At 36.3% G+C, this 72,089-nt stretch overlaps 2 protein-coding genes across 4 annotated transcripts; one reads left to right on the forward strand and one right to left on the reverse strand.

Annotated features, from left to right (window-relative positions):
* Window positions 1–916: 916 nt before the first annotated feature.
* Window positions 917–15,138, reverse strand: LOC148653825 (heat shock factor protein 3-like). Its single transcript, XM_088596780.1, has 14 exons — window positions 14,922–15,138; window positions 13,713–13,821; window positions 12,199–12,326; window positions 10,922–11,046; window positions 10,539–10,614; window positions 9,555–9,616; window positions 9,389–9,473; window positions 6,388–6,524; window positions 5,725–5,976; window positions 5,269–5,374; window positions 5,026–5,091; window positions 4,618–4,684; window positions 3,959–4,294; window positions 917–3,622 (listed from the first exon to the last, which is right to left on the reverse strand). The coding sequence occupies exons 1-14, from the start codon at window positions 15,015–15,017 to the stop codon at window positions 3,591–3,593; spliced, it is 1,677 nt and encodes a 558-aa protein (XP_088452906.1). The 5' UTR covers window positions 15,018–15,138; the 3' UTR covers window positions 917–3,590.
* A 77-nt stretch (window positions 15,139–15,215) lies between these two features.
* On the forward strand, window positions 15,216–44,864 carry LOC148653826 (hephaestin-like). 3 transcript variants are annotated; one of them, XM_088596777.1, is made up of 22 exons: window positions 15,216–16,291; window positions 16,375–16,471; window positions 17,611–17,821; window positions 20,227–20,471; window positions 21,047–21,259; window positions 21,815–21,994; window positions 22,323–22,577; window positions 26,728–26,896; window positions 27,006–27,124; window positions 28,350–28,481; window positions 30,450–30,661; window positions 32,081–32,228; window positions 32,516–32,728; window positions 34,101–34,320; window positions 34,677–34,816; window positions 35,516–35,647; window positions 41,006–41,112; window positions 42,157–42,382; window positions 42,979–43,118; window positions 43,638–43,800; window positions 44,046–44,072; window positions 44,561–44,864. In XM_088596777.1, the coding sequence occupies exons 3-22, from the start codon at window positions 17,661–17,663 to the stop codon at window positions 44,764–44,766; spliced, it is 3,408 nt and encodes a 1,135-aa protein (XP_088452903.1). In that variant the 5' UTR covers window positions 15,216–16,291; window positions 16,375–16,471; window positions 17,611–17,660; the 3' UTR covers window positions 44,767–44,864. The 3 variants fall into 3 exon arrangements, with proteins under 3 accessions (XP_088452903.1, XP_088452905.1, XP_088452904.1); XM_088596779.1 differs by lacking the exon at window positions 21,815–21,994; XM_088596778.1 differs by lacking the exon at window positions 16,375–16,471.
* The last annotated feature ends 27,225 nt before the right edge of the window (window positions 44,865–72,089 follow it).

Here is a 72,089-nt window from a genome sequence, read left to right on the forward strand (position 1 = left end):
GTTTCTTCACTATGAAGTACAAGACATACAGTAACTGCAAGAGTAGTATAACGTTTTTTAAAAAATAGACAAATATTTAATTTTATTGAATGTTTCAATCCTTGATAACTTTTTTTTAACTACAAGGGTCACAAAAAACATCCAAACCATACACATACTGTAGGCAAATATGTGACATTACACTTGTGGTTCAAGTAGGTAGCTGCTTCAGCATGCATAGGCTACAAGGGAACAAGTAAAGGTTTATTCCATGTTGAAAAGAGAGGAAAATAATCTTTTTTTTCTTCAATACCATTTGCCAGCTACCCTTTGGTACAAGTGTAATGTTTTGGCTGTGGAGCTGTGTCCTGATGACACCTGAAGAAGAAGGTAACTTTGAAATAGTCTTTGAAATCCCTATGGTATAGTATATGTGTAAAATGTGTAAAGCATCCGAGTTTGAGCTTCCAGAATGCATAAAAAAATTTTAGTAGACAAACTAGGAGACATGGTTTCATATTTTTCAAATGAAAAATTTATATTCTGCATCCAAATTAAGAATAAACTTTAAACCTATTATTGCACACTTGTAATCAATGCATTTCTGAGATTTATTTTGGTTAGTCTAAGACATTTTGCATTATTCTACTGTTTTCACTTAATGATTTGAGAACTTTTACTGAAAATGACATTTTGTTTTTAGGTAACACATCTGCATTTTTACTCTTAGTAGGGAGGATTGAATCAATGAAAACAGTTAATCAAAATGAGCACATGACAATAAGTCGTTTTAATTTGATCAGTAAATAAGATGCATACACTACAACACTTCACCTTGACTGCTAATGCTTCTTTGTAAAATCAATCTTAAAGTTTTTGAGTATTCTATTCCATGCATTAAAAAATTTAAAGTTGTAAGAGTAGTAAAAAACACTGGTGGAGGTATAATCTATGGGGAGTTTATTGTAATAAAGTAATAGAGAGAGGAGGCAGAATAATTCAGTAACGTTTAAGATAAATATTACAAGACTTTAATTGGTTTACAAACATTAAAAATCTAAATTCTATTTTCTTCATCACAGATGCTAGATAATAAAACTGTACATAATGATACAGTGCCTTGCGAAAGTATTCGGCCCCCTTGAACTTTTCAACCTTTTGCCACATTTCAGGCTTCAAACATAAAGATATAAATTTTTTATTTTATGTGAAGAATCACCAACAAGTGGGACACAATTGTGAAGTGGAACGAAATCTATTGGATTTTTGAAACTTTTTTAACTAATAAAAAAATGAAAAGTGGGGCGTGCAAAATTATTCGGCCCCTTTACTTTCAGTGCAGCAAACTCACTCCAGAAGTTCAGCGAGGATCTCTGAATGATCCAATGTTGTCCTAAATGACTGATGGTGATAAATAGAATCCACCTGTGTGTAATCAAGTCTCTGTATAAATGCACCTGCTCTGTGATAGTCTCAAGGTTCTGTTGAAAGCGCAGAGAGCATCATGAAGACCAAGGAACACACCAGGCAGGTCCGTAATACTGTTGTGGAGAAGTTTAAAGCCGGATTTGGATACAAAAAGATTTCCCAAGCTTCAAACATCCCAAGGAGCACTGTGCAAGCGATCATCTTGAAATGGAAGGAGTATCAGACCACTGCAAATCTACCAAGACCTGGCCGTCCCTCTAAACTTTCAGCTCAGACAAGGAGAAGACTGATCAGAGATGCAGCCAAGAGGCCCATGATCACTCTGGATGAACTGCAGAGAACTACAGCTGAGGTGGGAGAGTCTGTCCATAGGACAACAATCAGTCTTACACTGCACAAATCTGGCCTTTATGGAAGAGTGGCAAGAAGAAAGCCATTTCTCAAAGATATCCATAAAAAGTCTCGTCTAAAGTTTGCCACAAGCCACCTGGGAGACACCCCAAACATGTGGAAGAAGGTGCTCTGGTCAGATGAAACCAAAATCAAACTTTTTGGCCACAATGCAAAACGATATGTTTGGCGTAAAAGCAACACAGCTCATCACCCTCAACACACCATCCCCACTGTCAAACATGGTGGTGGCAGCATCATGGTTTGGGCCTGCTTTTCTTCAGCAGGGACAGGGAAGATGGTTAAAATTGAGGGGAAGATGGATGCAGCCAAATACAGGACCATTCTGGATGAAAACCTGTTGGAGTCTGCAAAAGACCTGAAACTGGGACGGAGATTTATCTTCCAACAAGACAATGATCCCAAACATACAGCAAAATCTACAAAGGAATGGTTCACAAATAAACGTATCCAGGTGTTTGAATGGCCAAGTCAAAGTCCAGACCTGAATCCAATCGAGAATCTGTGGAAAGAGCTGAAAACTGCTGTTCACAAACGCTCTCCATCCAACCTCACTGAGCTCGAGCTGTTTTGCAAGGAAGAATGGGCAAGAATTTCAGTCTCTCGATGTGCAAAACTGATAGAGACATACCCCAAGCGACTTGCAGCTGTAATCGCAGCAAAAGGTGGCTCTACAAAGTATTAACGCAAGGGGGCCGAATAATTTTGCACGCCCCACTTTTCATTTTTTTATTAGTTAAAAAAGTTTCAAAAATCCAATAGATTTCGTTCCACTTCACAATTGTGTCCCACTTGTTGGTGATTCTTCACATAAAATAAAAATTTATATCTTTATGTTTGAAGCCTGAAATGTGGCAAAAGGTTGAAAAGTTCAAGGGGGCCGAATACTTTCGCAAGGCACTGTATATACACATCTTGTACTGTATACTGTATATCCTTTGATCTAGAGTTACAGTCAAGTGTAACGAATGCGCCCCTGCATATAACAGGGATCTCAGCTGCCTGGGCAGAGGGAGTTCTCCTTTAGCTCAGCTGGCAAGTTCCCTGTTGCGTGACACCGGAGACCCGGGTTCGTGTCCAGGCAGTGAGTGATGAACAGGCAGGGCAGGAGCGGCAAGGGCGGAAACCCCCGGGACCGTTACACACGATACCGAAGAACATGACAAAGCTGGAAATTTAATATCATTTAGGGACTCCAAAACTTCTTGTCAGAGATGACAAATCTATCACAATACCTAGAGAGAAGTCAAATTGTTGTAAATTGAAACCACCGAGAGTACTGGAGCTCGGTCTTGACAAATACACTCCTGGATCACAAATGATCAGATTTAATGTTCTTATAAGGATATACTCTTCCACACGTCAAAAGGGCTAACCACATCATTCTCTGCACAATTGTCCCAACAGTATCTGGCATAAAAAGCTTTACTGAAACTTAAAAGTTACTGTATATCAAAACAGAGGTGATCTCACTAAAAATATGTTTTATTGTATTTATACTTGCATATAAAATGTTTTAACTACCTTAAAACAAAAGTATACACTTGACCAAGTCTGAGATGCAAAGCATAGGGTAGGTAAGGAACAGAACAAAGAGTAATCTCTGAAATGGTAAAATGTAAATCATCAAGTATCTTTCAGTATATTATCTTGAATTGACTTGGTACTGTAGCTGAGGAGCAATGGAAGTTCAACGTAGATATTTTGTAGTCCCTTTTCCAAACTCCATGGCGAGTTACTGCAGTTAACAATAGTCAAAGACTCAAAACATCCTATGGCAAAGTTCTGCTGAGATCAATTGCACCTAAAACAAGAAAGACAGGGATGAGGCCAGTATATTCTCATTAAGACTACTCACTCAAAATTCCACTGCTTTTACACATCTGAATAATACAGACTAATAAACTTTACATGAATAGAATGCTGTCGCAGAAAGAAGACAAACCAGCTGAGTATGGCTAGTTAAACAATGGAAGCAGACAAAGAGGTCTCAGTTTAGGAAGCTCAATCATGTTTCTGTTTGTCCTTAAAGAGTTCCCTTTATCATTTAATGAGGACAATACTACATTTCTAAAATAGCCTTAAAACATGTGATACACAGAACTGGAGGACAGAAAGCCTTTGAATGCAAATAAATTACCTGTTGCATCTTCTGTTTTTAATTCCAAGCTGTAATTTGTATCGACCTCTTCTGGAAATGCTGAACTTCCTTCATGGGTTTGGAAGATTGGCTCCTCATTAACTAACTGGGGTACTACTGGAACCAATGACTCATCACCAGAGAGAGAATAAGTATTTTCACTACTTTCTTTCTTGGAGTGTAAGTCATTGCACAGTTCATCTAATATACTCAGGAAATTATCCGGTATATATGGGACCACTTCGTTTTTCTTTCCCTCCTCAGGTTCTAAGTTGCTGCACAATTCGTCCAACACACTCAGGAACTTACTTGGTGTGTACTGGAGCACTTGATTTGCTGTCAGGACACAAAAAAATAATGATGAAAGAGATTACACACATTAAATACACAGAATACTTCCTACACAATACAACACTTGTTAAGAAGTCTGAGAGAGCAAACATTGAGGACAAAATTAATATTTAGAAAAGACACTGCAATTTCCCAGCTCCACACAAAACATTTTAAAGGATGTTTAAAAGTAACATCAAACCAACAGCATGCTAATTATATTAACCCTTACTGTTTTTTTAAGTTTTCCATGTCAAACTTTTTATGTCAAAATGCACCACACTATAATATTTGGTGAACAGAATGAAATGTCAGCAGAGGAAATGAACCTTCAGTGATTCCTGGCGTATCATTTGATCCCTGTGCATCAAAGGTGCTCTCATTCCAGTCTGATACCTGAAGAAAACAGGCTATGTTTAGAAAGAATAGTCTGTAATACATATATATTCTATAAAGGATTTCTAATTTTACAACAAATTTGAGTTACTGCTACATTACTGTATAAACAGCCTCTCATATTGCAACAAAATATCCATAGCAACTTTCACCAAATTCAATATTACTGTGTATACTAATGTAATGGCTGACCATGCGCACTGACCCAAAGCTTCTCTCCCTGTCTGTGTGTCTCATGGAGAGCAAGTTGGGATATGCAAAAAGACAAATTTCTAATACAAGAAATTGTATATGGCCAATAAAGTGATCTTATCTTATCTCTTAATACTGTGTTTACTTACAGGTGCCACGTTAAGAATGTTCTCTGGCATGTTTATATCTATAGCAGATAGGTCTGGATTAAAAAGCTGTAAAAAGGACAATAAGAATTTGAATATGAATACAAAGTAACAACACAGCACATTTCAGTTACATACAGTAACAACAATATATTATTGCCAATGCAGTGCATATCCACCGCAACATAATTATTGTAAATTAACAATTAAAAGTGAAGCCATGAATAAGAATAAAGGTCATCTTACATCACTGATGAATTCAGGCTTTATGTTGAATTGCGTTCCTGCAAGCAATGTCTGCAAATCTTCAAAGTTGGAATCAATGCCATCTGTGAAGTCCTGAATATCATTCCTAAGGTGGAAAGGGTGGAAGAAGTATACACTGTTCATTAGTTAAGGTTTTAGACAACATTCAAAAGTGACCTTGGACTACATAAACTTATCAACTTGACTAATATACTCCACTGAATTGTCAAAAATGAGAAAAATTAGTCTTCTTGCAGTCTATTCTAAGACTCAATACAATCTACCTGAATTTTACTAAATTAAGAATGATGGCAAAATATTAAAGCAGAGAAGTTTTTAATTAGGCTGATTTAAAGAGAGCCATAATACATATTTTTGTTTACTAATATGTGTTCATATAAATTATCACTTTCATTATTTTAAATAAAACACATCCACTATCTTAAATTTCCTTACTTGTTAATTACTACTTTGCTTTGAGGAGGTGCCACAGAAGCGTTTTCTTCTGTCAAGATAGAATCTAAGCTGCCGTCTTGCAAGTTGCTGGCACTTTCTTTTGTTTCAGATGGTGCAGCTTCCTCCCAGACATCAACAGGTGCAGAATTTTTGCTTGAACAATGGCCGACTGTTTCTGGGTCTTCCACTGCTATGGATTTAGAGATGTCATGACCAGAGGTCTCAGAAATTACAGGACCAGACAGAAGATCCCTGTAAATGTTAAATTCAACAGTGGTTAGAAGACAAGGGCCTGTTTTGCTTTTTTCTGTTCCAATTTATCCAGCTGAGCTTTGAAAGCAGTACTATGTTAAAAGTATTTTGTGCTTGACAATAGTCCCTCCTTTGGAGCAGCACATATTCTGTACCTCACTAGAACAATCAACAATCAAGTCTGAAAAATGCTTCCAAAATCAGCTAATTCTAAAGGACTAAAAATGCATAAATGTGTGCCTGAAAAGGCAAGAAGATGTAGTTACTTAATGTATACACTATAACTGAACTTAATAGTTTGGTTTAGTGGAAAAAAATAGTTTTGAATATTTAACTGAAACTGAATACACATTGAGGTAATGTTTTTGTGGGCATTTTATGTATTGTCTATTCTAGTAACTCCAAACTCACCTCTCAGTTGTGGATTCTTCTGTGCCAGCTGCTAATATCTCATCACTTAGGGCTTGCTTGGATTTATTTGTGACTTCCACAATCCTTATACCACTTGAAGATGAGGCTTTAAATTCATTATTGTTTGTCTGTGTCACCTGGGAAATAAATTAAGAAATTCCATACGTAACACTTGAAAAACAAGCTAATTAATTACTTATTATTTGCTGGATAAGTTGTTTAGTTGTCCCTATAGTTCCCTTATGGGGCAATTTTACATAAGCTGTAGTCCTTTGAAGAAAATACTCATATGAAAAGTTAACAACAGAGCACATAAAATGCAGACTGAAAATTCAGTTTATTAATCAACAACACAGTTTTGCAACCATCAGGCTATAAAGAATTAAAATACTTTTATAAAACAAAATTATTAAAAGATCAAACAAAAAAGCTAATATTTTAAATAATAAGCATCAAAACAAACTTATCACCTCATTTATGCATTGTTTAGAAAAATAAAGTACACAGATTTTGGATATTAATTAAGAGTTATACATTATTTGATTAATTTATCGTTCATGAGTGACCATGATATACCTGTAAACCTATGATACATGAAGTCTTAGTCAACTCTAGCACCCTAGCACTGCTGCAAAGTCCTCTTTAATCAAGTTTTATGTAGCATACCCTCATGTATTTCAGCGAATGTGCAGATGTGCAGAACAATATGTTACTTGTTGTGAAAAAGAGACCACTTTATGAAAAGATCCAACTTTTTATAAAGAGAACTCCTCTTATAATGATAGAAGATAACCTGTCTGTACAGTGCTACACTGATCAAGTCTAATCTGAAATCTCACTTGCTACCATCCCTGTGACAACATTCTAGCACAACACCACACATCCTCATGCTACTTGTGTAACTACAGATTTGTGTCAAGATGAAAAGATGGCCTCTTTGCCAAACCTAAATCCCACTGAACATTTAACAGGACAATATGGAATGACAAGGCATCTACTGTATGGCTCCGAGACCTATGGAAAGGCACATACTTTTCCTAACTCAATAAGATGAATGGGACAGAATCCAAAAAGACATCTGTAACCCAAGCAGAACAAGTATGCTTGTACAGCTATGCACCCTATTTTTTCAATTACTAGTTGTTTAATGTATTCTGATGTGGTCTGATGTGTTGTCATATTGAACAGCATAATGCATTTACATTTGACATGTCTGATCAATAAAATATCAGTAGACCTGCTACAAAAAAGATAATTTATTCAATAACTCTCTTTCAGTTATTAATATTATGTGTATTTAGATGTACAATATATATGGGATTTTTTTCTCTCAATAATGTTGTTATGTTTCGGAAAGCTCCACTATGTTTATTTGGGGACACCAGATACCAGTTTGGCTGGTTTAGGTCTGATATATAGGATTTCATCAAAATTATGAAAATGGCAGAATATCAGTTTGAAAATAAAAAAAATAAAAACATTATTCAAAGATGGAATGGTTCTGTCACATTCTACCATAACAGACAGATGTGTATTCTCTTTCTTTATGAATGTAATGTAAATACTAATATCAAAACGTCTTGATAAAAATGGAAATACACATTTACAGAAAGAAAATTCTTCAAAAAACTAGTAGCTCTAAATTAAAATCATTGTAAAACTACTGTAAAACTATTGTAGTTATACTGAATTTGAATATTAAAAGGCTAAGTTACACTAGTAGCACTGATCATTGATGTAATTGTGAGTACTTTAACTGTAAGTATCCTGTAACCCTTAATCTCCACGGATTTTACTGTAACAAGATAAACATAGTGAAATCTGGTGTCATTAGAGTTATCATATACAGTAGGTACTCCCTGATCTCTGAAATTATTGAATTACAGAAATTACAGAATTATTGTTAAAAGTGTCTGCAGCCTCTATCTTGTTACTGTATGTGTGCATTGCCTGGAATAATTTCTGCTGTGTATTTATTACTAAAGAACGTTAATGTGTATTACTGTATTAATTCATTGAGTACTGTAATGCTAACAGGTGTAAGTGTGATTGTACAATGTGAGAGTATGTTCTGAATTACAAAAATATTATTATTGATTACGGAAAGCATTATTGATATAGTATTCCATAGCTGACATAAGTGTTATCTTCTGCACAAACTCATGCAAGCTGTGGAATACCTGAATTCAACAATACTAAACATTACGGAATACTTTATTTATATTATGACACACTACATCTGAACTATGGCAGATGTATTAAAGTAATTGAGCACACCCTTTCAACAGCATCCAGAACTACCAAAAGATGGATGCAACAGAAGATGCAAGATTATGGAGAAAATGCTGGTTAGTAAAGCATTCCAGTAAGTAAAAGGTTGCATAGTTAACCTTTTAATGTAATGTTTTCAAAAGCTCATGGAATGCTTTGCTATTCAGGTTTTGTTAATAATTTTATTTGAAACACTTTAAACTAATGATACCTTTCACTGTATTGCGAAAGTGGCATTAAGAGTTTAAGTATTTATGCATTGAAAATGTACAAATGTTTGTCACAATATTTACATGATTAGATATCCCTTTTGAAGTTACAACAATAAATTTTTGAGGAGATAAAAGCATTAAGTACTGAATATATCTACCCCTTCATGAGAAATGCTGAGGCTGACTGAAACCCCCCCAAAGGGAGTCAGAATTCCAAGACTGAACCTGTAGATACAAGGAGATCCCTTACAGTAATTGAGAAAATATTAACGTCGATGCATTGTGAAGGAGAAGACAACATTGAAAAGGAGTCATAATCTTTAAATATAAAAAATAAAATCTAAATTCCATTGACATTACTGTTGCACTTACACAATTTAGATCACAATTTATTAACAGACGTTTGGACATAGAATTTAACATTTCTATAGTATGTTGTCAAACTACCAACAATACTGAATTTACAAGGTATTTTAAGAATACAAAAATACAATAACACAAGTAATGCAGTTTCTTACTGGGACTGTGTTTTCCTTTCTTTTCAGAACAAAGTCTTTACTGCATTTTGCAGGTGGTGCTTCTGACAAATCTATCATCAGTGGTCTAAAAAGAAAGAAAAAATGTCAATAATTTTGAAATCCAAGTTACCTAGTAGTTATGGACAGAAAGGCAATATTATATTACCTTTTTCTTTGGAATCCAACAACACAGTTTCCTTGCACAAGGCTTAGTATGAACTGAATCACCTGAAATTGTACAGAAAAAATAAATTTTAGAAGAAATACACTCAGCTGACACATAAAGATATGAACTGAATCTACACAGCCAAATAAATGCAGGCTGAGTATCTAGAGAAACTGATCCAAACATTCTCATATAGTAATGGTAATGTAAAACTTTCAAATAAACTCCAATAAACAGTGTGAAAAAAGTCCAAATATCAGACTTACTTTGATTGTCTCTTATCTACACATATTTTATGATTTAAAGTATATTGGACAGGACAAAAAAACTTTACCAGATATATCTTTATACTTATTTATTTTTATAAGGAAACAATACATACAAAACCTTCTCCAAAACACCTACTTATCTATATTTAAGGGATACTTAATATATCCCTATTCCTTTATGTACTGTAAATCCTTCATCCAAGTCATGTAAAAAATGATGACAAAAAGTACCAATTCACAGACCAATGCACTGCAGACTGTATTGTAATTTAGATTAATGCTGGATGGGTTGACCTCTTCCAAAACGATTGGTCAATACAGGAATTTAGTTCACATTACAAATGCAATTCCTCTGCATTTACAGACAACCGTTTATAAATAGGTTATTTTTAGATATACCTGCTGCTAGCATGATTTGATTCAATTAACAATTATATTGCATTTGTTAATTCTGACTTACACAATCTTAATAAACTTCCCTTAGAGCACTTTTTCCTCATTTTTATTTTGTTATATAAAAAAGCAAGGATGATAAATATATGGAAAAGGCAACAAGATAAAGATTTCTACATTTTTCTATGGCAAGTTATACAGAGTTATTTAGACTTTACTAAAAACAAAACTATCATTTCAAAAGCATGTTCATAGAATAAGAAACTAAAATTCCAGAACTACAATTTATTTTGAAATTTGATGCTTCTATTTCTTTACATACCTTGGCAAGTGTTTTCTGCTGTTGATTGTGCTTTCTTCGTAGTGATGCAACCTCTTTCCATAAAGTTTCATTTTCTCTGAATTAAAAAAAGAAACATCGTACTTCAGTATCTAATAGGTAATGTCTGAACTACAGTACATTAGGGGGAAAAAATTGGTACAACTGTGTTAACAGAACCTAATAATGGAAAGTTTTATTCAGGAAAGTTGTATGGAACTTATATGTTATATGTTAATGTATGGAACATTATTATAGAAACACAGGTTTGAAATTTATTTTGCTTTCACAGATACAGAAGTTCATGAAAAATACCAATCCTTGGCCTGATATCCATTTCACATAATATTAACCTTTTTATGGGAAAATCATTTTCACTTACACACCTCTTTATATTTTGGAGCTTTTGATCCATGTCTCCTTGTTTATCTTTCATTTGCTGCACATTTTCCAGTACTTTGTACATGTCTTCATGGCTTATCTTGGCATCTTCTGTTCTTACAGAGGAAACCTATTATTTTAGAAGAATTACAACCATATTACCCCATGGATTTTCAATACAATTATATAATCTTGGCTTTGATATTCTAAGTCACTCCCTCTTCCAGAAACCTAACCTTTAATTTACTGTGGTTTTGACTATCTACACAGAGGTTTCTGTATACCATTCTTACTCGCACAATCCCCCCAAATTTTGAATATCCACAAGTTTGAGAACTACCTGAGACCTGTGATGTGTACTTGAGATTCTTTTTTATAAGAACAGGAGGGAAAAAAAAGAATAACCAAGAGGTTATAGACCAAGAGTCTTATAAAATTCCTTCTCAGACAGCCTGCTTTGCAAGTAAATGTGTCCACAATTTTCTCATGCTCTTAAAGTGTTCTGTGCATACTTGTGGACATTACTGCATTGGGATTTGATGGTTATTGATATTTGATTGTGCAAGAATGAGCTAGTGATTCCCTAAAAGTGTTACTCATCAGTTAATAAAGAAATTAATAAATAACTTAAAATGGCTCCTAAGTGAAGGAGAGAAAAGGTTCCAATGTTGCTAAGCAACGTATATGCAGCAAGTGTTTTTAAGGGCACTTTGGGATAATTCGGGTCATGTCTAGTAAAATGAAAAGGCGTGATTTGCCAGTGCTAAAGTGACCAGACATAATCAAACACATAAAGAGGGTTGTGACTAACAGAATCTCACACTACCATTTATAGAAGAACAGGAGCAAACATGTGGTTCAGTCACCTATCAAGATAAATCTGTTTAAGTGCAGTGGGGCAAAGTATCAATACACATTAAAATAAGACCAGGCAATGACTAAGGCATGTTATAATTCCTGGAAAGAACCCACTTAAATTATCTGCAGAATTCACTACACATACAATATTTGAGAATAGTAAACCCACTATATTTTTACCTTTGATGCAATGAACACTTAGACTAAATATTACAGTGCCTTCACAAACATTAAATATTGGCCTGAAATATTTTATATAAAGGGCAATAAGTATACAATATTTCTATAATTATATACGTTAATAATGTTTAACGATACAGATTTCTTTTTATTTTTAATGACTTTGCGTTTGCATAAACTAAAAATTATAAAAAACATAATGCAATACTGAAAAAAAGAATGACTGTCACTGTTTTATTTTTACCTTACGCTTGATAAACTCCAGTAGATCTGCTTTGCCTTGCTGAAAACAAGGGTGATGAAATTCAAGCACATTTTGTTTTTTTGATTTAACCAGACCACCTTCAATGTTTATCAACTTTCGAAATCCATCTGGAAAGAACATAAAATGACATGACTGAGGCACATCTTAGCTAGTGTATATGACATCAGGTCTAAATTCTAAGATATGATAGGACACACTTAACAGCCTGTAATATTAAACCACTTTTTAGTGAAGCTGAGATACAGTTCCAAGGAGACTTCATTATGTTGGCTTATTCCATGGCAGTATATGAACTGTTACATACACTTCAATAGTAAAATAGATTACTTCCATGATAGCACTTTGTCAGCCGAAATTATGTTACCAGAGGCATAAAATAACATAGGGGGCACAGAAGTACATTTCAGGACTTCAGAGAAAGAGGATACAATAGGAAAATACCATTACAGCAAATAAGGTGAAATAGTCACCTAAATATAAACTAAAAACTTTCTTAAAAGACTAATTATGCTCAGTGCAAAAGCATCATAGTACAACTATGAGTGGCATGTAATGCTGTTTCATATAGTATAGTCAAAATGGTCACAAGCTTACACATTTTTAGACGAGAAAAAATGTATACAGTTTCTAATTGATAACCATAAGCACACTGTTATATACAGTAATATACAGTCTACCTACTCACTACTTCACCATGCAGTATGTGTGTGCTCTTTGCTCTGGTTTGTGCACATTTTTCAATATCTTCCCGCAAACCAGCTTACTGTCACATTATATGCTGCCTGTCAATGCTTTGTACTTACTGTGTAACCATAAGATAAGAGGAATAATCACAGAAATACATTTCAGGATATCAGAGAAAGAGGATACAATAAGAAAATACTATTACAGTATATAATGTGCTACAGTATATTGACATATTGCACAGCCTTTCAAAAGCTATTTGGGCAGTCCTGGTAGGATACAGTTCAGTTACAAACATACACCAACATCACTGCAGAATGCCAGCTTGCAACTAAACTTTATTTAAAAGGCAAAAAGATCATTGACAATTCATCTGTATGGAAGACCACACAATAATTTGTTTACTAAGGATGGAAAAAGTTTAATCTAGGTACCTTAAGAAATATTTTGTACAGTTTATAGGTTAAAATGCTCTATTTTAATTCTTGTCAAATATACAATATACAATTCTTTCTAGTTAAAAGTCCTCAAATAACCTATCAGACAGTGTGTGTCAGCCATTTAAAAAAATACATTAGAAAACATATTTTATTAGAACGATTAAACAAAAAATACTAAAACACTTTATTTAAGAATATGACTTTGCGGAAGCAAAACAAATCCATATGTAGAGGATAATAAAAGTCCAAATCAAACTGTTATATGATATGTCCAGTTATGTAATATAATTTCTCATACATGCATTCAAATTATATTTTCATCCATGAATGATATAATTTTATGACAACATTGCTAAATTTTATACTTACACATGTTGAGCTGTCGTACAAAACTAGACAGGTTATTGTGTTTGAAGTATCTGGGAAGGATTTCCTCAGTGAATTTCTGTTCATCGATGATTCTGAAATTCATTCCATTCTAGGGAAAAAAAAGACAATGAGTCACATTCTTAAGCTATTAAGGTAATATATACTAGACTATTTGCATGTTTCATATACTGTATGTTTCACTGAAGGAAGAAGCCATAGTTTTATATATACTGCATATATACAGTACATATCCTTTGTCTCTAAAAGCTTGTAAAAATATGAGGTTATTCAGAATGAAGTACAAAAAAGATCATGGGAAATTTACAAGCATTTATGTTATGCAGTACCTTAAACATTTTAATGAATTTGGTAATCAGAAAAACTGTTTTCCTAAAAGTAATTTCCTAAAAAATGTAAAACCTCATTATTCTCAAAGACAGCTACAATTTATCTATGCACATAATGATGGTTGTTGGTCTAAACATAAAACTGAGTTAATTTTCCAATACAATCTCTTATATCTCTCATAGATAATTAAAAAATCGTATGTTGTATTGCAGCTGTCACTGTATATACATAATTTATTCTACGTTTATTTACACTGTAGTATAGTCTTGTATTTGCTGTTGAAAATTAGCGATAACTACATTATACGTGTGTAAAGACCCTTTTGTAACCTTTAGTATTACCTCAAAAGGTATAACCTCTAAGGTTCTAGTACTGTAACTTTTGTGCGGTTTAACCAATGATAGGGATTCCAGAAATAGATATTATGCATCCATTTCAAAAACAACATATACAAGGAAATTAAACGATCAGTATGTTTTGTGAGAAAATACTATCATTTCAAACAATACATTTACTTTTTATTTTATTTAAAGACGTTTTAATTTATTGTGTTTTGCTCTTAATTTAACTTAGAATTGACTATATTTGTCAAACAAAATAAGCAGAAAGTTATAGTTTTCAAAATTGCGTCACATACAGTAGCTAGCGTTTTAAATAAGCCTGCGGCCTGGCTAGTTTGATATTTTAATACAAGTAACATAAAATAACGAATTGCTACACCAATCATAACTGAAAACCTAAGTTTAATTAATCGTCCGGCATATATATATATACAGCACGATTTAAGCTACTGATAAAGAGGGGAAAAAACGAAACAAAAAAAGATTCTAAAATAAGAACTCCCTGTGTGTGCGACCTTACCAAGCTCCAACAAATAGTATCATTGGTGTCTGAATTATCAACCAAAGTCCAGAGCTTTGAGACAAATCCCTGGACATTGATATTCTGTTTCACCATTTTGATGTTTTTGATTTGCTTCAAGTGGCCACCTAAGGAAATAAACACGCAAACAATACGTCCTCTTCCGCCGTAACCGAACCATTAGTAGTTGATGGTGTTAGTGCATCAGTACTTGGTACATTCCACTTCCTGGTTTTGTCTGTTTCGTAATACAGCTGAGCGTAAGGACTATATAAACACATGTGCTGAATCATTTTGCCCCGAATGTTAAAATAAAAAATCGAAAATATTGTTTAGTACGTAAAATGGCTGTGTGATGTGCATTTTGGCTTGAAAACGTAACTTGTTTATTATTCTAAAACAGGCTTTAAATGTATAATACCCTTTTGATTTGCTTTGAAGGGAACGAAGTGTTTAGATTTTTTAGTACATGTATCCTCTCTAATAACCACCTTACGCGGAAACAGACTGGACAATAATGAAACGATGAAGTTGAGTCGGTTTCTGGCTTGCTGCAGTTTAAATATAGTTTTCGAAGTAGGATCACATACATGATTTGCGGTTAGGAATTTCTACACTATTATTAGCGGACAGAAGAAAATGGTCAAGACTGTAACACCATACACCCTGCGGTATTTGGAGATCCACCGAATTCATTATATTAAATAATTCTTATCATTATGTACATTAAGCACTTCAGAGGCAAAGTTGATTGTTCTAGTGAAAATTTTAAAAAAGTTACATTTTGTGACACTTTAGAGCAAATAACTTTTAATTCAATTCAATAATTGTGGGTTTTATTAGCATATGACCTCTGTTTTTGAACTGTATTTATGGCACTACTGCAATTGCAAAAGAGGAGCAGGTGGAACTTGTCCATCTACAGTAAGTCACGTACTGTAGCAGCAATGAGTCAGTTTCTGAACTAGAAATCATACGTGGGACATTAAAAGTAATCTGAAAAAATTCTCACTATGATGTAGTTTCCACAGTTTACAGAGTAAACTTTATTGTGCTGTAAAAAAGTAAAGATCAGCATGCTTTAAGTACAGTATGTTAAATATGTGTTAGCATGTTGAGATGAGATGTTGTTTCTTCAGATGAGGGCTCTGTCAGTTTTTCCCATATTTGCAGCACTGGTAAAAGATAGGCAATGCTTAGCTTCCCTGATAATAAAGTTATCTTTTTACTGTTAAGACTTTGTCCTTTCAGATAGTGTTAGAAATGTTCTCTGGAGATTTCACAGTTCAAATGGCTTTACTGCTTTTTTAAAATGGAACACAACCAAACTGCCAAGCGTGAAAAGTAATACATCTAACATGACTCAGGAGGTAAGGGCAATTTAATTCATTTGTCAAAAAACTCTTTTATTAAACTTATATTTTCACATATCTAAAACGCAGGTGTACTACAGGTTCATTTTTCCAGGTTTTAATGGACATCTATTTATGCACTCAACTGGAAGCAAACAAAAACTTTGGAGTTCATAACGGAAGTGGTTTGCAAACAAGGTTTGTAACATTTAATTTGGAAGTTGAACAAACATGCTATATACATAATTCATAAATAACTACAAATAAGGTTGTACTTGTTTCCTGCATAGATTGAAAATTGATTTTGCAAAGTACATTTCTTGTATGGATTGTTCAATTTGTTGCTATGCACATACATGTGATTGTCTTTTTTAGAATTTTACTACATAGGACCCTTTTACTTTAGAAATAATAAAAATTTCTGGAAATATTATGGAAAGATTTTAAAGCTTAAACCTGTTATAATGTTAAACCTTTTAAAATGTTTTTTGTTGCATTATTTTAAAAATTGTTGATACATTTTAAAAATATCCCATTTAAAACATTTTGAGTAAACAGAAGAAAGCCTTTGATTGATGTAGAAGAGACAATAGTGAAGAAATATATATATATAGTTTATATAGCATATGTAATGTGTCTCTGTTTTAAGTGCTTTGTAAAAATTGATTAAGAAAAAGATCCTTTAAACTTTGCATTTTTATCTTATCTGTGAACATTGTGTCTTCTATCCAATTTTTTCCTTTAAGAATAAGGAATTCTCTGATATTAAAAATATTGTTGCTATTGAATTGTTTTGTTATTCTCTTGTGTCTGAAGATATATACCTTAAATAACCATATTCAGACATATAGTCTTTACAATACATCATCAAATGACAGATTTGTTACGTTACTATTGGCTTTTAAATGAGAAGCAGAGACCAGGAAATGTATTGCACCAAAACCAGGTGTCAAGATAGTTTGAAAAGAAGATAGGCATGTATACATTTTGTCTTCTACAATATTCATTAATATGTTCTTCATATTTCCTATTATTTACAATGACCTATTATCATATATTTCCAATGGGAATTAGTTCTTAAAATTAATCTTTCTACTAATGATCCTCTCCGTGTCATAGTACTCATTTTCAACTCACAAAATGGTTTATGAAAATTAAATCTTCTCTTTGCTGTATTTACAGTTTAAACAGCTTAAATAGGTAAATATTAGTCATTTTTACATATTTCATTGCATCCATACAACAGTAGTTTCGAATGTGTTTCATTGAGTGTCTTGGGAGAGTGGTACATACAGTACAAGCATTCCTAATTTTGGCCTTGTACTTTTTGCCAATAGTTTAACCTGCACTATAAGGAGAAGCTTTTGGAAACTGGGAGTAAGGCAAAATGAAACATATTGTATCCATCCAGATAATGGGGTTTTTATGCCTGGTGGTTTGTGTGAGAGGAGCAACAAGGCTTTATTATTTGGGTATTCGTGAAATAGAGTGGAATTACACCCCAACAGGGAAAAATAAAATATCTGGAAACAACTTCACAGAGGATCAGTAAGTGAACATTTTTTTTTATTTCTGTGAGAGTTAAATAATTAATCAATAAATCAATCCTATTTTCCAAAATATACTATAATTTACTTTACATTAATCTTAGTAAGGCTGTGCAGTGCCAAGAAAAATGTTGTATCTTTCTGTCCCCTGCTCTGGCCTCTCACTCCTTCTCCCTCCCAACCTTTGTTCTCCCGCTACTTTACCTTTTCCCACTGCCCTGTCTCTCTCACACCTGAAGAAGGCTCCACGGCTGAAACATTGTGTTATCTTTCTTCTTTTTTCAGCATGGAATAAACTTATTACTTGTTCCTCGTATATTTTAGATGTGAAACATAGTCTTCACAAATGTATTAATAAAATATTAAGATAACCTTATTAAAGTTATAGTTATAGTGCCATAAGATATGTTTGGACGATTTAATTGTCAAAATTATATAAAATGAAAATCTTCATGTGATTAAGTACAGTACATGTGAAACCTCAGATTCTGTAACTGCTGGCACCTTCTTGATCAGCAATAACTCTAACTAGAGGTTTCCTGTAACTGTTTTTCATATCAGAGTATGATATGAATTTAAGCATTTAAGTGCATTCAAGGAAGTTATAAAGTATTTACTTGGCCATTAAGACTATTAAAATTTAACCTGCTGTGATATCTAGGAAGCTGCTGCTTCAGGAAGACATACAGTATGCAGCTTCTAATCTTGGGCTATCATACACATTCAACTACATTTTAATAATGTATTAATATCAAAGTCTTAATCAGTGAAGCATATCAAATAATCATGAATGTATCAGCTATCTCAAATGATAATTATTTATGCATGGCTTTGTTGGCAGAAAGCATCCACAGACAGTGTGGCCTGTTCAGATAGAGTTTTTGGTTGATGACACACATTTTTTGTAAGGGAAACACATTTCAAGTATATTACTATACTGGTGCAATTGAGAGCTATGAAGAATGCTTTCTGCTGTATCGTTGGCTCTAGGGTGGTCAGAAGATCTTAAAGGAAGAGACAAGTGGACACAAAAGGGGACAAAAATGCCACACCTAATAAGAATACCAGCCTTACATGCAGAAATCACATAAACATAGACCCAAGCCACTGCCCTGTTCCCTCTTGTGCACTCCATGATATTCTGTTTCACTTTTTTGTTTGGTATCTGTTTGATACACCATTACTTTGGTTATGAGAAGTGAACTCACATGCCCTTGTAAATTCAATGATCTGCTGTAAAAAGCAACCATTCTGTCGATAAAGAGCTCTCAGTGGCTTTTTGTAAGGCTGATTAGGCCGGTTTAAATAAGCCTGATAATTATTATGGAGGGTTACTTCAAATGTTAGGTAGAGACCAAAAGGATGACACTTCTCTCACACTTAATTATTGCTATAATCCCATCACCCACACACATATCTCTTCCTTACAAGCAAATATGTGTCTGCTTCTGCAGATAATAATGCTCATTAATGACCTCAGATCAATTTTTGAGTCTGGCATTGTAGAATAACAGTTCAGGTGGGTAGCTGCGTCAGCATGCGTAGGCTGCAAAGGAACAAGTAATAGGTTTATTCCATGCTGAAAAAAAGAAGAAAGAAAACACAGCGTTTCGGCCGTGGAGCCTTCTTCAGGTGTCCTGATTACCAGGTGTGGTAATCACACCTGAAGAAGGCTCCACGGCCGAAATGCTGTGTTTTCTTTCTTCTTTTTTTCAGCATGGAATAAACCTATTACTTGTTCCATTGTAGACTAACAGTGTCTTATCTCCTTCGTCTTCTAGAAATATACTCTTTGCCTTTTACAGTCCTACATTGCAAAGTACTGTAAATACATCTTGAAGAGATGTAGCTTTAATCCATGAAACCAATCAAAGCATGTGACGCCCTACAGAGATCTGTCTTAAGTAATGTGTTTAGAGGAATATAAGCATGTATTTTTCATACCTTAGTCTAAATATTCTATTAAAATGTAGTACATTGATATAGTCTAGTAACAGGGATATCCTTTAGATGATACAATAAATCAAGATCCTGACTACTTGGTCATTAAAGATCCCATGGCTCTTTTCTAATATGCCCAGAGTGTTATCCCCTGTGTCCTGACTAAATTCCACTCCTGATCTGTTGTAGTGGGGCTGCACAGGTGGGTGCTGAACTTCAGGGGTGGATGAAGTGGCTCCTCTTTTATGTGTTAAGTACTTTGGAATTCCATGGGATGTAAAGGGGTACTGTATATAAAAGCAAGGATTAATATTACTTATGATGTAATGTCTCTTTTAGGAATAAATCACAGTCTATACATATTTTTTTCAAGACTAATATGGTGGATAGTTAAAATGTAAGTGATAACACATTCCTAAAATATATATTACTGTTCATTTAATTTCATTTGTCTTTTTTTATTAGAGATTCAATTAAGTACCCCTTAAGAAATTCTCAAACGATTGGGAGGATTTACAAGAAAGCTGTTTACAAGCAGTACTCTGATGCCACCTATGCACATGAGATTCCTCAGCCAGCTTGGCTTGGGTTCCTGGGTCCTATTTTGAAAGCTGAATTGGGGGATGAGATAATCATTCATCTAAAAAACTTTGCATCTCGCCCATACTCAATCCATCCTCATGGTGTCTTCTACAGCAAAGACTCCGAAGGTCAGTGGTTCAGTGAGAAAGTGGTTGATGTGGAGCTGTCTAATGCTTCAACATGTATAGCGTGCAGTTAACAGACTTTTGCTTTTCAGTTAGATCTGTTGACATGCATCTCTGTTTGAAAATACATACATTTTTACTTCATTTCTTTTTTGAATAATTACTTTTGAGCTTTATACATCTAGCTTTAACTTTGCTAAAATAAATTAAAGTTAACCAATAGACTGCAGTACCTGATGTACGAACTGAGACATTTGTCAAAATATGTCTGGAGTTAGGCATATGAAACAGTTTTCTTTTTAAAAGCTCATCAAGGTTTGGGTTGTGTTTCTTTCTTAAGTAGTTTTTAAATCAATTTCTGTATTTGTTTCATTAATTTTATTTAATTAATTTAATTGAAATTACTTAGTCTTAAACACTAAATTGCATACACAATTACCCATATTAACTGGTGCATTTGGGTCACATTAGGATTCAAGAATAAACCAAGATATTTGTAAAATAATTATTTCATAAACAATTATAAATTAGACTTTGTGCTGCTAGAATTAGATTTCTCCTCACCGATTCTTGTTCAGGTGCTTTTTACCCAGACCAGACCTTTGGAAAGGATAAAACTGATGATGGGGTGCCTCCTGGCAGAACCCATACTTACATCTGGACAGTAACTGGTGATCATGCCCCAACTGCCAGTGATCCTAACTGTCTGACATGGGCTTACCACTCACACGTAGATGCACCCAGGGACATTGCATCTGGCCTCATTGGGGCACTCTTGACTTGCAAAAAAGGTAAGATCTACAATACCTCTTCAAATGAAATGGAAAACTTCAGATCTGAAAGCAGAAGATAATTGTATCTCTCTAGACTGTGAAAAATGTTTTAATTTCTGTATTTTACCATCCACAATGTTACAACACTCTTCTTGTTATCTACCACTTTCTCTTTAATACTAAATAAATGCCATAATTAATCAGGAAAACCTGAGCATCTATAATCAAACAGTGGTCAGGAAGCTTTCAGGATTGTGTACTAACTTTACTATAAAGTCAAAACCAAATACCACAGAATGAGTTAATTATTATTTTTTGCAGGGCCAGGCTTTCTCATATATTAATATATAAATTATTGCTATTGATTTATTTGTTTGAAACTTATAATAAGTCTTTTTACATTATGTCACATGAAGCTGAGATCACATACTGTATAATAATTTTTAACACACACACAAGGTCAGCCTAGTTTAGTTTCATAAAACATCCATTATGTAACTGAAATCACAAAATTGGACTTGAAATATTCTTTAAAATTGACATCATTTAAACGGTTATCATTATCTTTTTGAGGTGTTTTGGATGGACACTCTTCGAATCGCTCTGATGTTGATAAGGACTTCTTGTTAATGTTCATGAATGTTGATGAAAATCTGAGTTGGTACGTGGATGACAACATCAACAGATACTGCAGTGACCCTGGTTCTGTGGACAAAGAGGATGAGGAATTTAAAACCCGCAATAGAATGCATTGTACGTCTCAAGGCACTAGAGTTTAGTTTGAATAAAAACAGATGTTTAATTAACATGCCCTTCTCATGATTTTAATCATCTGGTGTGTAGTGGGTTTAATGCCCAATCAAACGGGTAAAAAATGGAAATGGAAAATAAATGAAAAGGCAAAAAAAAAGAAAACATGTAAATTAATAAATTGCTTCCAGTTGTTCTTTAATTAAAAATAATGTAGACTATTTAGCTTGTACATGCTGTACTACCCTAAAGAAATAAAAATACTGAAATATATAATTTTACATTAAAATATGTTATCTTCCATTAAATTATATTTATATATCTTCTTCAGCTATCAATGGATATATATACGGAAATCTGCCAGACCTACATATGTGTGCAGGCGCTTCAGTAACGTGGCATTTATTTGGAATGGGAAGTGAAGCCGACATCCACAATGCGTTCTTCCACGGGCAGAGTGTGACGGTCAGCCACAGGCGAGCAGATGTTGTCAGCCTCTTTCCAGCGACCTTTGTGACTGCAGAGATGGTCCCCAGGAATGTTGGGAGATGGCTTTTGAGCTGCCAAGTAAATGAACACCTGAAAGGTAAACAGCAGATTTATGTTAAGCTTCCTTTGCTGGTGACAGTAGTTTCTGAAGACAGAAATTCAATAAAACTGTGATGCAACACCTTAGTGGATGACATGGTACACAGTTGCTCAATCTTATCCATGTGCTGACAATAAAGAAAATAAGAACACAGGAAAGAGTGAATTGAAGTCTGGCAGGGAGGAAGCAGGACCAGACTAATATAAATAGAAGTGCATCTAGACAAAGGTGATAGAGGAAAATCTAAGATATCCGCATTTTATATCCATCTTGGAAACTGATCCTAACCTGGTAGTAACACGCTTATTTGTAGTGTGTGGGACTAGAGTCTGAATTTTGTGTTTTGGAAAACCTGCAGAGAGCCTGGATTAAATGTGCTTAATATATATTTGGTAAATTCTACCTCTGCTTTGTTTGTATTAGAGTTGGGCCAGGTAATAAGCACAAGGACATGCTATTCATTTAAGTGCTGGGGCATCCTGGGCTGTCCTTGTTGGTATACATCCATCAGTGATAAAGTGAGGTTGAAGTAGTTTCATAGTGAGAAGAAGTAAAGATGAACCAAGTTTCTGTGATAGGAGAATAGCCATGGATGGGGGAAAGCACAAAGGATGTAATATTAAATGCTTCAATCTAAAATACAGCTTTCAGTCCAAGTGCATGCATTAAAAGTATTGCTGGAATAGTTTTCAGTACAGTAGTTACAGTATTATTATACTCAAGAAAGAGCAGAAATTGTGTCTTAATTAACATTATTTCATATGATTTACTTTTACTTTTAAATAGATTTAAAATATATCTGCCTTAAGGTTGACATTCTATCCAGCTTCTCTGCCTTCATCTTTGTTCTTTTGTAAATTCAAAAATGTCAGGTTACTTCTTGACCCTAACACAAAAGCAGTGAGGGTGGAAGAAGGAGGCAGACATGGTTACAGTTTGCAGTGTTATCCAACAGCCACTTCTCAGAAAGAATCTCTTCCTGGTTTTAGCCAAATTTAGTCATTTGAAAAACAACTTCAGTTCCAAGAACGCAGCATGGCCTTATACATCAGAACCCAGTTAGGAATGATTACACATACTCCCACACACTACAAAGACAAAACAGTACCTATGGTAAGTAGAACTGTTCTCTAAAACAGCCTCAGTTTGCAGCAGCTTCAGTGAATTGAAATTCACAGCATGACTCAGTTTTAATCCTTATTAAAAGTTACTTAAAAATTACTTTTGACAAATATTGCAGTATATGTTTTCTTTGGACACCATGTTGAACTGAAAAAAACCCATAAATTATGCTGACAGCAAAGGTATCCATTGTTCTTAATGACAAACAGTACTTTTCTGTCAACCAATATGTATAGTGGGTATCGAAATAAATGTATTACTCTATGCATGTATGCTTTTAGAAATATAAAGCAATCAGTTGGATATTAATTAAATGTTTTAGACATAATTTAGATTAGCTGATCACTCACTGTGATTCACTGTATATGCTGTACATGTACTAGGTCTTCTCATTAATAAGAGGTTTGACTGGGCACAGGTAATGGAATTTAATCTAGATAGGAACAAAATCAATAAAAGCAATGAATCAGGATTTTCTGTAAAATCTATCACCCTGATGCACGAGTGGTTAGTAGACGTGCAGAACAATATGCTAATTGATATGACAACAGAATGATCAATGCTAAAATCCAAGTGTGATGGTCTGTGGTCTGGCCTAGGGTGTCTATTCAAAAGTGGTTTAGCCTACAGATCTTCTCTTGTAGTGATTGATACCAACCTGGCTGCGCAATTCTACATTGATTAGCCCCTGGGATCTCATTTAATGTTGATTACAACATTCTAGCAGGAGGATGCACTTCTTCAGGCTAGTCATGTAATAACCTCTTTCTTGTGAGATGACAATGTGACAGAATATAGTACCCTTCTCAATAGACATGATCCCCAATGATGGTGAAAGTGAGCAAGTTTTTGAGGATTAGTTAGTTAGCTTACTTTATCTGCGGAAAGTTCCTGGGGACGTCCAGCTTTGCATATTTGCATTCAGTAGGTTCCTCGACCTGATATTGTTGCAGTAGGGATGAGATAGCCACACTTACCCTTCTATGCTACACAGGAATTACAGGTCCTGCAGAAATTCTGAGGTCTTGGTGGCAACAGATGTAGCAGACATCTCAAAGTGGATTCAGACAGTTTACCACATGGAAAATGAGGGCACATTGTCAGACCAAGGTCTGAGATTTGGATTGCTTGACTGAAGTTGCAGCAGCTTAGATGCATCCTTTCCCTGGTCCAGGGCATCAGTGTGGTAGCTTCCTCCTGTACCTCTGCCTCAAAGTCAACGTACTGTAAGGTTTCTTGCCACTGAGCTGTCTGCCTGTCTAGTTCCTAAAACTGAGAAGCAATGAGTGGGAGTTTTTGGAGAGGCAAAAATGGTTTATGTGAATGTAGACCCAAATGTGTTCCACTCTTTTGACCATACATTAGCTAACAACACTTATTGAGTTATACCATAGTTCCCTTTTGACAGAGTCAGTGCCTGGATGTAATGAGCAATGCCCCTCTCCCCCTTGGATCCATTTGCATTAACACAGCCCTGATCCCCACTTTGTTGGTATCAATGTTGATCATAAATGCCAGCTGGTTTCTGGGAAGACTAGAATTGAGGACTGGGTCAGCACCTCTCTCAGACTCCTTTTCAGTCTCCTGTTCATTTACATAATTGAAATTAGGTCTTTGTTGTAAGACAGTGAAGGGAAGTATCTATGTCAGCCATTCCTTAATAAACTGCTGTTAATTGGATATCCGTTCCTAAGTCAACATCAGTTCCAGCAGTCTTGATATCTCTTCTTCCATATTATTATAAACCAGCCACAAACAAAATGCATCGCTCTAATCTATGTCCATGGACACCACCTCTGGCCCTGCTATGTGCCCCACAAATTTTGCTTTAGGCCAAAGGAAATTCCACTCCTTTTTAATAGTTTCAGTACTGTCGCATATACAGCCAAACACATGACAGCTGATGTATATTAAAAAGGGTAAGGAGGCTAAATGTCAGAGACAGGCCCTGTGCTTTGGCACCAGCTAAATCTTCCAGGTTCTACTCAATAAGTTGAGAAAAGTAAATCATCGTAACCCAGAAATGTGGTCCAGCACCTCATCCATGCAATGTGTTCAAGCAGATACAGGTCCTTTAAGGTAGAATTGTTTAAGTTGTAACAGTAGACAAAAAAACTGAATGTTTATACTCTCTACAATTCAGAGGCTCTATAATTCAGGTCTCAATCACTTTTTTAAAATTTATCCTGTGTAGTCTGCTATTTAGCTAGCAGGCGGCACCTCTGGGAGAGGTAGATAAAGAAACTCGACCCTGTGTCAGTTTGATGTCTACATAAATCAGTGTGAGTCATCATTCTGACAGTATCAAACATTTCCAAAAATGATATCACTTGATACTGCTTGGCAGAATTGTTATTTAAGGAAGTATGTTAATCAAAACAAGTAAAAAAAGACTTTATTTTCCAAAAGTTCTGACATGATTTCTAATGTGACGTCTTTAAGAACCTAATTGAACCTGTTAAACATAAGTCTATTTAGGAATGCTGGTGTACTTGAATAGATAATGATGCCATATGTAAAATGTAAGTATTGCTTTGTATTAAACCTAGTGCAATTTAATGGCCTCTATTGGACTGGTGATGTAATAATTAAGCTCTAGTGCTGGCAACATAATTGTATAGTTCTTGTATAGAAAGCTGACCTTTTTAAAAACTTTAGCATTCTGCTGTATATCTGTGATTGCAACCCACTCCCAAAAACAAATGACTAAACATCAGGCATTTGTTATCAAGATAATATAAGAGTAAATGTTCTTCAGAACATTTTGTAAAATAAGATCCAAAAGTAAAGTGTTTTTCAATAATAAGACTTTAAAGTGTGATCTATTCAAAATGCTTTTTTTTCCAGAGATATGTAGTACCAGCCAATACAATACTTATTCTATGAGCCAGGCAAAAAAAGATTGACAATATTTGAATGAATTCACCCCAAATTAAAAAAAAGTATGAAAATACTGGACATAAATTTATTTCATACTGTATGTCATATGTTTGTATTTGAGTTTTTCAAAACTTTCTTTTAATAGATGGTATGGAGGCACTGTATGAGGTGAAAGAATGTTTCAAAACAACTCCTAATATTCAAATGCCAGGAAAAGAAAGAAAGTACTTCATTGCAGCTAAGGATGTTTTATGGACATATGGACCTTCTGGAATAGATGGAGAGACAATACAGAGTCTAATGAAGAAGAGCAGGTATACACCTGGTATTAGAACTTTTTTAAAACTATTGTTAAAGAAGAAGTGATTTATTGTGTTTAGTTCACCCGAATGTGCAGCTACAGTATTCTGAAATTTCTTTCAGTAACGCATCAAAAAGAACTGGTGGTAAATACTGGAAAGCAAAGTATGTGGAATACACAGATGAGACATTTACCAAAGAGAAAGTGAGGACAACATCTGAAGAGCACCTAGGGATTTTAGGTAAAAAAAATATTTGTAATCATTTTCTAATTGATTATCCATTATTTATAACAATGCAACTTAATTCTACCAGCTCCTTTAATGAATCTATTGTTTGCTCTTGAGATGTAAATAATTATTTCTCACACTGTTACTTCAAGTTCTCATTATGTGATTGTTTACTTTGCCTATTAGGTCCCTGGCTACAGTACAGTTCAGGTTGTTTTTCTGTAATGATCTTACATAAAAAACGCTGGGAATATCATTTTAATTATCAAGTCAGGAATTGGGTAAAAAGATACAATATACAGTAGTATGTTGGATACTTTAATCCACATTATATTTCAATATTTGGCAACTATAATAACAAAAATGTTGGTAATTAAAAAGAAAGAAACTAAAATCATACTGTGTAAAGGAGCACATTACATGAAGAATCCAGAAAGTCTTATTATCAAATAATACAGTAAGATGAAGTGTTTCAACATATGTTACTCCAGGACATTTACTGTAGTGTATTGCTTGAATTTATATTTTATAAGAATATTTTGTTGTATAAAACAAGTAACTTTATATTTTACTTCACATTAGTGAAATCTTCTAAAAGTTCTTATTAAGACTTATTGTGGAATAGATGCTCACTAATGTACAGTGCTAATTTAAGCAATGTTCCTCATAATTTCTAACCTTGTGTTGTGAAAAGCTACTTACGTACTTCACTACTTTGATTTTCATCCACTGTACTTGTCTCCTTTTGATGGATAAGGCAAATTGGATGATTCATCATCTAGTGCTTTTTTAATAGTTGACATCTAGATTTTACTTTAATGTTTAATGAATATGCCTTCCTCATATTTGTCATATCCATTTAAATTGTGCAGTTCAGTGCAAGGTGGATGTTGTGTATTGCTGGTCTAATCAGAACTGCTTTTATTTTCCAAATCTGACTGAAAAACTATTTTTAAAAGAGATTTCCCTTAAGGACTAAGTGTTATCGTTTGCTGTGCCTGTTTCACTGAAAATCCAGTAAAATGTATTCACAGTGGAAGATTCTTCTTCTCAGTATTATAACAAATAAAATCCTAATGCTATGGAGATAATATATTCAGTCTTGATAAAATTGCTGTTAAGATGTAAGAGACAAAATGATTAATAATGTCTTTTGTTGAAAAAAGTAAAAATAATTTTACTTAAATTCTTTCAAAGGAAGTACACTATATACTGTAATTTCTTATTTTTATCATAGGCCCTGTGATAAAGGCTGAAGTTGGAGATACAATCGTTGTGAAATTCCTTAACATGGCATCCAGACCTTATAGCATCCAACCGCATGGTGTCTTTTACAAGAAGGAACACGAGGGAACCCCATATGGTGATGGTATGTGCTAGCTTTTTAATTAACTGTTAAAACAATTCCTTCTATACACAAAGAGGATTATTCAGTTTCCTTTAAACTTAAGACAAAGGTTCTACATACAGTAGAAGCCAGCCCCAGCAGCAAATATTCCAGAAATAATTAAGTGCTTTTTGCAAAGCAGATAAATGAGTTAGATCCTATTCAATACATCAATAAAGAGTATGCATTCTAAACTTAGTACTCAGAAACAAATCTTTCTTGTCTACAAGTCCCTATTTTTTTTGGGAAATTTAATTTCATTCAGTCAGACAACAAAAGACCTATGAGATCCTTATCTGATTCAAAAAAGTGTTGGCTGTGTTAGCATTTGAGCTGGTGACATTTTCTGAGAATCTTCAGAGAGTTTTCTTGGTTTATTCTGTGTATTCTCATAAGCATTTCATTTCTTTGACCTGTTGTTTACTTTATTCAAGTTCAAGTTTATTTGTCAGTCCAGCCATATACAAGTATACAGAATAGAAGATATTGTTCTCTAGGTCTGCGGTGCGAATACAGACAGACACTGACAAGACAATGCTATAGACAATGTAGACATAGACATTCCTAACAGGGTCCAGGGTACAAGTGCAATAAGTATAGTGGAATTTACTTTACAGGATTGTGCAAAAAATTGTACAAAGAATACATCAGACAGTATGCCTGACATTAGGCAGAAAATAACTAGGTTTCCAGATTTGGAGTAGGTGCAGTAGGTACCAGGGTGTTGAGGAGCCTGACAACCTGTGGAAAAAAGCTGTTACGGAGTCTGGTGGAGCTGGTCCATATACAGTACATATACAGACAGTACTGCGATACCTTTTACTAGATGGTAGGAGGGCAAAGAGCTTGCAATTTGTTGCAGGGACTTGCGGTCAGAGACCTTACAATTCCCAAACCAAGCAATGATACAGTTTGTCAAGATGCTCTCAATGGTACCTCTATAGAACATGGATAGTATGAGGTGGAGGGTTTGCCCTTCTCAGTAGCCGCAGGAAGTGGAGACGTTGTTGTGCTTTTTTAGCTAGGGAGGTGGTGTTGATGGTCCAAGTGAGGTCATCTGTGATATGCACACCAAGAAACGTAGTACTCTTAGCTGTCTCCACAGGGGAGCCGTTGATGTGCAGTGGGGAGTGATCAGCGCGGGCCCTCCTGAAGTCAATTATCATCTCTTTTGTCCAATCTACATTCAGAGACAGATTGTTGTTTAAGCACCAGTCTGCTAGTTGCTCCACCGCCTCTCTGTATAGTGCCTCATCGTTGTTACTTATGAGGCTCACCACTGTCGTGTCATCAGCAAACTTGATGATGTAATTTGCACTGTGCTTATCAGTGCAGTCATGAGTCATCAGCGTGAACAGGAGTGGTCTGAGTACATAGCCCTGGGGGTTCCGGTGTTCAGTATCCTGGTACTAGAGACGTAGTTTCCAATCCGGACTGTCTGAGGTATCTCAGTCAGAAAGTCCAGGACCCAGTTACAGAGGGAGGTTCAGCAAGCTCAAGGTCACCTATTCCACCCATTTAATGCAGGTTTTACATTGTTGGTTGTTTAAAATGACAATGTACTGTAACAAAGAAGGATGCAACCAGAAACTTAAGCTTATCAGCCACATTGTTATGTATCCTACATAGTTTTTCCATAGTAACTCTTTTCAATGACATTTTACCATAGGTGTGAACAAAAGCAGATGATGATTTCTGTATTTTTGTTTGGAAGTCAGTGGATTTTTCTTTTTAACCAATTAAATTAAACTGAATTGATTTTTGTGCCATATACTAAAAAAATCACAGGGATTGTCTTTATGGCAGCATTTAGCTGTTAACGGAGAATCTGGTAAAAACGGAAAGATTATCATGTTAAACTACTGTATATATATAATTTTAATAGGTATATATACTGTATATTATTTAAGATGTATTATTTAAGAAACCATGTCTTATGTTCTCTCTAAGATGTTTTAGGGGAAGGAACTTCTGTGCAACCCCTCCATAACTTCACCTATAAGTGGTCTGTGCCCGAACATGTGGGACCTACACTCAGTGACCCCCCCTGTCTGACCCGGATGTATTTTTCAGCGGTAGATCCTGTTCGGGACACAAACTCAGGCCTTGTTGGACCTTTGCTTATCTGTAAACCTCGCACATTGAAGTATGATAATACACAGGTACTGTTATCACTTTTTGATTTAATTAAATACTAATCATACAGTATATGTAGACTATAACTAACTACTGTTAAATTCAGAATGCTTTCTAAATCAGAGTAAGAGGACCTAAACTACTGTATAAATGCCACAAGTTTTAGTAACAGGTTGGTATTTGGCTTCTCGGCATTTCTTAAGAGAGTCGTACTTCCCTGTGCTTTTTTTGTGCTACATTGAATTTGAAGACACCATTAAACCTAGACAGAATTTAGTTGCAATTTGAGAGGAAATAGCTCCTGGTGAAAACTTACAATGTCTACCGGGAGAATATGATCTACACAGATCTTCAAATAAGAATTACAATGAGGCCCCAAAAGCTGTGAGGCAGCAGGAGCAATTGACAGACTGCATCTCTAATCATCTGCTCTAAAAAATCAATAAATAATAAAAATGCTGATCTCTGGTGTAAAAAAATGTGCCCTTTTAATTTATCTTTGATGTTGCTAACTTCAACAATATAACATACTCTACTGTATATTGCAGAGCTAGAAGGAAACAGCAAAAAAGCAGCACTAAGAACTATGCATCACTGATCTTTCAATAGCTTTTAAATCTATTTCTTTTGTACAGAATAAAACACTAATTTTATGACAAAACAAAACACCCTAAAAATGCTTAGTTTTTAAATTATACTTATCACCAGAGATTTTTCTGCAGGTAAATGTCAAACTTTCAAATTGCCGCATGACTGGATAATAGGCCAAGATGATATAAAGTGGGTTTTGCTTTGGAATCAATTTGAGCCTGAGATTTTGATTGATTTCTTGAGGTCGATGTTGTATTAAATTGCTTGAGCTGGTAAATCACTGAATTAAAATTATGTGCTAATTTAAAATGTATGTAGAATTTAAGCCTCAACCTTTGATATTGGATATTAAAAAACAGTGAGGGCTCCACAGTTGCAATGTTGTGTTTCTTCTCTGGTCATAGGAAATATAATATTTAAATACATATTCATCTCTATTGACCTCAAAGCTGTAATATTACTTGAATTATTAAATAAAACAATAACAGCAAATTACAATTAATGGTCAAATTTATTTTTCATTTTAAAATAGAAAAGTGAATAAATACCACAGAATTCAGAGAATCTATAACTAAGATGTGAATCTTTCATATACAGTTTTATCTTAAGGGGGATCAACATTGATAAACATTGCATTTTATCAAGTGCAGTAAAAATGCTGTACATCTAATAGTGTACAAATGACTGAAGTTAATAATTCATCTGAAGTACCTTAATTATAAATGCACAGCACATTTGTTTCCTTGCCATTTTTGAACATTCTTGAAGAATGTCCATTAGTTAAATGTAAGTAAAGGTTTAAATGACAGAAAAATTTGAGTAGTTAAAAGTTCTGTTTTCTTTTGTTCATGCAGAAAGGGATAGACAAGGAGTTTTTCCTGTTGTTCACAGTTTTTAATGAAAATCTAAGCTGGTATCTGAGACAGAGCCTGCTGCATGCATCTGTCAATCCTAACATTGACACAGACGACGAGGAGTTTAAGGCATCAAATCTAATGCATGGTATGTCTTAAGCTACAATATATGAAATACTGTATGTGTTTGTTTATACCTTTGAATTTTTTTTACCTTTGCTGAAATACTTAATAGTCTTCAAATACCAGTTCTAAGTGTTTGTTCCATGAAATGGAAGGAAAAATCTCAGATTTAAAGGAGTTTTCTTACACGCTACACACGAGGCCAAGCCTTTCCACTGTCTGGTCAGTCATGGTTTGTTTGTCTTCAGATCTATGCTCTTGACTTCCACATTCATCTGTAACACTAATGATGTGAACTTTTGCTTGGTACAGCTATCAATGGTTTCCTGTACAGCAAATTGCCTGGTCTGGAGATGTGTCGTGGGAGTAATGTATCCTGGCACCTCTTGGGTCTGGGAGATGAGTTTGATATTCATGGAGTTGTGTTCCAAGGAAACACTGTGCAAGTCAATGGCAGACACAAAGACTCAGTCACACTGACACCTCACACCTCCTCTACACTGCTGATGCAACCAGACAATATTGGTAAGTCTTATTTGGAGGGCCTGATTAAGGAAAAGTCAGGGGTCACAGATTTTTACTGTTCAATTTAAGGGGAATCTGAATGCTAGGAAGTCCTCTTATCCATCCCAAATGGCTTTCAAAGTTAGACTTCTGTAATTCTTATCCTCAGTGTTCAGATTAACAGTATGTAGCACTGTGCCTATCCCACCATCTTTAGTTTGTTGAGCTTCACAAGTTCATTTTTCTCTCACATTCCCAGTCTTCTGGCCCATTGAAATTATAAATTTGTCTGCTGGTGCTTTTCAACATGTTATGCTTCCGATATATGGTCTTAAGCTCAAAAGTACATAGCCTTCAGTCCTCTGTTAAATTAGCAATTGGATGCTTTTTCTAATATTTTGAATTAAAGATGCTATAGTACAAAATAAGAAAGTAATGTATTCTTAGAAATAGTAGCGTGGTAAAAGGAGCATGGAAAATCAGGTGGATCTCAGTGACAGAGTTAATTTGGGGGATGTTTACTGGCAGTGGAAACAGACTTACAGTAAAATGGAAGTTTTCCATCTTAATCATGTTAGACTCCTTTTCACTTCATTTGTGAAGAATTTGGCAAAGTTATCCAAGTGCAAATTCTAAAAAATCTACTTTTTGTAAACTCTGGGCATCTTAATTTTAAAATACTGTAACTATGCTACACTTATAAAAAAAGGAAACAACTTAAAAAACATTTCTTTTCTTTTGGAAAACTGAAAGTAATTCAGCTTTCCTGATTTGGTAAATATAAATATAAATACTAAAAATGATTTCAAGATACAGTCGAACCATAGTGGAGAACGCAAATAGATATTGAAATGTGAGTTTCACATGCACAATATCTAATAATACTATTTGTTTAAAGTGTCAAGTCCTCAAGGCAGTAAAACAATCTCTCCAAGAAACTCGTCGGTGTAGGAAATCTAGCACAGCCACATTAAATTTGCCAGATATTTGCATGTTTTTGAGAAGACAATAGGACTAACCTTTATTTTATTATATGAAAAGCTTTCGATTTTTTACAGACCATTCCTTATAGACATCATGGTGCCAATTTATTTTAAAATAAAGATACATAATAGGTTATACTTGGAACAAAACTAAACATGAATTATTCAATATACAGTACAATTAGTTTTAGTTTCCTTTGAAGGACAACTTTGACATGCTTTTAATTTGACAATTATCATTAAAAAAATTGAATCTTGCAATTATCATTTGGAACATTACATTTTTTTTCCTTTATTATTTTCTTGTTTTCTTGTTGTCACTGTGGAAAGACTTGTTGGAAATAACTAGGTCTAATGTTAGAAACCAAATTTCTCTTTATGTGTCTTATTTATTTCTGTTTTTTTTTCAGGCACTTTTGGGGTAATATGCCTGACAAGTGAACATTTTCTTGCGGGAATGAGGCAGCAGTATCAGGTGTTAGAATGTAACAGTGATAGATTTCCTTCTGTACGTGTGCCTCAGTACAGAGTGTCCTCAGTGTATTATATTGCAGCAGATGAGGTTGAATGGGATTACTCTCCTGACAGAACATGGGAACTAGGGATACTGAACAGCTCAGCAGCGGAGAGGTGAGATTATATGCACCTAATTTAGAACTGTGTGTAACACAAAGTATACATGTCACCTTTTGATGTTTAATAGATAGAATAGGCATAGTCATGTATGATGCAGGTCATCTTCCTGTTTTGGATATGTGGGAATGAATATATTGGGACAATCCACAAAGGCAAAGACCCACATATCTACTGGGATTTAAATCAAGAAAAGGTTTTTTCAATGTGTGGAGAAGGAATTTATTTAAGTTCAAAAATGAAGTCTAGGTAAGCATGCTCAATAAATACATGAGTGGCACAAACCAACCAAGACTAATAACAAAAGCTGAAGGGTCCTCATTATGTCATTTTCTTAATTTTTCTATCTGCAGTTATGGACATATATTTGTTGGCAAAGAAGGTGGTCTAATTGGATCAAAATACCAGAAGGTTGTGTACAGAGAATATACAGATGGCACTTTCACTAAACTCAAGGAAAGAAAAGGAGATGAAGAACATTTAGGAATACTTGGTACTGTATCTTCACTTTGCCCCATGAGTCAGGGAATGATTATAAATCACCTTGATATTTCAAAGGCTGTATGAAAAAACACTTCTAATTTCAAATATCGGGTGTTTCCAAAACCATACTACGCACTGGCTATGGAATACATACTAGTTTGAAAATATGACTTGCAATTAAAATAGTGACCCCCAGGTAACATCACTTGATGGTAGCTGTTTGGCAAAAGCATCCTTATTCTTCTCACCAACTCATGTATGAGTTTGGAATTTGTACTTGGAGGATAGGTGAAAGTAATAATACTCACTCATTTTTCCCTAGTTCCTGTTAATTATTAATAATTAATATATACCTGTTTTGCCAAACAGTTTTCAGTTAGATACAGTACATAAAATGTGCAAGAATACACAGTATGAAAATATGTTAGTTACAAATATCATTTCACCCAATCAACCCTCAAAATGTTGATCATATAACTCACTAGTGCAGTTGTTTTCTCATCTGTCCTTCAGAGCAGATACGTAGAAGTTTGAAAACATAACGTACTGTCATATGATTTCCTAAATTGAGAGTGTTAAATGAATGTTTTGTCCATATGAAAAGGACTAAATTGTAGAACTCTTAATTTGAAAATATGTGAAATATGAAGTGTATGATCTTTTATGAGTGTATTCTTTTAACTGATTTAATAAGAATCTGATTTCACAGGTCCCCTTATTCGAGCTGAGGTGGGAGACATAATAGTGATTGTTTTCAAAAATAATGGATCTCACACTCATTCCATACATGCACATGGGGTTCAGGAGCTCTATGAAGGAAAAGGCCATGCAGCACAGCCTGGTACAGTATTTATTGTCATTACTGTCATTACTGGCAGTCCGAGTAAAACCGCTGTGGAACAGATCTTTCTTTTTGTTGTTTCACTTGTTTTTCCATTCAAATTCCTTCAAATTTAGACAATTTATAATGTATTTCTTAAGGATCCTCTAATGTATTAATGCAGTGAATTCAATCGTTATATATTTTATTATTTAGCAATTCCTTACAGTTAGCCTTTCAGTGCAATTCTGAGATTGACAACCTATGTAATCATTTTATGGTTTATACAACAGGAAACTCATCAATTTGAATTATGAATTTGTTCTTGATGGAAAAACCAACTGCACAAAGCATGTTCTTCAGTTACTCAACTTGTCCCTTTTTTGCTGGGTACAGTATGTCTCACTTAGTTCAGTCGGTTCAATAGTGTATTGACCCAGCTGTTGCCCCATGGGTGCAATGTGGGGAGATAGCTTCTGCCATAAGGTTTGCCCATTTTGAGGTTCTAACTTTTGCATGGCTTTGCAAGGCTTTTCTCATTTCCACCACAGTAAAGGTGATCCTGCTGGATGCGATTATTCTGTTGAGGAGATAAACTTGGACAAAATATGTCTATGGCATCTTTTGTAGTGCTCCCCCCTTGTGACAGAGAAGATCCTGAAGAGGGATATTCGGTTACAATGATACTTGTTGACATGCAGATCTACTTCATACAAGTGCTAAATAACAAATTTGTAAGACCTCTTTTGTGCCAACTCAAGTCCAGGAGCACCCAGTACTCACAGGCCTGCTCCTGTCGTTGCTAGCTGGTTGCTAAAAGGCTTGTAAAATGTCCTGGAAGGTCTTCTTTCATTGTAAAATCCTTGCACACCTGGTCCCACATACTGTATATCAGGTTCCACATGGTTCATTAAAGCAAGGGACCTTAATCCAATGGCAAGGAAACTGTTATATTTGGAGGTCTTGTGGCCTCTTTTGGGGTAATTAAGTCCGACATCCTGTGAACCCATGGCTAGAGGGTGGGTCAACAAAGTATTTTCAAAAGGTACATGTGGCTTATCAGGAAGGGAAGCATTATCGTCTGATGTTAACTCCACCACATGTTAGTGCTGCTCCCACTAATTGGTCTCTGACTGCTTTTTTTGCAGCCTTTCTGTCGTCTATGGTACAGTATATAGCTCTGCTCTTGATTTAGAATTATTTGAGTCCCTACTATATGAGTAGGAGTTTGTAAATATTGGAACAAGTAATAGGTTTATTCCATGCTGAAAAAAAGAAGAAAGAGAACACAACGTTTCGGCCGTGGAGCCTTCTTCAGGTGTGAGAGAGACAGGGCAGTAGGCAAAGGTAAAGTAGCTGGAGAACAAAGGTTGGGAGGGAGGAGGAGTGAGAGGCGGGAGCAGGGGACAGAAAGAGAGGCCAATCAAGAGGTGTGAAGTCAGAATGGGTGCAGAGAGGTGTGAAATGAAACTTCCAATGAATGGAGAAAATTTAAAAGAACAGTAATCTGTCGTTAAGGGAAGGGAGAATGTGTGATCCTAACTGCAGAATAATTTTAGTTTCGGTGGTCTTTCTGATGTATGAGTTCGGAAAACCGTCTTTGAGAACACAGACGGAGAGATTAGTGTGGTCGTGGCCGTCAGAGGTGAAATGAGAAACAATGGGCTTGGAGAGATCTTTAATCTTCACAGCCCTGACGTGTTCTCTGAAGCGGTCTCCGAGTCTCCTTCCTGTTTCACCAATGTAGATGGCTGGGCATTTACTGCAAGAGATACAGTAAATAAGGTTGCTGGAGGTACAAGATGCTGTCTGGGTGATCCGGAATTGTCCTGAGGGGCCTTGAATGAGTGTGGTGGTGGCTGTGTACTTGCAGGTGATACAGCGAGCTCTGTTGCAAGGGAAAGTGCCTGGTGTGGATGGTTGTTGAGGGCGGTCAAGGGAGCTGTGAACAAGGAGGTTACGCAGATTAGGTGGTCGGCGATATGAGATGATAGGGCGATCAGAAAAGAGGGCCCCAATGGAGGGATCATCCTGTAGGATGGAAAAATTCTGGTTAATGGTCCTGGGGATAGGAAGTGTGTTAGGGTGGTAAGGAAGCACCAAGGGAATGCGGTTGTTACGGCGGGAGTTCCTGATCGGGTTGATGGTCCGGGGGGTGTTTTTGGCTCGGGCAAGGGCCCTGTCAATCACACTGCTGGGATATCCTCTGTTGATAAAAAATGAGTACATTTCGAGGGCTTGGTTCTCGAAGTCGATGTCGTCGCTGCATAGTCTTCGTAACCTAAGGAACTGTGAAAAAGGAAGAGAGTTTTTAGTGTGGTTGGGGTGAAATGAGCTGTACATGAGCTGTACATAGCTTGGGACCCAGCTATGCCAACATTTTTGTCGGCTGGGTAGAAGAACGCTTCTTCGCCTCCTACACTGGCTATGTCCCTGACCTCTACAAACGATATATTGATGATTGCGTCGGTGCCGCCACATGCTCCAACGATCAGCTCGAGTTCTTCCTGCACCATTTCACCAACTTCCACCCGTCCCTCAAATATACAGTTCACATATCTTCCACCACTCTTCCGTTTCTAGACATCCACTTGTCTATCAACTACCCCCGACTTTCCACTTCAGTTTATTACAAACCCACGGATTCACACAGCTACCTCCTGTACAGCTCATTTCACCCCAACCACACTAAAAACTCTCTTCCTTTTTCACAGTTCCTTAGGTTACGAAGACTATGCAGCGACGACATCGACTTCGAGAACCAAGCCCTCGAAATGTACTCATTTTTTATCAACAGAGGATATCCCAGCAGTGTGATTGACAGGGCCCTTGCCCGAGCCAAAAACACCCCCCGGACCATCAACCCGATCAGGAACTCCCGCCGTAACAACCGCATTCCCTTGGTGCTTCCTTACCACCCTAACACACTTCCTATCCCCAGGACCATTAACCAGAATTTTTCCATCCTACAGGATGATCCCTCCATTGGGGCCCTCTTTTCTGATCGCCCTATCATCTCATATCGCCGACCACCTAATCTGCGTAACCTCCTTGTTCACAGCTCCCTTGACCGCCCTCAACAACCATCCACACCAGGCACTTTCCCTTGCAACAGAGCTCGCTGTATCACCTGCAAGTACACAGCCACCACCACACTCATTCAAGGCCCCTCAGGACAATTCCGGATCACCCAGACAGCATCTTGTACCTCCAGCAACCTTATTTACTGTATCTCTTGCAGTAAATGCCCAGCCATCTACATTGGTGAAACAGGAAGGAGACTCGGAGACCGCTTCAGAGAACACGTCAGGGCTGTGAAGATTAAAGATCTCTCCAAGCCCATTGTTTCTCATTTCACCTCTGACGGCCACGACCACACTAATCTCTCCGTCTGTGTTCTCAAAGACGGTTTTCCGAACTCATACATCAGAAAGACCACCGAAACTAAAATTATTCTGCAGTTAGGATCACACATTCTCCCTTCCCTTAACGACAGATTACTGTTCTTTTAAATTTTCTCCATTCATTGGAAGTTTCATTTCACACCTCTCTGCACCCATTCTGACTTCACACCTCTTGATTGGCCTCTCTTTCTGTCCCCTGCTCCCGCCTCTCACTCCTCCTCCCTCCCAACCTTTGTTCTCCAGCTACTTTACCTTTGCCTACTGCCCTGTCTCTCTCACACCTGAAGAAGGCTCCACGGCCGAAACGTTGTGTTCTCTTTCTTCTTTTTTTCAGCATGGAATAAACCTATTACTTGTTCCTTTGCAGCCTACGCATGCTGACGCAGCTACCCACCTGTTTGTAAATATTGCCTTCTGACTAGCTTTAGATTTCACAAGTACTGTTTCTTTTGAAAAATACTTTTTATGGTCAACTGTTCATTATTTTTTTTTAAAGAAAACATTTTTTTAAAGAAAACAACAGATACACTTGGAACTATGCATAACTATGCAATTTATAATTGGAATTTTGGACTATGCATAATTCACACTGTGAATATGGAAGAATAGTTTGATGTTAGTTGTTCTTCACTGAGGATGTGTTACACAGTTTATTTTAAAATTAATTTTCAAAATGCTACACAAGTATACAAAGTTAAACTGGGCATAGTTAAAGCGGACAGAAATGGCACCAACCTCTATGTTGAACACTTTGAAAGCACACAGTAGGCACATAACAGGATGGAAATAATTGATAGATAATAAATTAAATTACTTGAAAATGCTTCTGAAATGATAAACAAATCTTTGACTAAAGGGGATGTTAAGAGAATTCTTACACATTGCACTGGAGACTGATCATGCAAACTGACAAACTGAAATTTTGCCTTTTGATTAAAAATGTCTATGATTTAATCAAATATTAGTCAGCAGACACTGTGATGTTGATAGGAATGAGAAACTATTTTTATATTATTTTAAATTATACTGTATACAGTTTACGGAATTCACTTTTAAAGGTGAGAACAACATCTCATAAAATGAAGCTCAAAGATGATCTGAAGATAAAAAATTTAGTGGACATATGAAATACATATATCAGATTTAAGATTTACAATATACTGTAGCCTCAAATGGTACTTATTAAGAAAGGAATTGCCGTGGTACTTCGTGACAGATCCATGACAAGAGTCCACAAAAGATATTGTGACAGTACCCTTGAAATCATTGTTAAAATTTCACAAGGCTGAACATATCTTGAAAACATCACTGAATATTCAGGTTGAGCCCATTGCATTATTGTGATCTTTAAATTTTCCCAGAAGCAGATTTTTGCACACTGTTGCCAAATTGATGGAAGAGTTTAATGGCTTATAATTACTATTTAGGGTATTATATGATTGATTGGTATGATATATCAGCTACAGTACATTCAATGCTGAAAAGCCTTTGTAAAGTTTGAATTCTGTAGTTAAGATACGAATACTGTCCCAAGAAATTGAAGCTGTAATCACACATGGTCACAGATGTAGCAAATAATATTTAGAGCGTATACTTAATACTTTATACATTATAGTTTGTGTATAAGTCCTGGAGCACCACATAAACCATACAAATTGCATTCTCCCTATTGAATTTGCTTATGTTCTCTAAACAATATATACTAAGCTATCAGTATCAATGATAATGAACTAATGATCTCAGTTTATTGCAGACAAGCTTTCATTCATACCATTTAATTCTTTCCTCTTTTCAAACAATTTTAATCAGAATCCTTAAGTTTAACTGGAGACTTCCATGTATTTTGATAGGTTATGGAAATAGATTTCAAATGATCTTGTGTGAAAGGAAAATTGAATACTTACTGTAATGTTGCCACCTGTGCCACAGGCATTGCCAAGTCTAATTACCAGTTTCTCTCTGCCACTGCTCCTAGGGGAGATAGTTATATACAGATGGAATATTCCAGAGCGATCAGGGCCTGGTCCTGGAGATTCAGCTTGCATTACATGGGCCTACTATTCAATGGTACACCCTGTGAAGGTACTCCACTATATTTTGTTTGTTTTTTTTTTAATTGTAAATTTACATCTACTCTAGTTTCGCAGGTATGTGTAATTATTTACTTATAATACTGTATATAATTATACCCCGGTATATAGTATTATATATCACTAAGCCTGTTTAATTTGGGCTTACTTCTTGTTCTCTGACTTGTAGCTAAGAGCTGTAAAAAGATATTTTGGTACAACACTATTGCTGACAGGACATATTCGTATGCATATACTGTATGTATTGTATGTTTGTAGTAGGCAAACATAATCAGAAGATGATTTGAATAAGGGTTATGCTCCCTATTGTAAGATAATTTGAAATCAATGCTTTTAGGTCACGGTGAAAACAAAACTAAGACCCATGTTACAAGAATTTAAACCCAGGATTTACTCTAAGTATAGTTTTAACTGGGGAAAAATAAAATGCAATCAGTCATATGTCCTGGATTTCTAGTCATGTTTGACAAATGTGATTTAAACTGCTGACTTAAAAAGTATTAAATTAATTCAAAAAGGAAACAAAACTGAAATGTAACTTTAAATCTAGACTTGTAATAGCAATAGCAGAAGATGTAATTGATAAATTAGCATGTCTGCAATCCCAACGTCATGGCATGAAATTACCGTCAGAGATGTGGGTTTGTCCTCTATATACTGTATGTATACTGTGAACACATGCAAACTGCAGTACCAGTATGACAATTTAAAAAAATATATATTTTCTCAAGAGCAAGAGCTATAGAAAAGAAAATATTTTGTCACCCCAATAAGGTTTTTAAAAGTCAAAGTAAGCAAGATACTGTCAAAAACAATATTGTTTTTTATAGAAACTATGTATAAGAAAATATGCCAGAGGAACATACACAAATTAATCTATCACTTGTTCTTTACACTGATATTTGGATGAAAACATATTGGTATTTAACTATTATACTTTGAAAAAAACAGTATAACAAAAGCATACATTGGAATCAGCCACATTTGGAGATGAGAATTGTGTTAGAAATATGTGGATTTGTATTGTGTTATGCAGGATTTGCACAGTGGTCTGATTGGTCCATTAATAACATGTCGGAAGGGCACATTGACTCCTGAAAGATCCAGAGCCGACCTGGACCGAGAATTCAGCCTCCTCTTCTTCATTTTTGATGAAAATCAATCCTGGTACCTTGACAAAAACATTGCAATGTACAGTGAACAAAACATCTCTGAAATCAATTATGAGGATGAAAGGTTTTGTGAAAGCAATAAGATGCATGGTAAGGCTTGTGACTACTATGTCAGTGGTTTCCAACCTCAGTCCTGGGGGATTTTTTGCTACTGGATTTTGTTCCAGCCACAAACTTAATCATAGACTTATTGATTCCAGTTTTCTGGGTTTAAACCTTGAATGGGATTTTAAATTGGAGTCAACATGTACCATTTTCTGAGTTTCTGAAAAATGTCTCCAATTTAATTTTAAATAATAAAATTATAAATATTTTATGAGTTCAAAATATTATTTAAAACCTGTTATTTTGTCTAAAGCATGTCTGAATTGTGCATTACACAATTTAATTTTATTGTTGATTTTGTTGACTCAAATTATCGATTTTTGGGTTAGCAAAAATAGTATGTTTTCATCAGTTTTAGAATAGTAGTGATATAATGACAGCTGTGAAGAGGTCAGGCCCACAGGTGCCTGTCAAATGGTTTTCTGAAGTGGTACTGCAATTTCATTTCAGTATACTGTATAGTACTGTACTGTATATCCTGGAGATGCTTACAGGAAATTGTCTGGATATGTACAACTTATTACCACGAACCTGCATTAAGATTAAGTCACAAGGTTGTGTTTAATGTTTTTTTTTTGCAGCAATAAATGGAAAAATTTATGCTAATCTTCATGGACTTTCTATGTATGAAGAAGAACGCATAGACTGGTACCTAATAGGACTGGGAGATGAAATTGATATGCATACAGTCCACTTCCATGCTCAGAGTTTTACTTTCATGGTGAGTAACTTAAACCAGATTTATGTTGATTTTCTGACAGGTTTCTGTCTAAGAAAATGTCATATCCAGATAATTGCTGTAACATTTTTCTCACCCATACAGATCTTTAAGATTACAAAAAATCACTGGAATGAACACCAGAAAGTTTATAATACATACAAAAAACCTGGACATTAATTGGACATAACAACATATGAATTATTTCACCAGGTCTATACATTAAGAAAATGCACATTTGTCAACATACATTTTCCCTTTCTAACATTATATAATATATAAAGGAAAAATGGAGAAAGTATTTGCTTTCTGATGCATGTTTGTTCTGCATCTGTTTTTGTTAATGCTAAAATGCTGCATAACTGTAGTTTCTGTGATCTAAATGCTGCAGCAGTGCATGTTCTTTTGCAGTGGGATTCAATGTTAATATTATGTTTGGTTATGGCTTTATTTTAAATGAAATGTGACCTGTCTTTACACCATTCATTTACCAGCTGACTTTGTTCTCGTGCTTTGGTTTAGGATGGAAAACGACACAGGGCAGATGTGTTTGATTTATTCCCAGCTACTTTTCAGACCTTAGAAATGAAAGTTACTAATCCGGGAACCTGGCTCCTACATTGCCACGTATCAGATCACATCCATGCGGGCATGGAAACAGTCTATACTGTTCATCCCAAGAATGGTATGAAGCTAATTGCCCCTCATTTTGCTTGCTTTTTTATGAGGTATTTAAAAATCATCCTGCATTTAATAAAAATAAGACAAGGTCTCATTATGCTTTTGAAAAAATGACCTAACCACAAGCATCCAATAATTATGAGTTTGACATTTTGGTGTGGCATTTGTTGGACTGTGTTAATTACTGGAGTTGCATGAGGAAATGAAAAATTACATCCATTTCTGAATGTTTGTTTATTTCTTTCTTAGTGCCTCAGAGATTTGACATTGATTCAGGTAAAATATTTACAGTATGTATTTTAAAAAGCACATTTGCCATACAGTAATTTAAAAAGCACACAGTATGATACATAGATAAATGCACCTATAAGGAAAGTACTGTATATACTGGTACATAACCTTATTATCTTAGATCTGTTTACTGTATTTATATTAACTTTACCTTTCTCAGTAACAGATATCCTTAAGGCTAGACTTCTCATAATATGTAAAATATAATATGGACATAATATGGACAAGTCTGCCAAAACAAACAGTTGTAGCTTTAACCAACAACTTAAAAAATGTTTTGTTTATTTTGTACTACTATATATACAGTACCACATGTCAGACACCAGCAGGAAGTTTCTTGTAATTTGATTTCCAAATCACAAAAGACAAAATGCATGTCTTAACCCCTTGCACATTTCAGAGTTAAACCAACACCATCTGGAATTTAAAACAAGTTTCATATAATCGCTTATTATCCATTTCTTTTTTTGTAGGTCCAGAGTTACATGTTGGACAAATAGCAGTCTTTGGGAAATATCTGTCCCAAGAAGAAGCGGAGTTTGTGTTAACAGTCCTTCTGGTTATAGGTTTTGTTCTTTTCCTCACAGCCTTCATTCTTACTGGAGTGGTTATAGTTATGTCACGCAAGAAAAAACAAAATAAGCACTACCCTGAAGAAGTATCCTTGAAAATGCTTTAGTGAAAATGCATTTTGTGCTAATATCAGGTGCAATCTAAATGCAGCATATATTTATAAATGAGGATGCTTTCTAATAAATCAGTGGTACCAGTACTGTTCGGAATATGTCTCTTGTGGCTTAATATCAAAACTTACAGTACAGTACCCAGGTTATCATACTAGGGCACTGAATTGGTGTTCCCATAGAGAACAGCACCACCTACTGGTCCTTCAGTGTGCTTTGTATCAACCTGCTTTTCCTTGGTGGACTTCCATATCACTACTAACCAGTCACAGCCTTACTTCCCATCTCACACAATTCTGCATTCTTACAAGATAGTAATTGTACAATTATTTTACAGTTAATGATATAAAATGCCTAAGACACAAAGGCAAAGTGGTGAATTAGAAACGCACAAAGCAAATCATGCTTATAAAAAGCTGGACAAACCTACCATATTATTTTATTAAGACACTTACATTAATATTGCTATCACAACATATTGTTTTCTTATATTGTAAGAAAGAGATCAAATAAAGGGTAACATATCAGTTTGATTTTGTTTTCATTTTAAATGAAGGATGGTTATTAGTACAGTATATTTCTGTTTTCTAAAATGAGAATAGGAGTAATTAATATACTTAAATTATCTTAAATACTCATTCATTAAAAGCAAGCTCATTTATCTCATTAGTAAGGAAAAACAGATATTATTCAAGAGCAATTCACAACTCACAACTCACAATTTGGTTAATGAAGAACAATCCATGATTTAGTAGGTAGCGTCATCTGACAATATTTTGAACATTTCCTTGCTTCATTCAGAATCTTTACATGAATAATTCATGAGCTAGACTGCTGTACATGTAGGTAATGGTTTTATGGTAATTTGTGAACTCTTCCAATTCCATTCCTGACAGAATGCAACTCAATTTCACACCATTTTGGATGTGTTAACTAATGGTATTACCATACCAACTGTAGACTAGCAGGCTACCCTGCCCTCCGAGCAAATGCTTATACCATATCAACTCAAGTTAAATAGATCCAAGAGTGTTTACATAAAAGAAACCTTCATTCATGTTACAATTACAGTATGCAGATACAAATAATACATTAGATTGCTCATTAATTATTATTAAACATGATTTTAATCCATGAAAATAAATTTGATTCTGTTACTGCTCATGTACTGTAATGCTTCAGTATTTCAGTCAAATCATAAAGTGAAATAATTAACTTTACTGGGGTAACTCACCTGGCTGAGAATGACAACCTATTTGTGGCAGCTAGAACACCTTTCTCCCTTTATGAAGGATTAGTCAGGAAGCAAGGGTGAAGATGGAGTGGAGGGAGAGATGTGAAAATAAAATGCAGTGTGGGTGAGATTAGGTTTTGACCTTTTTTAACTCCATTTGACTGCTGGCAAGTTACGTAACACTGAAGTCGATCATACTGTATTTATGGATGATTTTTGAATGTGACTAAGTGTGATCAAATGGACATCAAAGTTTTTAGACATAGTCCAACCTTTATTTTAGACTAAGAGAAACATTTATTGTTTAATTTCCACAGACCGACCAATTGAGCATAAAATTCTAGACACAATGTATTTGATAAACAAAAGCTTCAAAACACTTGTGTTTACTATTTGATAAATAGAACATTTGTCTGATACCACAGGCTAAATACTGTAAAAAAGAATTTGAGTGACTGTAAAATTGATCTTTCTTGGTTTCTCCCTTAGAGAAAATGAATGTCAAAGTACAAGCATAATTGGAGCTGGTTCTTTTCCCTTACGGTATTTCAAATGATGGATTACAGTTTACAAATTACACTTTTTTTCTCTTTCCTGTTATTTCACAAATTCCTGAGGGATTTGTTCAGTAGATGAAATTTTACAGTGCTCACATATGCCTTTGCTTCTTTGAATAATTCAGTACACAGAGCTCACACTAGTAAAGTATGACAGGATATTAAATCTACTATGTGTTCTGAGATGTAAACCAGTACAGAAAAAAAGTATTACATTTACATTGTAACAAATAGCAAGCATTTCACATGAATCTGCTCGTCTTAATTTCCTTCAAAACCTACCATTTGCTGAATCACAGGGCATGAGATTTTGTTGATAAAGTTAGGTATGATTTTGATGTGAAAGTGATGACAGTACGTTTTAGAAATTCCTTGTTTTGAAAAGTAGAACAATGTCCATTCTCATGATGTGCAGAACAAATAATGTGGTGGAATTAGGTAATTTTCAAAGAAAATCTGTTATCCCCAGATTGTTAGCATGCTTCTAAAACACTACTACTGGGAAGATAGTCAAGTCTGGCAGTAAAACTAGTAAATAAGCCTTACTGTGAGGATAAATATCTTGGCTGCCAATACCAAGGAAGCCTATTAGCACCAGGAAATAATGCATTTAAATGAGATTGCATAACATTGCATTTAAACATAATTACTTTGTAAATAATGTCTAATATATTATTTAGGACCTCATAACTGGAAGTTCAATGAAAACAGTTGGAACCTGGACATACAACCATTCACTCTATGCTTGACAATATACAGTAATTCAGGTGGGTACTGTAGCTGCATCAGCATGCGTAGGCTGTAAAGGAACAAGTAATAGGTTTATTCCATGCTGAAAAAAAGAAGAAAGGGAACACGTTTCGGCCGTGGAGCTCACACTTGAAACGTTGTGTTCTCTTTCTTTTTTTCCCAGCATGGAATAAACCTATTACTTGTTCCTTTGCAATATACAGTAATGCTGATTGGCAACTTAGTAGTTCATCTATCCATCTTATATAGTAGTATCCATCTTACTGAATATACTGTAGTACAAAACAGCAGTCAGACTTTGTCTCCCATTTGTGAGATGTGAGTGAAGCTTTCTTCTAAAAGTTGTCATCAGATCCTTACAGTTTAGTGATAGTGACCATTTTCTTCATTTGCACAACTCATTTCTAACTAATGCCACAGATTTAATTTATGTGCAAGAAATTGTCTTGTTTAATTATTTAAGCAAACATCTCTAAGAACCTCATACAAGTCTCACAAAGAAAGCTTCAGGTCTTTTTAATTTCTGAACACACATTTAGTGATCCATTTACAGTATTACAGAAAATTATAGGCCCAGCAATTAATGGTTTGTGCTCATGCTTGCAAAGTGAAATCTGGTACAAAAATATTTAATAAATGCAGTGTAACATTGCTTTACATGTGAAGCTCAGCTTAATGAGAAATGTAGGCCACATAAATGAAATGAACATTCCCTTTGACAGGCTTAAACCAGTACAATTTATCCTGGCAGACTGAAGTACAATTAACCTTTTCAAAAACCTCACAAAAGAGCAGAAGATTTCCTACAACATTTCAAGTTGTTGGTATAATGACAAATTGACCCATTGTACACATGATTTATGCACACTGTATACACAGTAAAATAGAAATAAAACAATGCAACAGTAAGCAATTTGACACTATTGTAATCTTCATCTTAAATAGTGAATGTTATCCTAGCTAGTGTCAAGGAACCTATATGTGGAATAGGAGGATCCTTATGCGTGACCGGAATCCCACAGGACACAGAGTAGCAAAGGGACAATCCAAAAGACGAAATCCAAAGGCTGGGTCAATAAGGGAGGCAGAGGGTCCAGTAACGAGATATCCAAAAACAATCCAATAGTCAAAATCCAGAAGGCAAGGTCAAGAGTCAGAAGCAGATGATTCATAACAGATCAGTCAAAAGGCTTCTCAATAGTGAGCATGGGAAGGTGTGCGAAGGGGGTTTAAATACTGAAAGGAAAGGGGTGTGATTGGATGATTGGTTAGGGAGTGAGAATTTGAGGAATCTGATGCATGTGAGAATGTGATGGGTTCAATCAGGGATGAGATTGTGAAGCAGGGGTTCCGGGAATGTAACGTCGTTTGCGAGGGAGAGTGTGGAATGTGAGAGGGACAGAACGGCGTTTCCGAGTTAGAGTGTGGGGCGTGACAGCTAGTTTGCTACTCATAAACATGAGATTGAAGGTTTACTCTGTCGAAACCCTAGCTAGGGTTAGGGTTAGCATTCCCACGCTGCTTAGACATTTCTACCATTCAGTGCTGGATTTTGGGTCCCAAAGGCACTTTAGGATGATTGATATTTTATTCCTATCTGCAGCCTTTTTTCCGGAGACTTTTGGCTGCCTATGTTGTATATTGCAGCGTTCAGTAATTCATTGCAAATCTGAGTTAGATCAAAAGCTGTAAGAAAACCTGTTCTAATCGGTAAACTAACCTAATTAAGTCATGGAAATGTGCAACTTTTTGTATAGCTGAAGTCAACATTTATTCGTTTTTACAGCATGTTTCAGCTGATGGAAAACTTGTAAAAAAAACATCCAGTATTTAAGGCAATGAGTTTCCAAGAGCTTTCTACACTTTTTTTGACAGTTTTAGATTCTAATTTGTATCGTTTAAGGCATATTGTCAAATCTGATGACTGGAGGGTTTCAGAGACAGTTTGCAGGATTACTCTGTTGAAACCCCAGCTAGGGTTAGGGTTAACATTCCCACACTGCTTAGACATTTTGTATGCTCATAGCTGGAATTTGGGTCCCAAAGGAACTTTAGGATGACTGATATTTTACTCCTGTCTGCAACTTTTGGCTGCCTATGTTGAATATTGCAGCGTTCAGTAATTATATTCCAAAAATTAAGTCAGTTCAAAAGTTGTAAGAAAACTTGTTCTAATCAGTAAACTATCTTAATTAAGTCATAGAAATGTGCAACTTGTTGGATAACTGAAGTCAAAATGTATCCATTCTTGTAACTCAAACTCTCCTCTTGACTGAGAAGCATACTTATTTCAATGGCTTTTTTACACCACGTTTTAGCTGATTGAAAACTAGCCGAAATAAGATCCAGCATTGAAGACAATGAGCATCCAAGAGCTATCTTGGATGCGGCCAGCAGCCATATCACCCTGCAACTCACAACTGGCAATCTACTGAAGCTAAGCAGGTGTGAGCCTGGCCAATACCTGGATGGGAGACCTCCTGGGAAAAACTAAGGTTGCTGCTGGAAGAGGTGTTAGTGGAGCCAGCAGGGGGTGCTCACTCTGCGGCTCATGTGGGTCCCAATGCCCCAGTGTAGTAATGGGGACACTATACTGTAAACAGGCGCCGTCCTTCAGATGAGACGTAAAATCGAGGTCCTGACTCTCTGTGGTCATTAAAAATCCTAGGGCGCTTCTCAAAAAGAGTAGGGGTGTAAAGCGCTTTGAGTGGAGTGTCCAGAAAAGCGCTATATAAGTGTAAGCAATTATTATTATTATCTTTAATGGTTTTGATTGTTTTAGACTATTTTCTTGGTTTCAGGCACTTTTTCAAGTCAGAATACTGAACGCTTTCAGAGACAGTTTGCAGGATTACTAGCTGTTGAAATCCCAGCTAGGGTTAGGGTTAGCATTCCCACACTGCTTAGACACTTTTTACGCTCATGACTAGATTTTGGGTCCCAAATATATATGACTGATATTTTACTCCTATCTGCAACTTTTCTCCTGGAGAGTTTTGGCTGCCTATGTAGTATATTGCAGCGTTCAGTAATTGTATTCCAAAAATTAAGTCAGTTCAAAAGTTGTAAGAAAACCTGTTCTACTTGGTAAACTCTCTTCATTTTGGCATTTAACGTACAAGTACTGTACATGGATAACTGGAGTTAACATTTATTGGTTCTTGTAACTCAAACCCTACACTGGCCTGCAAAGCACACTTATTTTAATATAATTTTTTAAGCACGTTTCAGCTGATTGAAAACTTGTCAAAAGAACTGAAGACAATGAGTTTCCAAGAGTTTTAATTGCTTTAGACTATATATTTTTTTTAATTTGGAGGCATATTTTCAAATGTGATGACTGGAGGGCTTTAGAGACAGATTTCAGGATTGCTCTATTGGAACCCCAGATAGGGTTAGTGTTAGCATTCCCACACTGCGTAGACATTTTTTGCCCTCAGTTCTGGATTTTGGGTCCCATGGTCACTTTATGATGAATGATAATTTGCTGCTTCCTGCAACATTTTTTTCAAAGACTTTTTGGCTACCTACCGTATATATATCTCTGCCTATATTACACTATTTTCACACTAGCCCAATATCTTCATTTAGGAAACAGTTACTTACAGTAACTGCATTTAATATACCGATTACACACGTCATAAAAGATTTCTTGTATATATTATTTTCTTGGCCATGGGCATTCTAAACTGCCTCAATGAAGATATCAATTGAGAATTGAAATGAAGAGAATGGGAAGTGTCATCAATGATAAACTGAGCTTTCCTTTGAACTGCAATATACTGTAATGCAACTCTTTAAGCTGTTTCTGTGGTAGACTAGTTATTTCAACAGTTCCATCCAGTTTTTGCCTTATTCTTAATACTAAGGTCATCATGCTACACCGTGCTACCGAAAGGAGGGATGCTTTCTGCCAACATTCTATAAACACTTTCTAAACAATTTTGTCTCACCTCAAATCCTTTCAGCTTTCTGATCAGAAACATACTCTGAATAGCCTTCTAATAAATGCAGTTTTATAAATGCAGGTATTTGTCTGCAAATAACAATTCAAAGATTTTTTTGCTTCTCCTCAATAAATGACTTAATAAATGTAAGTGTGACTCACTGAGAGGTGAAGATAATTTCTTTACTTGATATTGTGAGGCCATAGCACCATGTGGGCAGACAGCATCTTCAGCTCCACAAGGAGAATTATAGATTTGCACTAAAGTAGAGGATCTTCCTAGGTTTTAGCAGCAAGATGACAAACATTAAAAAACAAACAAATAACGGCTGTTGAGTGCTCGTATTAGTTAACAGCCAATGGCAGAGTAGGAAAAGACTCTCTCTTAGGGACAAGTCATGCCTTTATTTGGCTCATTGATACTTTTTCTTAGGAAAAACTACTAGTAGTGTACTAGTCAGTAAATCTGTACTGTTATAGAAATTTTTAATGGAACTGGAAGACAGCTACAGCACTGAATAAAAAAGTAATTTTAATATATAGTAAGATACAGCAAATGATACCAATATTAAACTTCAAGGGGGATTACCTATTCCTCAGCAAAATGTATTGCGACACTGCAGCAGTAGGAGGAACCGCGGTGACCAGCAGTAAAATGTCGACACCCCTAACTGAGGGACGGAAGCAGGGACCATTGAAACATGAAACAAAAATGCAAAAAGAAAGGTGTACTGCAGTGCATCGCGAGCTCCATATTTAACGGGGTCCAGTCTGGTAGAACAGGGCTCGTAAGGCAAAAAAAACTTAGCGTTAAAAAGGTGTGCCTGCCCCGGTGAAAATACGTGACGAGAGAGGCAAAAAGAAAAATAACGCCTTACGCGTTATGCAATCCCCTCCAGCACTGTTGGTATTAAAAAAAAACTGAAGGGACAAACAGGGCCACTCTCAGAAGTGGGGGGGCAGTGTGCCGTTATAGACATGCACAGCTGTGGCTCATCTTCTAGGAACCGAGACAGCTGGGACTAGCTGTTTTGTTATTTTATAGTTACTGCTTTACCCAAAAGTATACTGTATTAAACAATGGCTGTCTTGGAGGACTACAGTCATAAAGGATATTATTTTTATGATCAAAATAGAGTTGTCTGAACAGCTGAAGTGGTACATACAAGTGCTAACAATCATTAGTTGTTCCGAGCAGATTACTTAGTTACTAAAGGTTTAAACACTGCAGAACGGTTGCTCTATGTGCTGCTACCCTAATTGTTTGGCCAGAAATCTCATTTAAATTCAAATAGTTTTTCACAAATGGTTTAATAATTTAGGAAGTCAAATGTGGCTTTTTCAAACACAGACTTGGATTTAAAGGCTGTGGGTGACATTAGAATTCAGCATAAGCTACCATTTCCGTATATTAAACTCCTCTGATTTAGTCAAGCATTATTACATATTTTTAATAATGTAGTATTGCACATCTTCTTTTATTTCAGTGATAATAGACTTGACCAAAGCTTATGCTTGCCCCATAAAACATGTAAAACCTAATAAGATGAGAATGAAATAATTTGCCCTGTGAAGTTTTCCAATATAAAGCAACAAAATGAGGTCAGCTGTAAAACACTGAAACAAGCAGCCTTGTCTTCTTTTTGGTGTGTACCTTTTGTACTGTATTGACCACTTTGGTACTGTATTGGTTGTGGCTTTTTAAATGGGAATATTTTAATACTTTGTCCGCAGCAAGAAATTGAATAGAAACAAAAACTAACAGACCTTTCCTAGCTTTCTCTTACTGATGGTCTTTTATATCTTCCTGAGAGGAAGTACTTAGGTAAAAAATGCTCCTTTTGAGGGGGGGTCTTCTTTTTTTTCGGTTGCCTTCCTTACCTTGATTGGAATTGCCTGTGAACTTTTATTATCCCTGAATCCTCACAATATTTTGGGGAGTTTCCAAACTTGTGGCACACTGTTAAAGTAACAGTTGGGATTTCAAGACCTTATTTCCCATACATGCCTCATGACCCCCCTCCATCTCAAACGACATGGGTAAGTAAATGGTGCCTCAAGGCATCCAGAATAAGGCTTCAGCATTTCTATCTGCTTGTCCTATATGATGCACTATTGAGTAAGAATATGGTGCAGGGTAGAAAACCGTCAGCTAGCCCTATCATTTCTTGTCTTTCTGGTCTTTCATCTAAGGAAGGAGTCACCAGGGTCACCTGAGGTAGATTGAATGATGGTCCGTCCCCCTCCCTAGCTTGTAAGAGTACATCTACAAAGCCCAATTTAGAGGTATCTATTTGTAAAAAGACCCTAGGATTCATATACGATGAGGGCCAAGTCTTTACTGGGGTCTTGTTTGACTGTGCAAATGCCACAACTGCTTTGCCATTGAGCAGACGTTATTTAGTTAGTCAGAGTGCTGGGCCAGTCTAGTCAATTAGTCCCAGGCATGTATGTACCTGGGTGTCGATTTATGGCACAGTCCAGCTCTTAAAATTATTTAGTTTTATTCATCAGAGGACATGCTTTTTCATTCCTGAAACATACCCCAGCCATTTGGTATTGTTAAATCCAAACTCTTTGTGGACGTCATGTTGAAGATGGTCATTTTAGGTCATTTATTGCCTGTTAATGCAGGACATGAGATTCCCACTTCTTGGCTAGAGGTATAGGATTCTGATTCTAATATGTTATTAGCTAACTAGCTCAAGACATATATCATTGAGTGCATTGGCATTAAGGGGGTTTTGCAACCTTTTAGCAGATAAGCTGGGACTGGGGAAAGATTGTTGAACCACCAAAGGCCGGTATTTTGACAATCTCAGGCACACATTCCCTGCATTCTCATTAGGAAATTAGAGAACTGGCTGCACCTGGAGACACTCCCTATAAAAGGATTCAATGTGGTGTCAGAGTTTGTCTGACAAGACCCATACAGTCACTTAAGATAGTGAGTTTGAGAGGTCATGATAAATGCTATAGGTCTTCAAATTTCTCATTGGATTGAAGACTGAACAAAGAACAAAAAAAACTGAGATACTGTACTAATGTGGTTTGCTGTCTTTCATTTGAAGACTCCCTATCAACTTTGCACCAGAAGAATAAAAATAATTTATAAATGGGAATGTTTATATATAGTATATGAATATTGTATAATTACAAAAACTGTAATTAAGGTACTATAAGCACTGTAGTTGTGGGAACGTGGATATGTTGCACCTCTGTGCTAAAAGCTTCTTACTAAACAGTAGGTACTATATACTTTACAATGTCAACCAGTATTGTGGAACTTGATTATAAGAGGAAAACTGACCCTCTTCCTTAAAACAACCACCAACAAAAATGAAATGACTTTTCTTATGTATTTGTTTTTCTTTCTACCTCTTGAAATTGTTTTACCCAATTAGCAATTCAAACCTAGTTTGTTCCTGCTGGAATAAAAGTCAGAAATGCTGCAAATTGCTCCTGATCCAGCCTTCTGGAAAACTGGGTAACTAATTGTGTGAAATAATTGGCATTTACAGAGAAGATGATGATTGTTAAAGAGTGGCCATGTGGACTAACTCAGAGCAGACTGTAAAAGCTATGCACTTGAGAGATGGGAGAGTCTGACAAAGAAAAGTGTTGCTAGTTATATCTCTATTTGTTTCTGATCTTATTTGCAAAAAATAATTATCAGCACATTGTCTTCTACAGGTAGTTGTAGAACTTTAAGGAGCGAGCAGTGTAGCTTGTCTATCTGCAGCACAGACAGCACTGGGGAAAAGGGCTCTTGATCTGGCAATGTCTCACTCTATGGGGAGATGAAGACACACTTTCATATGCTATGGGGAAACATTGTTCATATAGGCCATGACCCAACATTCTACAATTGTAATTAACATTTGATAAACTTAGTTTATCACTCGAGTCAGGTCTACATAATGCATGAATTGCACAAGGCACAGGGCATATAGATGTCAGTTCACATCTGAAGCACTATTATATATTCTTGTGTTGAAAGTGAGGATGTTGGGATGATTATCAGGGAATTGGAGCAGTGCCTGTTTTTCCTGTTTAGATCCAGTTGAGCATATTCTATTGGAGCTCCATGTGCCACACTACATCTAACTTTATGACCCTTTTCATCAGTGGTCATATGTGTTGGGGCAACAGAGATTTGTGTGAGATGAGGAGCTCGGAGCCCTTTGTGCATGGTCTATCCATTGTAGAAATATGAGAAGGGACAACCAACTGCTGCAGTAGTTTGCCCTACAGTGAAATCAAACTCTTCCTCCTTCAAAGCCTCCAAAGACTGTAAACCTGAGTACGACTTCTCTTCCACTGAGTGATTCCAGAGGATAAAAATATTATATCCATATGATGCTGTAAAAACGCCAAGATGACATGCTGTTGATAAGAAATAAAAGTAATAGATATCTCTATTAAAATGTTTTCCTTCTATTCTTTCTATTTGCAGGTATGGACTGTCATAAAATAGTGATGTAATTTTGAAATTGAAAACATCATCTAACTGTTTATTGTTAAATTGGATTTTCATGTTTGTTTTTGCTTTTATAAGTGGTTAACAAGGATAACATCAGCAAGAGCTTAGTGAACACAACACTTTTGTGTAAACTAAACTTAAAACCTTGCTTTCCCACTTTTTCTCTGATTCAGCGAAAAAACAAACAAACTCATATCTCTTATGCATCCTTCAATTTTCTAGTCACTCTAGCCAATACAGGGTTGTGTGGGGATCCTATCCCAACAAGCAAAGGGCGCAATACAGGATACACCCTGGACAGGACACCAGTCCACCACAGGGCACACACAGACACTGGGGCAAATTTCCCAAAAGCCCATTAACCTACCACTATGTCTTTGGACTGTGGGAGGATAGCGGAGCACCCAGTGGAAACCCATGCGATCATGGGGAAAACATAAAAACTCCATGCAGATAACACCCCAAGAATTGAAGCCACAGCTCCACTGTGCTGCAGTGCCCTCCTTCACTTATTCAAAGAGTATGCAAAAAAAATACAAATAATAAAACAGTGCTCCCACTACAGATTCCTTTCAAACTTTTGCTTTTTAAATACCTAATCCCTCTTAGCTTTGATGCTTATCATCTTTGTAACATCAAAGGCATTAATGAACCCAACAGAGTTACATTACTTATGACACAGCTCAACTATCAATGTACCTGCATATTCATGTCACATAGATATCTCATCTTTGAAGTAAAAGGATTTTATTCTAATATGCTTTATATGAAAGCATACTTTCAACCCTTTTAGGTCATTATAAAATAAATTGAAAATGCAGCATGCAAGAAGAGGTTAGAAGAGTTTATGCAGCTGTCATCGCTTTTTTCCTCCTATAGTGTGCCAGTGAGTGGAGAAGGAAAGGCAGGGCAACAGGGTTTCTATCTCTGTATGGCAGGGGTTTATTGTCCTTAATAATTAACAGATATATGCTAATCACTTAGAGGGAGGACTGGAGTACTTGTAGCATTTACTAATACCCCACTCAGAAGAGAAAATAAGCACATACAGTATGCTCACAGATGAAAACTAAAAGCTAATGTCAGAAACGTGAACCCTAAAAACAACACTTCTTGTGCACGACTATAAAAGATGTTAGGACCCTTTTCCCTACCACACACCTTCTCTCAAACTCACCAGTGTGCCCACAGACCAGCAGCACTGGCTAGTATAATTGAAGTGCCCTTTTTATTTTCTAAAGATCTCAACATTCATTACTACCCAAAATCTCAGCATCCAAGATACAAAAGTAACTCCATAAAGCACGCTTAATTCCAGTCAAAAGTCTATTAAGGTAAAGAGAAAAGGACCCCTAAAAAGTCTTTATTGCCTTATCCAGCACAATCACATCCAAATATACAAGAAAAAATAAACATCCATGTGCAATAGTCTTTGTCCGTACGGAAAAGAACAGCCACAGAGAAGAAAGATGCCACCCAGTCCAGTTTCACCAGTCTCTGCAATGGCTGTGCTGTATTGGAAGACCTCCTACAGGCTGTGTTCTATTCCACTCTGTCTCTTCAGTATCAGCTCTCCCAGCCTGATTCCTAGTTCCTTGCCTCCATTAAACCACAGTTCTAGCACAATACCTCATTTCTGCTGCCAATGTCTTTTTTGGTCTGCGATTCCTGGACTAATTGTTAGCTTTCCTTGCTTTGTCAATCTTGTGTCAAGATGTCATACTGTAAGTGTCATACTGTACGTGGAAGAGAGAACATCCATCTGTAAAGGTTCAGATCTTTTTTATACAACCTTTGTTATATTCTTATCGTAATGTTCCGCCCACAGACAGTGGACTGTCGGGACTTGTTTCTTAAATGACTTTGGAATTTATTTATTGTATTATAATACAACATTCTTTTTCTTTCCTAGCTATTTTAAAGGTATTTTTTGCACTTTTTATCTGAAAAATCTTAGTTTAAAGTTTAAAATTTTCAGATAGTTTTAATTAATGAATTGTAAAACAACGCAAGAAGTAGGTTGTTTTGAACAATAATGTAATGATTTTATCTTCTGTTGTTCTGTATCCTTTACAGTTGTGATTAGCAGTACCATTATTGTACAATCATTTGGTAGCCAAATGGTAAATTTCAGAATATCGTTGTCATAGTAATTGTATCTAAATATAATTCTCCACCTACACATCAGTTTACACCGAATTCTGAAAACACATGAATCATTCTGTTTAAAGCTGTTTAATCCTTTATGAATGTGCAGTAATGACCATATTTTGTCAATTTTATTTTGCTTACTGTATGTACATGATGGTATATACAATTAGATGAAATTATAAAATGTCTTTTGGTTTTAAAATTCAAAGGTAGTCCTCATAGTGTCAGATACTGGCTTTTCCAGCAATCAAGTGACATTCTGCCTTCCTTAACCAAGGTCTAGTTCATAGTCCATCTCACTGTAATACTGGCATGACATGTGAACCGTATCTTTGGACTTCAGAGGGCCATGAGACCACACCAGGGATGAGTTTTGGTGTTCCTGTTCTGGTTGAGATTCTCATGCATTTTATTTGAACCCTTGTGAGAGTTTTTTGATAGATCATTTTTCATCATGAACCACAATCTAGACCTGTTCTTAAAGAAGACCCAAGAAGGAACACAACCAGCGATACAAGAGACAGCATGGGCCTCTGGGGTTCTTTAGAACAAGACCTTCCTTCATTACAAGGTAACAAGTCTCAGTGGGAGATATTTGTTTATTTTTACTCAGCTGACTATGCAACTGTATTTCTATTACAGGGTCTTTTTGAAGTTTAATAAACGTCTTACTGTATGTGCCAAATGTTTGTGTAATTCTTTTCATTTTGTATTCAGGAATTATTTTGTAAGTTTGCAAGAAGTATAATTCATGAAAACTAATTTACAAAGTCATTCCTACTTTTACAGTATATAAGTTAATATCCTCATTTAATAGATGCATACAAAAATATGTTGAGTACAAAGTCAGAATTCAGTTCCTGTCAGAGCATCAGTACTTTACAAGCTTTCTCTTCAAGTGCAATTTTAATGTTTTCTAAAAAAGGCAACTTAATGATCTTTGGCATCTTAAAAGGTTCACAAGCCAACTGTCATGTTTTTCACATTTTTTCCCATCCACACCTTTGATCTTTCACAGGTGAATATGTGAAGTTTACCATCAGTTTTCAAAAACTGAATGAAATCTTTTATCTCCTCTCTTTTGATCTTGCACTTAGCTTGCTTTCACCACTTTCTATTACTTAGATATCCATCCATATTCAGTCCTGGTGAGGGTCGTGACACTTGAGATATGCTCATCATATTATAAATCAACTTTCTTTACACCAGTCATTGGTGGAGCTCAAATCAGTGCATCCAGTGTAACATCCCCCACAACACTACATCTAAGTATGGGTCCACTTCTAATTTCTGATTCTATTATATTTAATTAGTCTAATCCGCATAGATTCAGAAACTCTGATACCTCTGTCTCATCATTTTTCTATGATTCCAGTAACATCTGACTGCTAATGTGGTAGCTTCTGTCTTATGTGTTTGTGATGCTCCTACCATTTACTGTACTGTATGAACAGTATAAGCACTTAATTGTCTGAAACATTTGTCATTTTTCATTTAGGTTTTCTTTTCTTTCTACCTTTTAGTAATGTTGTGCTGCCCAGGGGGTGCAATCCAGTCATGTTAAAAACCTGCTTTCTGGATGATAGGGCAGCCGAGCTGGGGAGCCCACAAACAGCACAGAGGGAATTGCCTAGAGCAGGTTAACGGGAAGCAGGCTGTTTGCTGACTAGCGAGCCAAGCAGCCACATACATCACTAGCAAGCCAAGTAACCACACACAAAGATGTCCGTGGTGCTGTGGCTAGCTATGGAACCGCAGCGTGGAGCAGGCAAACAGAGTCCATGGTCAAAATCCAAAACAAGCAAGGGTCATAACACTGTAACAAAAATACTGTAACAAAGCACAAGGGCAAATCCAGGAATCACGGTCATGTTTCAGCCCAAATTCAAAGACAGGATTGAAGCTGAGAGACACACAGTTAATAATGCCTGGGAGATTTGTTAACACTGTCAGGAGACAAAGGATGGATGAGAGTACAAGCAAAGCAGAACATGGGAATAAACAGAGATGGCGCCTGAGGGGCTCAGTGTCCAAACTCAACGACAGAGCCCTGAGCATTGTCATTTCCAAGTACTATTACATTACTAAACCAGAAGCTATTTTTGGCTAGAGTATTATGAATATTGAGTAACTACAGTGTGTGTAGAAGACTAATCATTTGCAAGACTTTCTGGGACACTGTCTTTCGTTCAAAAAATAATGATGTTGTGATAACAGCTGTAGTTCGGAGAAAGTACTGTAGTTACTGAAGGCTATGTTGTTAGTTAGACTGTGTTGCTATGCAGTTTTTAAACTTTCACACATTTATAGTGATGCTACCACACTGATAATTATTGGTTCTGAATTCCCAGTACTTCATAATTTGCCAATATACCTTAGTTGCTAATTTTGAAGTTCTGCTATTTAATTGGCAGAAAACAACAGTGAATCAAGCCACACCCGGCATGTTCTTTTTTTCTACAATGTGATTCACATTATGGAAACCAAGCATAATTAAATAAATAGCTGATGCATTGTCTTTTCTGGTATCTGGTGCCAGTATGTTTGATGTCCTTGCAGCACATCTTTTTTTCAAGTACCAGTAATTCACATCACAGGCTAGTATAATCACTTTAAAATTATATTGTGCACTATGTCATTTTGAAAACCAAAGGCTTTTACTGTACCTACTTCTTACAGCAACTATTCATTAATCTCATAACTCTTGCTGTATGTGCAGGCCAAAAACAGAATATCTGCAAATGATGTCATAATTAGGGAAGAACAAACTTTTTGATTGAGAACCAAAATGTGTCTGAATGGTGACTTTATTAGTGATGGTTAAATCAGTAACTAATGTCTTGAACTGTTACACAAGGGACAACAACATACAAGAAGTGAATGTTATGTGAATGTTGAATATTTGGTGAGATAGTTTTGGCTGTGTGGTAAATGGGTAGCCTCCTGGCAACAGGATGAGGAAGCTTGATCCTGATTCAGAAAGGAGTGAACCAGGGGGTAGCTACAAGGTGGAAATAGGCTGAAGCAGGGATGCTTCAGACGAATGTAAAGGGAGCTTTTTGTGTTCAATATACAGTATACTGTAGATCTAATTTCCACAATGATGTTAATTAGGAACAGGTGTGTGAGATTGACTCATTGTTGTTATCCCTTCCAAACTTCGGTTAATAACTTCCATTTAGTGTGGTTATAGCTGAAAAAAAAATCTATCTAGAATGCTTAAAAAATATATCACCTTAACAACAGTATTAATTACATGTGCAAGCTCACAACTTTAAGATCTGTCCATAAGAATAAACATATCAGATACAAAGGCATTTTAATTTCCTTTATAAAGTAAACTGAAATATCTCATTTAGAAATGCTTCTTGAATGCAGTTGATAAAAACATGTTCTAAGGGAGCACATGTGACACAGAAAACATTTTTTTGCTCCTTGATCAGGCAAAGCTAAGAGTTTATCAAGAAACTACAGTACACGAAAGCATATTTATGTTGGGAAAAAAAGAACAATGCACTAAACATAAATAACTTTAATAAATGCCAATACTTTTTTGTTGAAAAATTAAACTGTGACTAAACCAGTCTTGCAGATCTGCAGACGGCTTCAAATCTCATAAAAATGTTAACAGAACATGAAGGAGTGACTGCTGGTAAATAATAATAATAGCTTACACTTATATAGCGCTTTTCTGGACACTCCACTCAAAGCGCTTTTACAGGTAATGGGGACTCCCCTCCACCACCACCACCACCAACGTGCAGCATCCACCTGGAAGATGCAACGGCAGCCATAGTGCGCCAGAACACTCACCACACATCAGATATCAGTGGGGAGGAGAGCAGAGTAATGTAGCCAATTCATAGATGGAGATTATTAGGAGGCCATGATTGGTAAGGGACAATTTTTAATGACCACTGAGAGTCAGGACCTCGGTTTTACATCTCATCCGAAGGACGGCGCCTGTTTACAGTATAGTGTCCCCGTCACTATACTGAGGCATTAGGACCCACATGGACCGCAGGGTGAGCACTCCCTGCTGGCTCCACTAACACCTCTTCCAGCAGCAACCTTAGTTTTTCCCAGGAGGTCTCCCATCCAGGTACTGACCAGGCTCACACCTGCTTAGCTTCAGTGGGTTACCAGTTGTGAGTTGCAGAGTGATGTGACTGCTGTTAGCTTAAAAAACAAATAATTGTTAGTTTTTTAAGGCAAAATTGCTGCTTGCCATATGTATCTTATATAGCCAACAAAATATGGAATGACAATCAGTTTCTCCATTTTAAAGCTTGTAATTGGGTTTCGGTATTATATCTGAAGTTTTCTTTATTTTTTCAGCTTAACATTTTAAGTGCTTGAGTTCTTGCACTTATGTAACTACTGTACTTCTGTAACACTATAATGTGCAGTAAGAGTTATCAGCAACACGTTCAGGGCAAAATCATGAACAATCAAAAGCTTTCCATTGAGTGGTGGTGGTTAACACAAAAAGTACCTCTAGCTCCTCATATAAAAAAAAATTACACAGAACAAGCACACAGTACACAACTCAATGTCACTAATCATAATGGTTAGTAATGTCAATTGAGTAATGAGGTTTTCAAAAAGCAATCATTCTTCAGGGTATCAAAAATGGGAATCTGTAAGCTTCAAATTTGATAGTAAAAAGTATAACATAGTAAGGAAGGAAGAAGCAGCTAAATTATAAAATAAAAATATACTGATGGAAAAAAGAAATGCAACATTTTCTGGAATGAGAATACCATAGTTATAGCTTATGTACGTCAATTTGTTTTAAGCCCTCTGACCAGCAATACAGCTTGTGCAGTGAGGCATTGCAACTTGCCAATCACACAAAAACTCGTTAGGTGCACTTTTACCCAATGAGGTCCAGGTGGAACAATGCCTGATCAGGTCACCTTTAAAAAGGCCTTAATTCAAAACATAGATTGCTGCAAGAAAAGGCCACACTTAGTGTCAGGGAACTGATCAGTAGAGTAGGAGGATCCTTATGCGTAACTGCTAATCCTGAAGAATGTGGAGTAGCACAGGGACAATCCACAACACGTAATCCAGGGGCTTGGTCGATTAGAGAAGCAATGAGTCCAGTAACCAGGGAAATCCAAGAAAGACAATCAAAAAACAAAATCCAAAGGACAAAAAGGCTGGAGCAAAGATTAGGAACCGGGAGATCCATCAAAAAAAAGGTTAGAAAAGCACACAAGAGAACACTTTGGCAAGCTTCTCAATAGTGAACATGGGTTGGTGTGTGAGGGAACTTTAAATACTGAAGGAAAAGGGATGTGGTTGGATAATACAGTAGGTCTGGGAGTGAGAATTAGTGGAATCTGATGCATGTGGCAATGTGATGGGTTCAATTAGGAATTAGATCGTGAAACAGTTTGTTTGGCAATGTAACACCGTTTTTGAGGGAGTGTTGGGCGTCAGTTTTCTGTTCATGCTATAATCCCTCGAATGTCACCAGAAGCAAGGGAGAAGGCCATTGGCATGCTGCAGGCAGGCATGTCATGTGCCAACATTGCCAGACACTATGGAGTAAGCCGCTCCACTGTGTCCTGACTGCAGAGAAGGTTTCAGCAGACCGGCAACACAGATGACCGTCCAAGATCCGGTCACCCTCGAGTGACCACACCAGAGCAGGACTCACACATCAGACTGGTCCATCTGAGAGATTGTTTCAGATCTGCCAATTAGAAGTACAATCTGTCAATTAGAAGTACAATTACCAATAAAACACTTAGGATACAGGTTAGAAATATTAAAATCATGCAGTAAATACAACTAAGAGTTTGAGTAGAACAAGGTTAAGTGGCATCAGTAATTTCATTGTAATATTTATCAGTAAGAATATGCAAAGTTTTATCCAACATCCAAATTCTCGAACAAAAGACTTTTAAGGGTAAAATAAGTTAATGCCAGCACTAAATGTCAACAAAAACTAAAGAGAAAAAATATGTTGATATGTTGACTGCATATATTTTCAGGGTTTTGGTCTGTCCCAACATCACTCATTGGCCTGGTTCATATTTTACTCATTTTTCTTGACAGCAGATCAAGTTTGCTCCAGTTGCTTTGATGTAGCTTATGGACATCAGTATTTAAGTCTTCAGTAGGATTTTAATTCTTTAAAGGATTCAAGTTAAGACTTTGGACCACTCACCTACATCCACTTTCTTATTCTAAGGTCACTCCAGTGTAGCTTTGGCCCTGTGTTTTGAATCATTGTCCTACACTAGAGTGAATGTTTGGGTCTGAAGCAGGTTTTCATCTAGATATGCCAGTACTTTGCTCCACTAAGTTCTCATAAGTCATGACAAGCTTCTCAGTCCATGGTGAAGCTACTGTCACCATATTAGGTAGAGTATTGACAGCGTGATGCACTTTGATGGGTTTTAGTCAGATGTTGTTTTTCGAAAGCTAAAATCAAGCAATAAGAGAAATTTCCAAGAGAATGTGTCATAACCATAACAACAACAAGATAGTAGGAAGAAACTTTGACTGCAAAATTTTATAGACATTCTATAAATGATATTGTCATATACAGTAGCTAGTGATTCTTGCTTGTTTTCTATAAGTAAACAATATAATTTACACCTGTCTAGGATAAGGATTGTTCAGTGTATTTTTTTAAATTGTTTTTCCCCGGTTAAATCATCTGTGATCAAAAGCTTTCTGAAAGTAATCAAAGTTGACATTCTATTTATACAGAGTATAATTGTAATATTTATGTATGAAGCAATTGTAGATTAAAAGTTTTTATTCACACTCACCCTGGAGTCCTCAACGTTCAAAGTGCAAAAAGATACATATGTATTCAAAGAATGTCACTATAAATGAACAGTGGTCAAAAGGCTTCATCTATTTTATTATTATAATAACTGCATACAAAGTTTCTAAACCTAAACCTGAAATCCATGTATTCATTATATTAATGTCCTCTGAGCCTTTCCTTAGCATTGGTTGTTTTCATTTTTAGATCAATTCTCCCATACCACTTGAAAGTTTTATTTTTATCAAACTGGTCTTTCCAATAAGTCTTGTGTGATGACTTTTCTGAAATCTAAATAGTTGTACAAGTGCTCCCATACATGAATGAAAGTCTATCAAACTGTGGTGGAAAACTGAGAGGTGAATTAACATGTAATTCCTGAATGTTGTTAAACCCCAGATATGTTTTTCTCTTACAAAAATAAAAGATTCCTGTCTCCGTTTGTTTTTTTAATATTGTGTGTCCTTAGATCTAACACACAGTAAATTGAGTATGCAATTGAATAGCAACACCTTTTGGACTTTTTTTTATATCCCAGGATCTCAAAGCAGGTAAGCTTTCTGTATTGCAGAGTTTAGGGTCCGGAACTGCATAATAACTCTAACAGTTATTGTGGCAGGTCTAATTGATCTGCTTTTTCTACTTAATATGAGTTTTACTGGATTTTGTATTTCAAAATGTCAGTTTTTATTTAAAAATATTTTTTAAAAGGGATCCTTCACCTTTTACCACAGTAATTGTTTAAAAAAAAGAAAAAAAAGAGTCCATTTACAAATTATATACTGTATCTAGTCTAATTCTGTTTATTTTTATTCTTCTAGACCATTGTTATCATAGAGATTTAAACAATTATGAAATTCCAAATAAGATTTCCCAAGGAAAAATTTAGTGAGGAAAACCAAATACGCATGATTTTAGAACAGAAACCTTTACCAACTTTATAGCTATAAAATAATTGTAACGAACAGTTCTTTCTGGACCCTAATCCAGGTTAAAGTGAGAAAACACAAGGGAAAAAGTCATGCAGGAGACGGGAATAAAGACTGGGGGAAGTGTCCATAGAGTGCTGGTGATCCGGGGAAGTGTGGCCGATGTAAACAATCCGAAGAATAAATCCATAGACGAATCCAAGAAACGGGCAAAAGTCCATGGTCAGGTGATCCAACCAAAACACAGGATTAAAAACAGGAACCGGGACGGACCCGTCAAGGGGAACAGGAACAGGAACAGGAACCGGGACGGACCCGTCAAGGGGAACAGGAACAGGAACAGGAACAGGAACAGGAACAGGAACAGGAACAGGAACAGGAACAGGAACTTAAGAGCCAGGTCGAGCCAGGTCGCACAATGCAGAAATCAGATGCAGAGCCTCGAGTGAAGTGAGCGCCTGGCTTTTAAAGGTGAACTGAAACGGGGTAGGAACAAGGGACAGGTGTGGGGAATGAGGCAAACGAGGAAGGGCTGGTGCGCCCTTAAGAGGAGGGGTTTGCGAACGTGACAATAATATCTTACACCTTCATTGATATCCATTACTGAAATTTAAGTTGTTCAACAGTTTCTTAATTGAAAGCATGGACAATAAATATTTTTCTTGCTCAATAAATGCTGCTTTTCAAAATCATATTGAAGAAGTAAGTGAAAAAAAGCAGCATAAAACCTCCACTTATGCACAATGCAATTATCTCTCCAGGAAATTAATATACACTCTTGCAAGAGGAGCCAGTATGACAATAAAGATGGATCCCACTTGGAGAACTGCTTATACTTAATTAGAGATAAACAATATGCAGCCTTAAACAAAGACTGTCACCTTCAGATAATTTGCTGCTATTTAAATGTCAAAAAGGCATACAAAACGAACAAATTTTCAATAGAGGTGACGAGCATTTCACCTTCTGAAACACTTTGCATATTTAATGAATGACGTGATATCATTTGTGAGTGGCTAAGCATTTATTTGACTTTTTTCTTTTGCAGTCTTCTACTCTTTAATTTGCATGTTTTTGAGCCTAATAACATCAAACCGCTTTTGAACTAAATTAATATCAAATTAGAACTCTGGAATAAAGGCCATCACTCTTTTGTGATGCTGGTGAAGACAAACCCATTTAAAATGGCTGTTATGTCCCAACTGACACACATTCTAAATATGACTCTTCTATATTCTACCTGTATGTTTAAAAAAAGTTTAATTTGTACACAATTTAATTACCTGCTGATGGCTGCACACTGTAACAGCAACACTGTCAGGGACAGTAACATTAAATTTACATATTTAATTTAATTCAGTTTTAAATATGGATATTGTTATGCACACTGTGTTTTAATGTTTGTCTAACATAAACACAATGACTCGATCTGAGGAAAATTGAACATTCTATTGTAAAATATGTATATCTTAAGTATTTTGAAGAATTATGTTTATTAATTAATAATTTAAAGGATTTATGTTTCTAGGTTTTATGCAAATGCTCATCCTTAATTACGTGTTTTGTGCTTTTCATGCTTCCAACAAAAATGTCTAAAAATGAATTTGGTGTCATTATTGCTGGGATAAGTATTTAGAAATTAAACAGAACAACAATACAATTAAATAAATTCATTAAGTGTAATACATTTTATGGTATGATATTGAGGTATTATGAGGTATCATTAGTTTGACATTACTGTTCTTTCAATACATTTTACTGTGTCATTTTTCAATGTAGGGAAAACATTCTAACTGAATAAATTGTAAAATTATTCAAACTCTGATTGCTCCTCCTAGAATGTGAAAATGTCTGTGAGACTTTTTGTAGACGTACTGTATCTTTCTCTTACTGATTATTTTGAAAAAGAGCTCTTATTCTCTTAGATATTCTTTAGAATGTTAGGAATATTTTCATAATAAAGTAATATTGGCTAGTCACTGAGCCATTAGCGCATTATCACATGGACCTCATTGTTTTCATTAAAGTTTTTCATTCATTTCGAAGAAGTATTCATACAAAAATTGAAAACAGATTTAAGCTGCAGGTCTTGGGAATAACTAATACCATGTTTTCTGATTTCCAAAATATGAACATCTCAAAAAACAAAACAGGACCAGCATTTGTAAAGCAGGCATGGTTCTGATTAATCTTTTCACAAAAGTGGGAGCTGTGGGGTGTTTACTTACGTATTGTATATTAATAGTGGTAATAGCATTTATAAAAAACTGCATGTAATACTGTACAAATGTACTGTACAAATTTAACTGATACTGTGCAACAGTTATACACTGTCAAGTAAATAGAATTTTCCTGAAATAAATCTTCTTCCTTCTGTTTATGATATTCTTTAGAAGCTTTATTTGTAGAAATATCTTTCAACACAGAAGGCGAATGAATTAAGCAATGTCATTACTTTAAGCTGAGTATGCATTCACATAAAACAAAGTCTACAACTGTCATTTTCAGGCTAATATTTCAGATCTGCTATTTTATATCGAAGGGACTATTTCCCGTGCCCTTTAAAATGAATCATGCAATGGATAATTGTGTGAAATTGAATAGTACTGTTCCAGTTAAATTTTTGTCACGACATGCTATATACAGTATACAGTAATCAAGCCCTTATGGACTCACAAATTTATATGTAGAGAAGTTACTGTACATTCAAGTCTGGCCAACCATTTATAACTACTGTACTTCATCCTGTAGAATAAATGCTGGCTGACACAGCTTCTTCTTTACTGACACATGAACATTCTCAAACTTACAGTACTTCGTGCTATGTTGTTTTGTTGGGAAGTCATTTGGTTGTTTTTTTTTCTGGCTCGTGCTAACCTTATTGTTATTCTATTATTGTATTTTTACCTTATTGAACCTACAGTATACTCTTCTAACTACATGTACAGTAAGTGTTAATAGTTTGTGTGATTATGTGATTTAGCTTTAGCTTTTAACTAAAGGGTTAGGAAAAACAGTTGGAAGAAGGATACACTCTTTACAGGACTCCAGTCCATCACAGGCCAGACACACAGACTGTGTGACACGTCAAATACAAATACGACAGACAAATACAGACACGTGGAAACTCACACCAAGCCTAACTTTTCCAGAAACGTATTAACCTACCAGTCTGTTTTGGACTGGGAAGAATCTGGAACACCTGAGGGAAACCTCATGAACACAGGGAGAACATACGCAAGAGATACATAACTTCACACAGATAGCAGCCCAGGTTTGGATTTGAACTCTGTCACGCCCCACACTCTCCCTCGCAAACGCCCTTGCATTCCCACTGTTTCACAATCTCATTCCTAATTGATCCTGTCACATTCCCACATGCACCAGATTCCTCAAATTCTCACTCCCAGACCTATTATCTAACCACATCCCTTTTCCTTCAGTATTTAAAGTTCCCTCACATACCAACCCATGCTCACTATTGAGAAGCCTCCTGCAGAATTCTCTTGTGTGTAGGCTAGAAGAAAGGAATTGCAGTCGGGTTTTTGCCTGTGGACTACTCTTTGCCTTGGATTGCTTGGACCTTGGGGATTGCTTTGAAGTCTTCATGCCTTTGGATTGGAGTGGACCCTTCGGAGAGCCAGCCTGGAGGCCTCCTCCAGGATGGTGGAAGGGGTTGACTTCTATGATAGGCCTGGGGAGGCTCCCATGCTGAAATTGACTTTTTGGTTCCGCTGGATGCGTGAGGGAGAACCACCTGGACGGCGTGAGTTTGAAGATTATGTTTTGTTTGAAGTTTTGGGCCTCACGTCCAATGATGTGTGGTGTGTGCAACGGAATAGACCCTTGAAGTATATTGATGTTTCTTTGAGAAATGAAGAGATATATAAAAGGGCGTCTGTTAGAGTTACGGACAAGAAAAAGGAGAATTTGAGAGACTATGAGGTGTTGGGTTGCTACGATGACAATTTTCGCATGGTGATAGTGCATTTATATGACCCCTTTATTGGGGATGACGACGTAACGGCTTTCCTCCTATGACATTTCTCAGTCATGGGTCAGCCAGAGAAAATTATAGATAGCCATAATATCTGGACTGAGAAAAGAAAGTACAGAGTGCTACTTCGATCTGACGCACATGGGGCAGGGGGCTTCCATCACCCCCCAGCATCTTTTTCTTTGGGTTCCTGCAGGGGCTATTTATTTTACCAATATCAGCCCCAGTTCTGTAGGAAATGTCGTAACTTTGGACACCATGTGGCTGAGTGTAGGGAGAATGTGTATACGATATGTGATGAGACCAGGCATGTGAAGGAATGTCGTAAGAAGGTGTGCACTTTATGTGGCGTGGAAGGACACTCGTTCAAGGGCTGCACGTGGAGAAACATACAAATGGCATGGGAATACGACCAAGGCACACTTAGAGTGGACGGAGAAGAGGAGGAGGCCTCTAAGGAAGAGGAGGCTAGGCCAGAAGTTGGTCTGGCTCCAGTTAATGAGGGGACACAAGAGGTCGAGCTTCAGCAGGAAGCAGGGCACGGCCCAGTTGGTCAGGATATGGACGACAAAACATTACAGTGCCGGAAACGGCAGAAAGCGAGCAGGAACCTGGGAAAGTGATAGCTAAAAGACGAAGGGAAGAGGACGAGGGCAGTTCCAGTGTGGAAGAGGAGAAGAAGGTGAGGGAGGAACCAGTGGAGGAGGGCCAGGACGAGGAGATGGAGGATCAATCAATACCAGGAATGGAGGTTGAAGCAGAAGTATCAGGCGACCCTGTCGAGGAGGAATCTCCAGCTTCGGCCAGGAGGAGGGAGAAAACTTACCTGAGGTCCCAGTCAATTGCCCCGGACATCATCGACACAACGTACAGGGAAGACAGTTCGCGCCATCCCTCTGTGGGATGGTACTCACCTGTGACGGATATTTCAGAGGATTCCAGCTCTGACCAGTCAGATGGCATGGAGAAAGAGACAGGGATGGAACCGCCATGAGTCTCCGTATCTGTACAGTCAATGCAAGAGGACTGAAAGAAAGAATAAAGAGGACTGCAGTTTTTACAACTCTGAGGAAGCACAGGTTTGATGTGTGTTTCCTACAAGAAGTTCATTTAGCTGGGGAATATGATATCCACAGGTTCGCGAAGGATTGGGGTAGTTTGAAGTCACGGTGGAGTGTGGGGGGAGTGCATTCAGCAGGGGTTGGAATTGTTTTCGGGAGCATGGTGGTGGAGGAAACAGAGTATTTTGTGGTAAGTCCAGGAAGGGTGATTGTGGTGGATGGATTGTGGGCGGGCACCAAATTCCGCTTGATCTGTATGTACGCACCAGCACAGCACAAATTAAATACAATTAAATTAATTGGAAATTAAATACAGCCGTTCTGCAGGAACACGATTACATCCAGCTGATCAGAGACAAACTGCAATTATGGGTAGCCCAGAAAAGCAGCCGGCCAGCTTTAATTGAATGGTGGGAAGGTGTGAAACGAAGGCTTAAAAGGATCTCTCAGCAGTATTGCATGCTGGGAGCACGTAGAAGAACATGGAGGTGTGGCGGTTACGGAAGGAACTACAAAAGATTTATGAGCAAGGGAATTGTGGTCTGGTTTTTGATGTTCAAAGAGCTCAAGAGTTGAGGGTTCAACTGAAGGAGATTCACGTTAGGAGGGCACGAGACTTTTTGTTTCGTTTGGGTGACCGTGTAATGGAGCAATCAGAGGATGTGTCAGGCCAGTTCTTCAGGTCAGTGAGGGCAAAACAAGTAAAGAGAAACTTTGAAGGTATTAGAGTGAGCTCTGATAGGGTGGTGCGGTCACCAGAAGGAATGGTAGAAGCTGCCTCAAGACATTTTGGGGCATGCTTCCAAGAAGAGAGTAAAAACATAGAACTAATGGAAGAAATAGATTGGTGGCAAATAGATCGGAGGCACAGGAGATGGAGGGACTGGATTCAGGATTTGAGCTGCTGGAAGTGGAGAAGGCCATGCGCAGCCTGAAGAAAGGCAAGGTCCCGGGTGTTGATGGGCTGCCTGTGGAATTTAACTTGACCTTTTGGGATCTACTCAGACCAGTTTTGGTAGAGGTGTTTGAGGAAATTCTAAAAGGCCGAAGGTTGAGTGAATCCATGAGGCAGGGAGTCCTGGCCCTACTCTATAAAAAAGGCGACTCCTTAGATTTGGGTAACTAGAGGCCTATCCAACCTCTTTGTGTAGATTATAAGATCCTTGCTAAAGTATTGTGTAGCCGACTATGGAAGGTTTTCCCAATATTGATACACCCTAATCAGTCGTGTGGGGTGGCGGGTAGATCTATTTCCTGGAACTTATAAGAGACTCAATTGCCTGGGCAGAGGACAGAAATATGCCTTTGCTTGTAGCAAGCCTGGATCAAGAAAAGGCTTTTGATAAGGTTCATCACACTTTTTTGTGGTTGGTACTGCAAAGGATTGGCCTGAGCCCTAGGTTTGTTAATTGGTTACAGTT

This window comes from Lepisosteus platostomus, chromosome 10, assembly GCF_059453375.1.
Source record: "Lepisosteus platostomus isolate fLepPlt1 chromosome 10, fLepPlt1.hap1, whole genome shotgun sequence".
Taxonomy (NCBI): Eukaryota; Metazoa; Chordata; class Actinopteri; order Semionotiformes; family Lepisosteidae; genus Lepisosteus; species Lepisosteus platostomus.

Bases quoted from the DNA above. Each gene is read 5' to 3' on its own strand.
- LOC148653825 (XM_088596780.1), bottom strand. From the start codon at position 15,017: ATGGTGAAACAGAATATCAATGTCCAGGGATTTGTCTCAAAGCTCTGG. The intron at 13,822-14,921 runs GTAAGGTCGCAC...TTTTTTCCCTAG, and splicing joins ATACTATTTGTTGGAGCTTG to AATGGAATGAATTTCAGAAT. The intron at 5,375-5,724 runs GTAAGGAAATTT...TTTCCACCTTAG, and splicing joins AGCAAAGTAGTAATTAACAA to GAATGATATTCAGGACTTCA.
- LOC148653826 (XM_088596777.1), top strand. From the start codon at position 17,661: ATGAAACATATTGTATCCATCCAGATAATGGGGTTTTTATGCCTGGTG. The intron at 32,229-32,515 runs GTATGTCTTAAG...TGCTTGGTACAG, and splicing joins GGCATCAAATCTAATGCATG to CTATCAATGGTTTCCTGTAC. The intron at 44,073-44,560 runs GTAAAATATTTA...CTTTTTTTGTAG, and splicing joins GAGATTTGACATTGATTCAG to GTCCAGAGTTACATGTTGGA.